Here is a 65,618-nt window from a genome sequence, read left to right as displayed (position 1 = left end):
ATGTATTGAGTGGTGACTCTGCCACTCTGTCGCATCCCTTATCCCCAGTTCTTATTGCACATCCGAGGAAAGAGAGGCTCAGAGAAGCTCTCAGGGCCACACAACCGTGAGCAGCAATGCCAGGATTCAGAGCAAGCTGCTTCTGGCTCCAATTCCCACATATCCTTCACCAGGTAGGCTATTTCTAGAGAACTGAGCAACTGCAGAACTCCCAAGGCCCGACATGGCTGCAGAGTATAATCTCAAAGGGAAAGTAACAACCCTTTAAGAAGGGGCTATCTCAGGCCAGGTGTGGTGGCTCACGCCTGTAATCCCAGCACTTTGGGAGGCTGAGGTGGGGGGATCGCCTGAGGTCAGGAGTTTGAGACCAGCCTGGCCAACATGGTGAAACCCCATCTCTATTGAAAATACAAAAATAAGCCAGGTGTGGTGGTACGCACCTGTAATGCCATCTATTCAGGAGGCTGAGGCAGGAGAATCACTTGAACGTGGGAGGTGGAGGTTGCAGTGAGCTGAGACCAACCATACCATTGCATTCTAGCCTGGGCGACAAGAGCAAAATTCTGTCCCCACTCAAAAAAAAGGGGGGGCTGTCTCCACAGGTGGTATGATGACACGAATGAGGAAGACCAGAGTGAGGCTGGCATCAGGCTGTCCTCTGGCTGGCATGTACATGGTACCCACTTTGGGTGTCGTTAGTGCATGTGAGCCACCAGGGTGTATGTCTCAACTGCTGAAATCTTGTTCTCTTCACAGCCTGTGCATCCAGGAGACCTTTGTGCCAGCAACACCCTTGAAGTTACTGGCCTGCCTGGCAGCAGCAGCTGGAAGTCCAGGGTCATCACTTTACATGTTTGTTTATTTTCTGACTTTGCCCACCATCCAAGAGTGTAGGACATCAGATTCAGGCAGAGCTGGACTCAAACCCTGGCACCACCTCTTATTAGCTGTGCAATCCTGAGCAAGTTACTTAGCCTCTCTGGATCTTAGTTTCCTCATATGTGGAATGAGGATAATCATTGTAGCCCTGGCCTCATACTGTAATAGTAAGAGGAGTTAATACTTGTAAAGTAGGCCAGGCACGGTGGCTCATGCCTGTATCCTAGCACTTTGGGAGGCCGAGGCAGGTGGATCACCTGATCACCTGAGGTTGGGAGTTCGAGACCAGCCTGACCAACATGGAGAAAGCCCGTCTCTACCAAAACTACAAAATTAGTCAGGTATGGTGACGCATGCCTGTAATTCCAGCTACTCAGGAGGCTGAGGAAGGAGAATCACTTGAAGGAGGCGGAGGTTGTGGCAAGCCGAGATTGTGACATTGCACTCCAGCCTGGGCAACAAGAGTGAAACTCTGCCTCAAAAAAAAAAAAAAAAAATACTTGTAAACAACCGTGTCAGGGGCACAGAGTTGAACACCTGTGCAGGCTGCCTCACTTCACTTAGCAGAAGGGTCCATGAATATAAGACAATTGATTGAATTAGGTATTAAAAAATTTTCAGGCTGGGCAGGGTGGCTCATGCCTATAATCTCAACACTTTGGGAGGCGAAGGGGGGTGGATCACTTGAACTCAAGAGTTTGAGATCAACCTGACCAACAGGGTGAAACCTCGACTCTACTAAAAATACAAAAATCAGCCAGGTATGGTGGTAGCCACTTGTAATCCCAGCTACTCGGGAGGCTGAGGCACAAGAATCGCTTGAATGCAAAGGCAGAGGTTACAATAAGCCAAGATCTTGCCAGTGTACTCCAGCCTGGATAACAGTGAGGCTGTCTCAAAAATAAATAAGGAAATAATTGTTCAGTAGAATCCTATGTAGTTTTTGTTTTCTTTTTAAGAGGGTGGGGAGAGGCAGAGGCAAGTGGAATTGGAGCTAGGACCTAAAGTTGGCTCCTTTTGTAGCTTGGCTTCTGGGTAAGGTTGATGTCTGAGTGTAGGGCCCCAGGGATCCAAGACAGAAGAAAAATCAATGTTCCCACTCCCACCTTGCCCTCAACCCTGGAAGCAGGTGATCAGAGGCAGCAACCAGAACTAGTTCCCACCCAGAACTAGTACACAGGAATCCTACACTGAAATAAGCCCATTGTCTTTACACTAGGGTTGATTCTCCTTACACCTTGTGCACCTTCCCAGGAGCTATGGTTTAAATGTTCCTGCCGAAACTCATGTTGAAATTTAACTGTCAATGTAATGGTATTAACGATGAGACCTTTAAGAGGAGACTACCACTGCCATCTCAGGAGTGTATTAGTTATCTTGGGAATGGGCTTCAGAAAAAAGGACAAGTTCAGCCCGCCTTTGATCTCTCTGTCTAGTGTGCTCACTCTGCCTTCCACCTTCTGCCATGGGATGACCCTCACCAGATGCTGGTGCCATGTTTTTCGACTTGCCAGCTTCCAGAACTGTGAGAAATAAATTTCTTTCTTTCTTTTTTTTTAATATATACCTACCCAGTCTGTAGTATTCTGCTAACAGCAGAAAACAGCCTAAGACATCAGATGAGGCCCAGAACTCTCATGCTGCCTTTGACATCACCTCCTGATTCCCTCCTGACTGGGTTAGTATGATGTCAAATTAATTGCAATGGTGGGTACTTACTATTTTGCATTTAATTTTCATTACAACATATCCCACAGGATTCCAGGGACCTGGATGGTCTATATTCTTGGCAGTTCTCAGGAGCTACAGGACTCTTATTTCTTGTTAACTTTTTCTTTTGCTTGATCCTCTTGGGCACATGGATCTTCCTAAAGTTTTGATTCTGTAATTACGGCTACCATAAAAAACTGTACAATTTTGGAAAATGTTTTTGCCTAGTCATTCATTTTCTAGTTTATTTGTTGTGCTCCTGTAGTGGGAAATTAGAGATTTGGAGAGACTGATGGGGTAGCAGGAGGATTTTATTTAACGTGATTACAGGCTTAGCAGAATTGCATATGTGTGTGTGTGTGTGTGTGTGTGTTTGTGTGTATGTGTATAAAATTGCACTTTAGGTTCTGGGGTACATGTTGAAAACATGCAGGATTTTTGCCTAGGTACACACACGGCATTGTGGTTTGCTGCCTCCATCCCTCCGTCACCTATATGTGTCATTTCTCCCCATGTTATCCCTCCCCAACCTCCCTACCCCCTGCTGTCCCTCCCGTATTCCCCCACCACAGACCCCAGTGTGTGATGCTCCCCTCCCTGTGTCCATGTATTCTCATTGTTCAACACTCACTTGTGAGTGAGAACATGTGGTGTTTGCTTTTCTGTTCTTGGGTCAGTTTGCTGAGAATGATGGTTTCCAGATTCATCCATGTCCCTACAAAAGGACATGAACTCACCGTTTTTTATGGCTACATAGTATTCCATGGTGTATATGTGCCACATTTTCCTTGTCCAGTCTATCATAGATGGGCATTTGGGTTGGTTCCAGGTTTTTGCTATCGTAAACAGTGCTGCAATGAACATAAGTGTGCATGTGTCTTTATAATAGAATGATTTATAATCCTTTGGATATATACCCAATAATGGGATTGCTGGGTCAAATGGAATTTCTATTTCTAAGTCCTTGAGGAATCACCACACTGTCTTCCACAATGGTTGAACTAATTTACACTCCCACCAACAGTGTAAAAGTGTTCCTATTTCTCCATATCCTCTCCAGCATCTTTGTCTCCAGATTTTTAAATGATCACCTTTCTAACTGGCATGAGATGGTATCTCAATGTGGTTTTGTTTTGCATTTCTCTAACAACCAGTGATGATGAGCATTTTTTCATATGTTTGTTAGCCTCATAAATATCTTCTTTTGAAAAGTGTCTGTTCATGTCCTTCACCCATTTTTGAATGGGTTTGTTTGTTTTTTTCTTGTAAATCTGTTTTAGTTCTTTGTAGATTCTGGATATTAGCCCTTTGTCAGATGGGTAGATTGCAAAATTTTTTTCCCATTCTGTTGGTTGCTGGTTCACTCTAATGATTGGTTCTTTTGCTGTGCAGAAGCTCTGGAGTTTAATTAGATCCCATTTGTCTATTTTGGCTTTTGTTGCCAATGGTTTTGGTGTTTTAGTCATGAAGTCCTTGCCTATGCCTATGTCCTGAATGGTTTTGCCTAGGTTTTCTTCTAGGGTTTTTATGGTGTTAGGCCTTATGTTTAAGTCTTTAATCTATCTGGAGTTAATTTTAGTGTAAGGTGTCAGGAAGGGGTCCAGTTTCTGCTTTCTGCACATGGCTAGCCAGTTTTCCCAACACCGTTGATTAAACAGGGAATCCTTTCCCCATTGCTTTTGTCAGGTTTGTCAAAGATCAGATGGTTGTAGATGTGTGGCATTGCCTCCGAGGCCTCTGTTCTGTTCCATCGGTCTATATCTCTGTTTTGGTACCAGTACCATGCTGTTTTGATTACTGTAGCCTTGTGGTATAGTTTGAAGTCAGGTAGCATGATGCCTCCAGGTTTGTTCTTTTTGCTTGGAATTGTCTTGGCTATGCAGGCTCTCTTTTGGTTCCATATGAAGTTTAAAATGTTTTTTTCCAGTTCTGCGAAGAGGGTCATAGGTAGCTTGATGGTGATAGTGTTGAATCTATAAATTACTTTGGGCAGTACTGCCATTTTCACAATATTGATTCTTCCTAACCATGAGCATGGAATGTTTCTCCATCTGTTTGTGTCCTCTCTTATTTCCTTGAGCAGTGGCTTGTAGTTCTCCTTGAAGAGGTCCTTTACCTCCTTTGTCAGTTGTATTCCTAGATATTTTATTCTCTTTGTAGTAATTGTGAATGGCAGTTCATTCTTGATTTGGCTCTCGTTAAGTCTGTTATTGGTGTATAGGGATGCCTGTGATTTCTGCACCTTGATTTTGTATCCTGAGACTTTGCTGAAGCTGCTTGTCAGTTTCAGGAGATTTTGGACTGAGACAATGGGGTCTTCTAAATATACAATAATGTCGTCTGCAAATAGAGACAATTTGACTTCCTCCTTTCCTAATTGAATAACCTTTATTTCTTTTTCTTGCCTGATTGCTCTGGCTAGAACTTCCAGCTCTATATTGAATAGGAGTGGTAAGAGGGGGCACCCTTGTCTAGTGCCAGGTTTCAAAGGGAATGCTTTCAGTTTTTGCCCATTCAGTATGATATTTGCTGTGGGTTTGTCATAAATAGCTTTTATTATTTTGAGATATGTTCAGTCAATACCTACTTTATTGAGAGCTTTTAGCATAAAGAGCTGTTGAATTTTGTTCAAGGCCTTCTCTGCATCTATCGAGATAATCACGTGGTTTTTGCCTCTGGTTCTGTTTATGTGGTGAATTACGTTTATAGACTTGTGTATGTTGAACCAGCCTTGCATCCCTGGGATGAAGTCTACTTGATCATGATGGATAAGCTTTTTGATGTGCTGTTGCAATTGGTTTGTCAGTATTTTATTGAAGATTTTTGCATCTATGTTCATCGTGGATATTGGCCTGAAATTTTCTTTTTTTGTTGAGTCTCTGCCAGGTTTTGGTATCAGGATGATATTGGTGTCATAAAATGATTTGGGAAGGATTCCCTCTTTGGGTTGTTTGGAATAGTTTCAGGAGTGGGACCAGCTCCTCTTTGTATGTCTGGTAGAATTCAGCTGTGAACCCATCTGGACCTGGGATTTTTTTGGTTGGTAGGCTATTAATTGCTGCCTCAATTCAGCCCTTGTTATTGGTCTATTCAGGGTTTCAACTTCTTCCTGGTTTAGGCTTGGGAGGGTGCAAGTGTCCAGGAATTTATCCATTTCTTCCAGGTTTACTGGTTTATGTGCATAGAGTTGTTTGTAGGAATCTCTGATGGTAGTTTGTACTTCTGTGGAATTGGTGGCGATATCTCCTTTATCATTTTTTTTTTTTTTGCATCTATTTGATTCCTCTCTCTTTTTTTATTAATCTGGCTAGTGGTCTATTTTGTTGATATTTTCAAAAAACCAGCTCCTAGAATTATTAATTTTTTTGAAGGGTTTTTTTGTGTCTCTATCTCCTTCAGTTCTGCTCTTAGTTATTTCTCGTCTTCTGCTACCTTTTGAGTTTTTTTGGTCTTGCTCCTCTAGCTCTTTCAATTTTGATGAGAGGGTGTCGATTTTAGATCTTTCCTTGCTTCTCTTGTGGGCATTTATTGTTAAAAATTTTCCTCTAGACACTCCTTTAAATGTGTCCCAGAGATTCTGGTATGTTGTGTCTTCATTCTCGTTGGTTTCAAAGAACATCTTTATTTCTGCCTTCATTTCATTGTTTATCCAGTCAACATTCAAGAGCCAGTTGTTCAGTTTCCATGAAGTTGTGAGGTTCTGAGTTAGTTTCTTAATCCTGAGTTCTAATTTGATTGTACTGTGTTTTGAGAGACTGTTTGTTACGATTTCCATTCTTTTGCATTTGCTGAGGAGTGATTTACTTCCAATTATGTGGTGATTTTTAGAGTAGGTGTGATGTGATGCTGAGAAGAATGTATATTCTGTGGATTTGGGGTGGAGAGTTCTGTAAATGTCTATTAGGTTTGCTTGGTCCAGGTCTGAGTTCAAGTCCTGGATATGCTTGTTAATTTTCTGTCTCATTGATCTAATATTGACAGTGGAGTGTTAAAGTCTCCCACTATTATTGTGTGGGAGTCTAAGTCTCTTTGTAGGTTGTTAAGAACTTGCTTTATGTACCTGGGTGCTCCTGTATTGGGTGCGTATATATTTAGGATCGTTAGCTCTTCTTGTTGCATTGATCCTTTTACCATTATGCAGTGCCCTTGTCTCTTTTGATCTTTGTTGGTTTAAAGTCTATTTTATCAGAGACTAGGATTGCAACTCCTGTTTATTTATTATTTTTTTTTTTTGCTCTCCATTTGCTTGGTAAATATTCCTCTGTCCCTTTATTTTGAGCCTATGTATGTCCTTGCCTGTGAGATGGGTTTCCTGGATACAGCACACTGATGGTTTTTGACTGTTCATTCAATTTGCCAGACTGTGTCTTTTGATTGGGGCATTTAGCCCATTTACATTTAAGGTTACCGTTGTTATGTGTGAATTTGATCCTGCCATTTTGATGCTAGCTGGTTGTTTTGCCCATCAGTTGACGTAGTTTCTTCATTGTGTCAATGATTTTTACCATTTGGTACGTTTTTGGAGTGGCTGGTACTTGTTGTTTCTTTCTACGTTTAGTGCTTCTCTCAGGAGCTCTTGTAAGGCAGGCCTGGTTGTGACAAAATCTCTCAGCAATTGCTTGTTCATAAAGGATTTTCTCTTTCACTTATGAAGCTTACTTTGGCTGGATATGAAATTCTAGGTTGAAAGTTCTTTTCTTGGCTGGGCGCGGTGGCTCAAGCCTGTAATCCCAGCACTTTGGGAGGCCGAGGCGGGTGGATCACGAGGTCAAGAGATCAAGACCATCCTGATCAACATGGTGAAACCCCGTCTCTACTAAAAATACAAAACATTAGCTGGGCATGGTGGCGCATGCCTGTAATCCCAGCTACTCAGGAGGCTGAGGCAGGAGAATTGCCTGAACCCAGGAGGCGGAGGTTGCGGTGAGCCGAGATCGCGCCATTGCACCCAAGCCTGGGTAACGAGGTCGAACCTCCGTCCAAAAAAAAAAAAAAAAAAAAAGAAAGTTCTTTTCTTTAAGGATGTTAAATATCGGCCCCCACTCTCTTCTGGCTTTTAGGGTTTCTGCCAAGAGATCCACTGTAAGTCTGATGGGCTACCCTTTGTAGGTAACCCAACCTTTCTCTCTGGCTGCCTGTAGCATTTTTTTTCCTTCATTTCAACCGTGGTGAATCTGATGATTATGTGCCTTGGGGTTGCTCTTCTTGAGGAATATCTTTGTCATGTTCTCTGTATTTCCTGGACTTGAATATTGGCCTGCCTTGCAAGGTTGGGGAAGTTCTTCTGGATGATATCCTGAAGAGTGTTTTCCAGCTTGGCTTCATTCTCTCCATCATATTCAGGTACACCTATCAAAAGTAGATTAGGTCTTTTCACATAATCCCATATTTCTTGGACACTTTGTTCATTTCTTTTCACTCTTTTTTCTCTAATCTTGCCTTCTCATTTTATTTCATTGAGTTGATCTTCAATCTCTGATATCTTTCTTCTGCTTGGTTGATTTGGCTGTTGAAACTTGTGTACGCTTCGCAAAGTTCTCGTGCTGTGTTTTTCAGCTCCATTAAGTCACTTATATTCTTCTCTAAGCTGTTTATTCTCGTTAGCATTTCATCAAACCTTTTTTCAAGGTTCTTAGTTTCTTTGCATTGGGTTAGCACATGTTCTTTTAGCTCAGAGAAGTTTGTTATTGCCCACCTTGTGAAGCCTGTTTCTTCAATTTGCCAGACTCATTCTCAATCCAGCTTTGTTCCTTTGCTGGTGATGAGTTGTGATCCCTTGAAGGAGGAGAGGCATTCTGATTTTGGGTGTTTTCATCCTTTTTGCACTGGTTTCTTCCCAACTTTGTAGATTTATCTATCTGTGGTCTTTGTAGCTGGTGACTTTCAGATGGGGTCTCTGAGTGGATGCCCTTTTTGTTGATGATGAAGTTACTTCTTTCTTTTAGTTTTCCTTCTAACAGTCAGGGCCCTCTGCTGTAGGACTGCTGAGGTCCACTCTGGACCCTGCTTGCCTGGGGATCACCTGCAGTAGCCACAGAACAGTAAGGTTTGCTGCCAGTTTCTTCTTCTTCATCTTCGTCCCAGGATACCCACCAGATATCAGCCTGAGCTCTCCTTTATTAGGTGACTCTTTGGATATACGGGGTTCAGGGAGATGCTTCAGGAGACAGTCTCTTCCTTGTAGGAGTTCAAGTGCTGAGCTGTGAGCTCCATTGCTCTGTTCAGAGCTGCTGGGCAGGTACGTTGCTGCAGCAGAACTCATAACCTCGTTTTTTCCCAGGTGTTCTGGGAAGGTGGGGCTTTATTTAATTCCGGATGTGCTGCTGCCTTTTTTCAGAGCTGCCTTGCCCAGCAAGGAGGTAGCCTAGTCAGAGGCGTTGCTGAGCTGCCGTGGGCTCTGCCCAGCTGCTGTGTGAACTTCCTTGTGGTTTTGTTCATACAGGTATAGTTATGGCAATGGCGGTCTGCCTCAGTAATGGTGGACTGCCTCTGTAATGGCGGACTGCCTCGGTAATGGCAGACGAACTTCTCCCAACAGAGCTGGACTGTCCCGGGTCCAGCTGCACTTGCTGCGAAACTTTCGATCCAGAGCGTTTGATTGCTGTTCTTCGTGGGGGTGGGACTCACCGAGCCCAGATCACCTGGCTCCCTGTTTTAATCCCCTTTTTTTCAGTAGAATGAGCAGCTCTGTCTCCCAGGAGTTCCAGGTGCCAGTTGAAACAGCTGCCCAGATTTCTGTGAGTTTTTGTGCGGAAACCTGGTGGGCCAGCTGAAACAGCCCTGCTGGAAACTTGTGGTGCTTTTCAGCCTGGGACTCTCCTGGTCTGTGGGCAGTAATAACTCTTTTGGAAATATGGTGTTCACTCACCCTCTGCGTTGTTCTTGCTGGGAACTGCACTGCAGAGCTGTTCCTATTCGGCCATCTTGGATCTGTTCCCCCGGAATTGCTTTTTAATGGCATATGCAGAGGGTGGTGGCACCAAAGTCGGGGGCACTACCCCAGCCCAGAGCTAACCACTTTTTTTTGAGATGGAGTCGCTCTTGTTGTCTAGGCTGGAGTGCAGTGGCACGAACTCGGCTCACTGCAACCTCCACCTCCTGGGTTCAACTGATTCTCCTGCCTCAGCATCCCATGGCGGGAGTAGCTGGGATTACAGGTGTGCACCACCATGCCCAGCTAATTTTTGTATTTTAATTAAGACGGGGGTTTTGCCACGTTGGCCAGGCTGGTCTCGAACTCCTGACCTCAGGTGATCCGCCTACCTTGGCCTCCCAAAATGCTGGGATTACAGTTGTGAGCCACTGCACTTGGCCAAAGCTAACTGCTTTATAACTCTAAAGATTTATTGCCAGATTGCTCAGTAGCTTGACTCCTGAGGAAGATTTTAATTGAATCATTTCAGTGAGTATACTTTTCATTTCTAGATGTTGTTTTGTTCCTTTTCAAATACACCTTTTTTTCTTTACAATTTTCTATTCTTTTTACTAGTGCTTCCTGTTATCTTTGCCTTCATTTGAAACCTACTTTTTTTCTTTTTAATTTTCTTTGAGATGGTTCTAGTATCTCAAGTTCCTCCTGTTTTGCCTATTCTCTCTCTTGATGGCATGTTTCTTTGGGTAGCTCGTACATTTTTTATTGTGAGGATTCTTGTTTTCATCCTCTTGGAGTCTCTGTGAGCCCTGGGTTGTAGAAATACAGCTATTGTGCAGTTTTACATTTGCTTCTGCTTGGTACCCTAGGGGTCTAAGTGGTTTGGCTGATCTATCTTTCCTTTACTTTCCTTGCTTGGAGGAATTGTTGGATCATTTAGAAACACTTTACTGAGCATGTGCTATATGCATAGTCCTACATTTGGCTGTGGAAGATACAAAACAATGCAAGACAACACTAAGTTGCTGCCTCACGTGGAACCACAGTCTGAAAGCGCCAAATAAGTATAGGCCCAAAGTTAGGTGACCATGTAAGGCAGAGTAAAGGCACAACGATGAACAGCCAAGTTCAGAAGGAAAAACAGACAACTGGAGAAAAATAGGGACAAAAAGCCTAGAGAAGGAAAAGGTTCCTATGAGGAACTTTCAGAAGGAAGGTGTGAGTAAATCATCCTCCCCTACCCCCCACCCCAAACTAAAACCTCTGGCCTCTTCTGGGTAGTGTGGCACTAGGAACCTGACTTTGAGGTCCTTATTGAGAAAGCTAAATCAGAATCTAGGCAAAAGGAAGTCATTTAAGGTGCTCCCGAAGGATAGTGGGAGATTTGATGAGAGTTGTGTTTGACGGAGAAAAAACAGCAAGTTGAAAGGGCTAGGAGGCTTTGCAAATGATTTCACTAGGACAAGTCTGGGTTAGGGAGGCCAAGGTGAGGGCTTTGAACGAGGAAAGTGCATAGAGTGTTCGTTATCAGGAGTGGTAAGAGGGGAAGTAGCTTTTTAAGGGGTAGGGCAGGAAGGGATTCAGAAAAGACAGACTGGGAAACCGATACTAGTAGTAAAAGTGACCAGAAGGCAGGTGTCTGTTCACAGAAATTTCTCACAATGAACTGGCAACAGGGTAAGTACAGGCAAAGGGACCAGGTCTTCCACTGCTGTGTCCCTGCACACTCTAGGATTCATTCAAACAGAAACGTTTTTTGTGAACCACCCCGTCCCCCCGCCCCCAACTAGCGGGATTCTGTTGTAGGTGTTATTGCAGGTAGGGTACAAATAGGAGCAGAGCACTTGCTGTCCTATCTTCCTCGCAGGGTTCTTGTGAGGATTACACTTGAATCAACACCTGCAAAGCACTTTAAAAAGTGCCCGTCACATAATTCCTGCAATTTCAGGTCTAGTTGTGATTATTCACTTTTATTAACTAAAAATCAACTACAGGCACTTGTCAGTGCCTGCGAGTGCTCACACTGAAGGACTCACTAAAACCCTCAGGATCTAGTGAGGGAGACACTCAAATACTTTTGAGCAAAACAAATTTTACCACCACGGGCTCTAAGGAAGGCGTGCGAAGGCTCCGCAGCTGGGGAGGGTGCCCACAGTCGCTGAGGGGACATCTGGATTTGCTCCGGTGGGGACGGCATTCCTGGCAGAGGGGGTAGGAAAGGGGTCGGACAAAGAGGCTGGGACCGCAGAGGGGCTCGGGCTCGGGGCTCCGGGCTCGTCCCGCAGCGGGACGTTCAGCTTGCGCAAAGTTCCACGCAGGCCGCAGCGACTCGGATCTGGGCCGCAAAGGGGCGGGCCGAGAACCGCGGAGAAAACTCCCGAAGCCGGGGAGAGGGCTTGGAAGCGTCTCAGACCATATTGGGGACGTCTGGTAGCCAGAGGCGCCGAACCCCGCCCCCGCGCGCTCTGGGGCTCCCGGGGGAGCGCCTCGGCCTGCGGCAGCTGCCACAACTTCGGAGCCCGCGGCCCCGACCGCCCGTCACCATTGACCCCCGGCCGGCAACCCACAGTCCTGCCAGGCCCGCAAAAGTCCCGGGGACCACAGCCAGCACGTCTCACCAGCCCCGCCAAGCTCCCGACCTCCCCCTCTGTCTGGAGTGGTGCGACCCGGCCCCGCCCCCTGACGCTAGCGAGGGGCGTGGCTTCCATCATGTGACGGGGAGTGACCTAGCCGCCGGGCGCCATGGGGGCTTCGGACCCGGAAGTGGCGCCCTGGGCTCGCGGCGGTGCCGCGGGGATGGCGGGAGCTGGAGCTGGAGCCGGAGCTCGCGGCGGGGCGGCGGCGGGGGTCGAGGCCCGAGCTCGCGATCCACCGCCTGCGCACCGCGCACATCCGCGCCACCCTCGGCCTGCGGCTCAGCCCTCGGCTCGCAGGATGGACGGCGGATCCGGCGGCCTGGGGTCTGGGGACAACGCCCCGACCACTGAGGCTCTTTTCGTGGCACTGGGCGCGGGCGTGACGGCGCTCAGCCATCCGCTGCTCTACGTGAAGCTGCTCATCCAGGTGGGAGACCAGAGGCGCCGTAGGGAGATGGGAGGCCGATGTGAAGATGACAGGCCAGGATTTGGAGGATTGGGGCGGGGAGTCAATGGCGACAGATTTGGGGAGAGGGGCGGGGACGGCGGGTTGGGGGTCGAAGTGGGTGGGAGGGGAGGGAAGCCGTGAGGGAGTTGGGAACGCAGGGGTCACGGGTTTTAGGATGCAGAAAGGAGAGGAAGGGGTTAGAGCAACAGATTTGGGAGAGGGTGCAAGGAACACGCGAGTTGGGGTATGCCAAGGAGAGGGCGATGGGCTGGAAAGATGTATTTGGGAGATAAAGGAGTGGGGATGATGGACTTGAGATAGGGAAGGGAACGAATTTGGGGTGAGGGAAGAAGCAGAATTGGGGGAGGGGCGAGAAGTTTGGGTGAAGAGATAGGGAGGAAGGTTGGGGGCCCAGGCAAAGTGTTCACAGAGTGAGGAGCACATATTTGGGGCAGAGGGGAACGGGGGCTCTGCATTTAATAGAGACAGATTTAAAGCGTCTCGGGGTGGGGACAAAGTGGGTGCCAGGGCCAGAAATTTAGGAGGTAAAGAAGGACATCACACTGGGGGTGGGCAGAGGGGACGGAGGTCTTGGGTTTCATGGTGATTTAATTTGGTGGGAGAGTGGAAAGGCAAAGAATTTAACAGGGAATGCTATCAGTTTACCGGAGATGGGGGCTCTGGATTTGATGGCTACGACAGATTTGGTAGGAGGAGGGGACAGGGTGACGCGTATGGGGGGAGGGGAACAGATAGGGGCGGCATTGGGGGAGGGGAGTGGCAGCGATTTGTCTAGAGAGGGGAGCTAGGAAGAGGCTTTTAGGGGGAAGGAGATGACGCATTTGGAGGAGAAAATGGAAATCATAGTTGGGATCAGAGATAGGAATCACAGTGCTTGTATCTGGGCGGATGAGGAGAAGGGGCATGCGAGTATTGAAATTGGGCAGAAGGGACAGTGGAGACATAGGTGGCAGGATAGGTAAGGGCTTCCAGAAATTCAGATCGAGGTAAGGATGTCTCTGGAACGGAGGAATGCACAGGCACTTGGCAAATATGGTGGTGGCCGGCAATGCGGTACAGATGAAGTGCGCTGCTTGAGAGGAGGAGAGAGTGAGCTGGAATGAAGGGGGTATGGAGGTGTGAGAATTAGGTGGGTGTGGCTGGGATGGGTACAGTTTTGATGGGGGTCATTGGGCCAGAATTTTCCAGTTAAGAAGGATGGGGGGAGGAAGGTAAAAATGGAAGTGGAGACCCATCCAAGATTTGAGTTGAGGCAGGTGGGTGTCCGATTTTACCATCTTTATAATTGAACTGAGAGAATGCAAATTGGAATGAGAAGGCCTTGAGAATGAGAGTAATTGAAATCTGGGATCCGAGGAATGGTAATAGATTTGTGGGTGTGACCAGGAATAGGACAAAGAATGAGGAGATTCAGTCAGGGGCATCAAGGTGCCTGATTAGACCCTAATTGTGACAGATTTGAAAATTGCTGAGGGGCGAGGGTAGAGACCAAGACTGGCATTTGGTTATGATTTGGGAGTGAGGGCTGTCTTACTCACAGGGCTAATTAAGATTGTATTTACAGCAGTTGAACTGGTGGGACCTGAGAAGTGAGGGTTCTGGAAGCTGATGGAACGAGACTGAGTGAGGGCTAGGATTTTAGGGTGCAGGTGGGAGCGTCTGTGGAGTGAAGGATGCTGGAGCACAAGGGCTCAATGTGAAGGAAACGAAGAGGTACCTTCATCATTTGGACGATGGCTGATCTGGTTTGAAAGAACTTTGAAATAAGGGTGGTTGGGGAAGGGAATGGGGGAATGAAGGACACCAAAGCGTGAGAAGAACTAAATGGTGGGCAGGTAAGGATGGATGAACCCCTTTGAAGCCCCAGAGGTGCCTGTCTGATTTGAATCCAGCCACTGTTGAGTGTAACATATATTAGGGTAAGAACTTCAATGGGTGTTGCTTGGGAATCAGAGTAATATCTTGAAAAAAGCAGATGACTGGGAGTGGGGGTGGCAGGAGTGGAGCGACAGATTCGGGGTTGTCTAGATTGACTGCATAAGAATACAGGGCCTTAGATCAGGGAATGGGGGTGGCAGGCTTGGGAGTTGGAGATTTTGAGATGACAGACTGTCCCTGCTGGTATCTGACATAGGGCCACTGCATTTGCTGTAGTTAGGACTGGGTTAACAGATTCCAGGATGAAATTGGGTTTAGTGATTTGGGAACAAGTCATCAAAACTTGAAGGTGAGAGGAATGGGGATGAGATACAGCCAGTGTGCCTGTGATAACCCAATAGAAGTTAAGAAAATAGATTCAACAGATTTAGGAGCCACGGGGATATGAGAGAACCACACAGATTTAAGGGTGAAATTGGGATCAGTGGGACTCCCAAATTGTAGTGACTAAACTGGGTAAGGCCAGGAAGAGAGCAGTGGCGGTGACTTGGAGTGGAGGTATAAAGGAGTGCCACCTGTATTTAAGAGAACAAAGATCAAGACAAAACTTAGCTCAGAACCTTGGAGCTTTTAACCCAGAAGAGAAAGGTCTAGAAGGGAAGGACTTGCTGCCTGGGTCAGCTGACCCACCCCTTTCCTCCTTTGGCTTCACTGGATCAAAATGTTTTTCTTCTAAAGACAGTCCCCATCATGGAGATTTTCAGTTTACAATCATTAATTTGTTAGGCCTCTCAGAATCACATCCACAGGAGATGGCCTGAGCTTTCAAAAGCACTTGCTTGGTAAAGGCAAAAGGGGACAGGTAGTTGATCCCAAAAAGCGCTGGAAGCATACCTTATCCGGTTTCCGAGGTAGAGCTTTCTAAGCTGCCACCACCTCCCACAGCTGCAGGCCAAAACTACTTCTGCATCTCAGAGGAATCTCTCTGGTCTGTGGGACTGGCTGGTCTGCTTAGAGGGCACAGGGCTGGTATCCTGATCCCTGCCAAGGGAGGAAGGGGCCTTCTCACTCCCCACCTAGGTGCTGCTGTGATACCTTGTCCCCTGCCTGGCAGCAGTGGCTCTCACCCCTTGACAGAGACTTCCTGCTCCTCACGTGGATATGGATGGTCCTTCACCCACCTAAGAGTTTAATAAGTATTTCAGATATGCAAAGCATCTGTACAGCGAGAACTATCAAAGCCATACAGAAATGAGCAGGTCATTTTGTCACAGGGATGTCAGGTGATTGAGATGAGAACGCAGCAGAGGGTATATCTGAGGAACAGCTGGAATTTGAGGAAACAGTTTGCTAAGCCTGGGAATGGGAGGAATAGACATGGAGGTGTCTGCAGTAGATTTGTTAAGAAATTTGAGTTTGGGGTGCACTTTGGAATGGACGACTTAATGACTGATCTGTCTGAAGCTTGCGTATGATGTTTTCTTATTGCCACGTTTGGAATTGAGGTTGGAATGAAGTTTTTCAACTGGAGATGAGAATAATTGAGATTTATTCTGAGCTGGGAGTGGGGTTTGAAGGACATACAAATGGGGTTCTCTGCTGGGAATATCTGGGATTTGAATGTAACGATGTTGGGGTGTGGGTGTGACTTGGATTGTGGTTGGGGTAGTATCTGGGACCAGGCGTTTCTGTTCATTGGGAGATTACATGCTGCCGATGGTTAGAGACACTGATGAGCTTTCTGGCATGTTTTGATGGGGAAAACAGGAACAGGAACCACATTAGAATTTGTGGGAGAAGAGTTAGGCAAAGGGCACAGGAGACTGAGGAGAGGTGGTGAGGCTGAGTCACCAGTAGACTCTGATAGTCCCTTTGTCTTTGTTAACTCTAAAGGTGGGTCATGAGCCGATGCCCCCCACCCTTGGGACCAATGTGCTGGGGAGGAAGGTCCTCTACCTGCCGAGCTTCTTCACCTACGGTGAGTGGTGAGTGTGCCTCCCGAGCAGGAAAACCCAAGTCAACAGAAAAGAGGCCTCAAGTGGGGAGAAGCTACCATGCAGCATGGCACACGGAGTTGAGCTGGCACGGGGAGGGGATCTAAGCGTGGCCAGAGAGGGCATGGTGTCGAGGTGGGAGCAGGTGAACCACACAGTTTTGGTCCAGCTCTTCTGCCTGTAGCTGCCAGCTGCCAGACCAGACAGCAGGAGGGGACCGTCACGGGTGCCTGAGAGAGGGGCCAGTCCAGGACACCAATCCCTGTTATCTCTGCTGCCCTGAACAGGCGTGGGGGTGATTTCCTTTTGCCTTGTGAGCAGGCTGGCCCTGCTACTCCAGGAGGAGGCCTGTGGGGCCCCTCCCGAGTTCTTTTCTTTCATCCCACCTGGGTGTCTTGTTTCCCCTGCGTTCCGCAGGCAGCGTAGTGCTCACTCACTCTGATGTCTCCATCTGTTGGTTACAGAATGGTGTGCAGTGAATTGCAGCTTCACTTCTGTGGGCTGTGTGAGCTTGGGAGGGCCACTTACCTACTCTGGCCCAGCTGCACCCCTTGTCTGCAAAGTAAGGTCAGCTTCTTCTGCCCAGGCCTTCCTGTAAGCTCCCAAGAAGCTTCCTGTCAGTCACCAAGAAGCCCGCCTTGCTGCCTCTGTTGCCGGCCCACAGGTGCCAGCTGGCCAGGGCCTTCTCATGTTCACCCTCACTGTCCCTTTCCCGGTCCCCACCCTCGCCAGACGATCGTGATGAGGGCCTTCTTTAAATGTGCCTTTTCTCTCCGTGTTCACAGCCGGAGTTCCATTCCAGGCGAATCCTCTCGAGTTCCCTGCGCCTCTGCCTGTTTGGTTGTCTAGAATGTTCTCCAGAATCTTTCTTTCTGCTGAGTAACTCAGGGCTTGGCCTCTTGTGTTATCTTTTCCACTTCACATGCTGTTAGCAGAATTGGGGGTCATATTTCTCTTCCAGTTTGTCCCTGTGTTGTTGAGTGCAGAGTCTAGGGCCAGGCGGAATGTGCCATCTTGTGAGGAAATGTGTTTGTGTTGTTTTTTACTTAAAAATTGTGAGCGTAGTGGAGGGGGAATGACAGAGGTAGGAAGGCCCCTGACCACTGCGTAGTGAAGCGGCATACAGAGGTAAGGCAGCCGGGGCGGGGGGCTGCAGCCCTGCATGGGGCTTCCTCTGGATCTGGTTGCACGTGCTGTACTCTGAGAGGCAAGGTTAGAGCCCAGTCATCTCTATTCATGTGACACTGCCATTCCCAAAAGGACTTAGAGCGGAGGGAACTTGACCCCCACCTTACTGCCACTTGTGAGGAAGAGCAGAGTTCTGATGCGTGCCCCAGCCTTGTTTATATAAATGGAGCTTCAGTCTAGGTGTGAGCAGATGTTCATTGGGCATCCAGACACCAGACCTGCTCTGGAGTCAGGGAGGGGCCGCCATCTGGATCTCTGGTACAGTGTGGACAGCGTCTGCTCCTCTACATGTCTTGGCTGAAAGTATCGCAGCTGTCGTGACATTCTCTGGTGGAGAAGAAGGAACTTCCCAGAGGGATTCCGGAACTGCGGAAAGACGGGAATGAGGGAGGCCCTGGCCAGCCCGAGGCCTTGGGCACAGAGGCCCTTGCAGGCATTTCAGCATCCTCCTCTCTCACTTCTTCCTCAGTCCTCTCAGAAATGGGGAGAAATGAAGGTCCTTATTCCTTTGTTTTCACTGGTGGGCGGATCCGATGGAAGAGGGTGGATGTTTTGCTCAGGATCACACACAGAGGTCCTGAGGCTCCCTCTCCTCACCAGGATCTCCTCACCCTCCCCCAAAGCAAGTTTTCCTTCTGCCTGTTCACTCTGAAGTAGGGCTCCTTGCCAAGTCACCCAGCATCCCCTTCCCTCCTCCTCCTCTCTTTCCAGCCCACCCCCATCTCAGGAAATCACATGAACAGGTAACAGGTGTTCTCAGCCTCGTGAAAAACCCATGCTAGCTGTGACGTTGAATTGCTGGGCTGGCAGACATCTGCGGAGGAGCAAAAGGCATATTTGCTTCTTCCTGCCTCTGTGCGGTGCCAGAGAGCTAAAATCATGGGTCTAAAAGGGAGAGCATGCTGTCTGAGCGAATGTCTGCTCACTTCCAGATGCACAGGTGTATAAAAATACCCACCCTTCCATTTAAAACATGTTCAAAATGTTGATAGAAAACAATGAAACGTCATGAAAGGTATCCTTAGAAAGATAGACCCTAATGAAGAAAACACTAACTCACACGGGTAGGGCCTGGCATCCCTCACATTTAAGTTTATTCTGTGGAATTGTTCATTGGTGCTTCTGTTTTAGTTACTTCTCTATCGACTTGTTTTTCCCTTGACTAATAAATGCCAAAGGTGCCAGGTGGTATCCTGGGTATAGCAGGTGGTATCCTGGGTATAGCAGGTGGTATCCTGCGTATAGCACAGTAGCAGGGTGGAGACTGTTTCCTGGGAGCCCTTCCTTTGCCTTTTTCCCTCCTTGAGGCTGCAAACTTCATCATTCCCTGTGGGTACTTTCTCTGTCTTTCCTGTTTTCTTTTCCTCAAGAAAAACTTAATTTTTAACAAACAGAATTGTTTTCTGTGTTGCAGCATTTGAGTTGCTGAGAAAACACAGCTGAGTTTATCAAGTAGAGTTTTTAAAGCAAAAAAAAAAAAAAGCAAGAAAAGGTATGAACCGATAGCAGTTACCTGAAGGACAAACTGAGCCTGGTCTGGGTGTGTGTGACCCAGGAGTGGGTGGCCCTGAACTGGGTGTGACTCCTCTACCGCCTCTGTTTTCTTACAGCCAAGTACATCGTGCAGGTGGATGGTAAGATAGGGCTGTTCCGAGGCCTGAGCCCCCGGCTGATGTCCAACGCCCTCTCCACCGTGACCCGGGGTAGCATGAAGAAGGTGAGCCGGCGCAAAGCCAGGAACAGTGGCCCAAGGTTTCCTCATGCTCCCAGCCACCCCTGCAGCAGCCAGTTACCCTGGTCCTGCCTCCTTCCCACACCACTGGGGGCTTCACTCCAGCCCCGTGGGAGAGCTCCCACGCCGTAGTTCTGCTTTCCCACAGCTGTGACACCAGATAGTAGCTTTCTTTGTCCCTGAGGCTCCAGACCTGGAGGTTGCCTGAGGCGGGCCCAGCCAGCAGACACTGCAGAGGAAATACTTGGAGCTGGTTCCTGCCGCCGAGTCCCTGAATTGTTCCCTGGAAGAGGCGTCGCTGAGCTTTCTTCTTGGCCCCTCTCTGTTTGTTTCAGGTTTTCCCTCCAGATGAGATCGAGCAGGTTTCCAACAAGGATGACATGAAGACTTCCCTGAAGAAAGTTGTGAAGGAGGTGGGTGTGAAGAGTCGGAGAGGGAGAGGCGCATGGAGGGGAGCCTGAAGGTTTCTCACCCCCAAGTTGGGCGGGTCATTGACGAGTCACTGAGCTGAGTTGTGTTCTCATGCATGCATGGGTGGGGTGGTGTGGGAAGGAGCCCTGGCCTGGATGCACGGGGAGCCCCAGAAAGCCTTCTCAGCCATTGTTGGGCCTAGCCTGGGACTGGGCAGCACTCCTGGGTGGGGAGCTGGCAAGTGGGCAACAGGTGGAGCCATCCTTGGCAGACTGACCCCATGTGCAGTCCATGGGACAGGTTTCCCCCTCGTAAGCACTTGTAGCTCCCCTCGAGGGCCAGTTCCAGAGACAGGCCGAGGGTGGCGAGTCTCCACCCCATGCTCTCTTCCAGACCTCCTATGAGATGATGATGCAGTGCGTGTCCCGCATGTTGGCCCACCCCCTGCATGGTAAGCTGCCCACCTTCCCATGAGACTATCTAAGCCGGGGTGGGGGCGTGGGGTGAGGGGTACCCCCTTGTGGACTGGAAATAGACAGTTGTAGACCAGTTGGGAAGTGGTAGTGGGGTGGGGGTATTCTACTGGAACCTACCCCATTGAGGAGAGGTTGGAACTCTTTCCAAAGAGAGGTGGAGCTCTTCCCAGGCAGAAGAAATGGGACCCTGCGGTCATGGCGTGTGCCAGGGAATCCCAGAGACCCTCTTCATCTCCTCTTCTCTCAATAGGCATGTTGTTCAGTGGCCACTCTGCACCCGGCACTGGTGGCTGGAGTGTCATGAGGTTTGGCCCACTATGTCACCTGTGTGTGTTTTCTTTTTCCTCAGTCATCTCAATGCGCTGCATGGTCCAGTTTGTGGGACGGGAGGCCAAGTACAGGTGGGTGACTCTTGGGACTGGCAGAGTGGCCCTGTTACCCTCTCAGAGTCTGCCGGGGCAGGCCGTGCCGGGGTTGGTTGCTGCACCTTTTCTGCCCTAGTCCCGTGTGAGCTCAGCCTGCTGCCTGGCTTCTGAGGAATGCAGCAGTGGCTTTCATAGTCTGTCCAGGGCCATTTTCTCTTCCCCATCTCTTATCAAGGGCAGCCCTAGATGAGCCTAGATGCCTTTGCAGAAGGGTGAGTGGGATTGCAGTCAGTTTGGATTAGGATTTCTGGCACCAGAGCTGATTCTGCCACTTAGGGCTGAGCTGAGGTCCCCTCCTGGACCCCCAAGGTAATGCTCTAATGATTTTTCCAGCTGGTAACTCTTTTTTTCCTCTATGAAGAAGCCACGTACCCCATGGGCTTGGGGCTTATCCCTTCAGTTGTATACCAGACCCTCACCTAGATCTGCACGCAGGCCTGGGCAGGTGCGAGGGCACATGTGTTGACACGAGGCATGTGGCAGAAGGACACACCTGGGCTGCTCTTTCTCTCTAAGACTCTCATTTCCTGGGATCACTGTTTTTGGCAGCTGTCCTGTGAGGCCACGACCCCAGGAAGCTCAGCTGGCATGATGTCTCACTGGGGTCATTAATGGGAAATCGGCCCATTCCCCTAGACTGAAGTATGAGGTTGGTAGTTGGGACCAGGAGGGTGTAATCTCGCTGTTGTGAGTGGTGGGGCTAGGCCTGGCCGGGTTGGGATGACCTGGGACCAGGGCTACCCAGGGCTTTGCCTTCCACTGGCTTCCTCTGTTAGGTTGTCCCTTCCCCCTGGGCTGTGCACAGCCTCCATTCAGGACAAGCCAGTTGATGTGTCCAGCCACAGGTCACCAAAGTTGTTATTGAGCTTCCTTGGCACTTCACACCTAAGACCCCACAGCCTGTCCTCTCATCCCTAACAGGTGCAGTGGCCAGGCGTGAGTCCCTGGCTCCCTGCTGGGGAGTGCCAGGTGTCTCCTAGGCTGGTTCCAGTGTCTCCTGCTGTAGGGCCCTGTATTCCTTCCCTGCCCTCTGGGAAAGTGATTCTCTCTGCTCATCACCCCCTCCTACTCTTACTGTCTTGGGCGGGCCTGCAGGCTCCTCTGCTGGAGGGTTGTTTAAGCAGAGATAAGTGTGAGGGCCAGGTAAGAGCGGCCTGCCACCTCTGCAGCAGTGGCCCATGTCGGGAGACGCATTCCTAAACTCCCGGCTCACAGAAAACGCAGTAGAGCACTGCTAGTGGGCTGCCCCCAGGGGAGGTGGGGCTTCCTCAGTCTCCGTGAACTGTGTCAACTCCTCCTCACCCTGAACAAGCACTCTCTGTGCCTTTCTCTCTGTGCCTTTCTACTTGGTTCCTCCTGGTAATAGTCCTCCCCATCCCCACCAGGACCGGCTGGATCTGAGCAGAGTTGGTAGGCTCAGCCCCACACCAAGGGCTGGGCTTCTGGTAGGTGGCTGCATGACCCGGTGTCTCTGTCTTGCCTTTTTCACAGTGGTGTGCTCAGCTCCATTGGGAAGATTTTCAAAGAGGAAGGGCTCCTGGGATTCTTTGTGTACGTGAGTTTATACACCCCATAACTGGCCATGGGCATGGCTCTACTAACAGGTGTGTCCTCAACCTCTCAGACCACAGCTACTGGCTGGGATGAACCACATAGCCCGGCCCTAGCCTGTGGGCTGCACCGGCTCTCTAGAGCTCCGTAGCGCGTCCAAGCTGCTTAGCCCTTTTCAGGCCGTGGCTCACGTAAAAGTGGAGATGCACTGACCAGCCCTGCTAGCCCTCCTCCTGCGGTGGGTGTGGGGCTGGTCTTCATGAGCTTGGTCACTGCATAGTCCTTGGCCCCACTGCTAAAACATGACTGAAAATCTTGATTGGACGGAGGGTGGAGCTCTGGAAGCTAACAGGCTGACTACAGCCAATGGATTCTGTTTGACATTGCTTTTCTGACAAATTAGTTGTTAACGTTAACATTTCAGATATTTTGCACAGAAGTCCACATTTCTGGCGTCTCTTGAAAAGTCAGAAAATCTTATCCTGCTGGGTGGTTCTTTCTGTAGAGCAGCCATCGGGTGGAGCCCAGGACCTGCTCCTTTGGCAGGGCACCTGGGACACCCTGCACTTCACTTCCAGCTTACTTCACCTCTAAGGAAAGCACATACTGAAAAGACTATGATCAGAAAGAATAAAGCACAGACAGAACCCAGAAGCCAGGCTTGATGAGTTGTTTTTTGATTTGCCTTTTTAAGGTCTAGGCAGTAATGTACATGGTGATAGGTACATGACAAATACTAGATACTAGGCTCCATATTATTAAAAAGAAGTCTTTTATATCATGGTTTTCCAGTTTGCCAGATGTTTTTAATTTATGGCCCCTCATTTAACCAAGAAATGACTGTTTGTAGGTGTGTCTGCATGTATGCGTATATAATACGTAAATATACGGTTCTCAGGAGGTGAATTTGCTCCTGAGGGAACACTGGCAGTGTCTGTAGACATCTTTTGTTTGTCACAACTGGCATCTAGTGGGTAGAGGCCAGAGATGCCACCAAACATCCTACGGTACACAGGACAGCCCCGCGACAAAGGCTTATTCATTCAGCCAGGCGTCATGGCCTGCATCTGTGATCCCACTTACTCAGGATTCGTGTCAGTGGTTTCTGCAGCTGTCAGGAGGCTGAGGCAGGGGATTAGTTGAGGCCAGGAGTTGAAGACCAGCCTGAGCAGCATAGTGAGACTTCTGTCTCTACAAAAATGTTTTAAAAAATTAGCTGGGTGTGGTAGCACGCACCTGTAGTCCTAGCTCCCCAGGAGGCTGAGGTGGGAGGATGGCTTGAGCCCAGGAGGGTGCAGTGAGTGATGATTGCACCCCAGCACTCCAGCCTGGGTGACAGACTGACACCCTGTCTCTTGGGGGAAGAAAAAAAAAATTCTTCAGCCCGAAATGTCAGTAGTGCCAAGGTTGCTCAACTCTGATTTATATTCATACACACACACATATGTACGTATAAGTATTTATGCACACATATATTTGCACATGTACCTGGTAACAAACCAACGTTTGTTACATGCCTGTCAGCATGGATGTCACTGCCTAGACCTTAAGGCAAATCAAAAATCAACTCAGCGTGGCTTCTGGGTTCTGTCTGTGCTTTATTCTTTCTGAACATAGTCTTTTCAGTATGCGCTCTCTTTATAGGTGAAGTAAGTTGGATGTGAGGTGACAAAGTGCAGAGCGTCTGGAGCCCTGGGAGACCCATGTACCCTGTCAAAGGAGTAGCCACTGGGCTCCGGCTGATGGCTGCCCTATAGAAACGGCCACCCATCTTAAAACACTGCACATCACCACCTCTGGCATTTCTCACACCATGTAGTTCTCTTCTGGTGTGTGAATGGGATTCCCACATAACAGATGCCTACTCTTTGGGTTCTTTTTCTCCATGTGATTTTGGGACAGGTGATACGCATACCTGTTACAGTGAATAGAAAGCACCAAAGGTTATATATCGCATGTAGTCAATCTGAGCACAGGCAGGGATGACAGGATTAGAAATTGCATTCACAGAGGTTCATTTTATTAATATTCCTCATAGATGTATTACATATATTCTTCTGAGTTTTTCAAATATTTTATAGTAAGATTTTTTATTTTAAATTCAAAAACCATAATTCTGCTTCTCCTCCCAGGAGACAGCCATCCGTCTCCTGGGGAATCCTCCCGGGCACTCCCCGTACCTAAACAAGCAAACACATTTAGAAACACAAGAGGCATGTGGGACCCACTGACCTCAAACTGGCCCTTTGACCTCAGCGCTGCATCTTGGGAACCTTCCTTAGCCGTTTGTGGAGTTGTTAATCCTATAAAGGCCATCATTTAAAAAGTTAGCCCTCCTTGTAAATGCTTACATATAATCTTTTTGATAGAATATTTTCAGTGTTGAAGAGAACAGATACATTGAGCAGTGTGTTTTCTGAGAGTTGGTTAGGTAAAGAGGCCAGGAGAAAATTATGACACGTAGGCACTCTTATTAACTGCATTTGAAAATTCCAGATTTGGCAGTATTCACATCTAAAACTGCTTGAGACCCTTAACTAATTTTTGGCATCCAGAGCAGCATATAACACCTCCCCATGGGAAAAGGAGCACTACCTTCCCAGTGTGCATAACTGCTGGCCCCTGCAGGCTTCTTTTCTGAGGCTATGCCATTGGATATGCTAAGATTTTGAGCCTGGAACATCCCTGCCTGTTTCCTGGGTGTGGAGCCCCCAGGAACTGTTCCTCTCCCTCTCCTGCTCATCTCTGCTTACCTTGTTTTTTAGTGGATTAATCCCTCACCTCCTGGGCGATGTGGTTTTCTTGTGGGGCTGTAACCTGCTGGCCCACTTCATCAATGCCTACCTGGTGGATGACAGCGTGAGTGACACCCCAGGGGGGCTGGGAAACGACCAGAATCCAGGTTCCCAGGTTGGTTGGAACAAGGACTTGTCCTTCTTTCCGTGTACTGCTGATGCCCAGGGTCTGGGGCAAACTCGAGGATTCTGGGATTCTGAGCATCAGGCCCGGAGGGTGAGAGAGGACCTCTCATTGCCCCTGGAGTCAGCTTTGTCTAAGGGGAGAATGGCCTGGAGAGGCAAGATTCCAGATTATTATCCAGACCTGGGAGGAATTAACGAAATGCTTATCCCTGGGAAGCCTTAAAAGCAGACCCCAGCTTATTATCTAAGGCTTCTCTGAGGCAGTGACCCAACTAGGGCTTAGGAAGCCAGGAGATAGACCAGCCAATAGTGATCACCCTTTGACCTTTGCGTCATGTCTTTTGCTTTTCAAAACCCTTTTGTGAACACTATGGCCTTTGATCTGACGGCGTCCTAGTTGTGAAGAGAACAGGGCAGGCATAATGTTCCGTTTACCAATACAGAAATTGAGACCCAGAGATCACAAATTCTGGAGAGACTCTGGGCTCTCAACAGTCACTCAGCTGGAACTAACAGGGCTGGAATTAGGTCCCTGGCCAGGCCAAGGGTAGGCTGTGTTCCTCTGAGTTTTTTCAGATCTGCTAGGAGGTATGCAGTCCAGGCTCACCCTCCTATTTTGTGAGCTGTGGTCTACACAGCCTAGTACACAGAGACCTCTCAGCCTGTCAGGTCAAGCATAGGAAGGTCTGGTCCATCTACACGGCACTTGTTGAAGAAGGCCGTCCAGGTGCCTGAGGGGTTGACCGGTTCTGCCTGAACCAAGATAAGAGGTAGGGAGCAGCAGTGGCTGGGGATTGTGGTATCCAGACATTCTCACAGTGGGTATTGCCACACCCAGGAGGCTAGGGGAGGGCCTGGGGACCTGTCTGCCAGAATCACTTGGGCGGGAAGTGGGTCATGTTCCGTGTGTGTGTGTCTGGCACATGTTGTTCTGTGTGGTGAGGAGTTCCCATCCCAGATGGGAGCCTCTGCTTGCAGGGAGACTGGTTACTTGACCTGGGCAGGTGAGTCTTAACTGGCCTTTCAATGTCAGCCAATTTAAAGTGGCTCCATAGAGACCCACCTCATCTGCAATCGCAGTGGCACATTCCTGCAGTTCTGCCCCTTTTCTGGGGCCTTGTGGGTGGATGAGCTGCTGCTGTCACATACAGAGCCAGGGTGTCAGGGGACAGGGATTACACAGCTCAGTGGTTCCTGGTCTAGGTGGGCAGCTGTCTGACCAGAGGCAGCTGTGCTTACGTTAGCAACAACAGCGGTCAACAGATTGTTGAAAGTGTTTTTTGAGTGCTTTTCTGTGTGCGGCTTAAAGGCCAAGATGAGGCCGCGGGGCTTGTCAAAGCCACTCAGGCAAACATCTGAGCAAATCTCTGCCAAGGCCCCAGGGCATCAGTCTGGTGGGATGGCCGCTCCACAAGAAGCTGAGGGTGAGGAGTCTCCTTTCCTCACTAGGAGCTGCTTGCTTCAGCAAAGCAGAATTTGAGGAGTTGGGGTCTGAAGTGGGAAAAGCTTGCTGAGGTGGAGGTGGCAGTAAGCCTGGAGTTGCCCTCGCCTCACCCCATGGGCCAGGATTCATCTCTGGGTGTCAGGGTGCATGTCTGTCTTAGCACCGTGTGCCAAGCCCTGGGTATTGATCAGGCAGGCCCAGGCTTAGCCCTGAGGCTCACAGTCCAGTGGGGTTGCACCGGTAGTGGCAGCGGATCCACTTACCTAGTCTCCTTCTCGGGACTCCCTTCAGTCCACTTACCCCGCTTCTGCCCCCGAGTCCGGACAGGAACGGTGGCGTGTGCGGCGTGCTTGTGAGGAGCTGAGCGCAGAGGGTGGGGTGAAGGCATGTGAGCTGCAGCCTGCGTCCTGAGGTGCCTGTGGCAAACTGCTCTTCCTTTCTGTCTCCTCAGTTCAGCCAGGCCCTGGCTATCCGGAGCTATACCAAGTTCGTGATGGGGGTAAGTCGAGCCAGCTGCCCTTCCTTCCCACTGCCTTGCAGACCCAAGTAGGGCCTAGGAAGCCAACCCTGGTAATGACTAGAGGCAGGTCTTGGTACAGGGTGTTAGCGTGGCATGTCCCTGCTTCCCGGGCCAGGATGGGCCACTGGCACTAAGGCCTCTCTGCGTTTCAGATCGCAGTGAGCATGCTGACCTACCCCTTCCTGCTAGTCGGCGACCTCATGGCTGTGAACAACTGCGGGTAGGTGTGCGCCCCCCTACTTGCCGCTTTACCAAGGCTGTGGGGAGGGGGGGACCTTCCAGCACTGCCCCTCCCACCTGTGTGTAGGCTCGGCCTGCCAGGCACCCTGGCTTCCGCTGGCACTTCCCAGCACCCTGTGGGATGAACTGTGGTGTCAGGGTGCGGACGGGTGGCAGCTTGAAGTCGTTCCTTCTCGAAGCACCTTCCCTGTGGTTGGCTGTTTTCCCACTGTTCTCTGCATCTACACTCTCCTTCCCGGGCAGGCTGCAGGCTGGGCTCCCACCTTACTCCCCGGTGTTCAAATCCTGGATTCACTGCTGGAAGTACCTGAGTGTGCAGGTGAGCAAGCACTGGATGGAGGAGGCCTTTCCTGTTCTTTGCCACATCCTTCAGCTGAAATGATTTTGTGGATGCTTCATGGCATGGAAAGATGTGGTTTCATGGAATCTAATGCTGTGAGGAGACACTTGGTATATATAAGGCATTTAAATTAAATTTGCATCTTACCTAATTTCAGAAAGGATTTGAGGTTAGCCAAGTGTGGATTTATTTTAAGATTATACATCAGATAAGACCTTTTCTTCTTTGAGTCTTCAAGACTCTTAGGGTAAGAATAAGGGAAATCTGGCCCAGGTCGCAGGTGGGAAAGCCCAGGAACTGCTTATCCGTCAAGTAACATGGGTGGAAAATTCGAGGTCTGTGACCAGTTCAGCTGAGTTCAACTGAGTCTGCATTGGAGACCGACTCCTCCCTCCTACAGGACATTCCTGGGCCCAGGAGAGCCTGTGGGTGGAGCTGGGCCACATGGGGACCTGGCAGCAGTACCAGCCTTGGGTTCTTATGTTCTGTGCTGAAGGTACCTCTCCCTGACTCTTGGGCCCAGCAGTCAGGGGTCCAGGCTCTGGCCAAGGGCAGAACCTTTCCTTTTCCTGGCCTTGGTTTGCCTCGCTGTGAAATGGGGCAATAGCCTGGAGGGAGCCGAGTGCTGACTGGCCTCAAGGCTGAGAAGAGGAAGATGGGAGGGAAGCAGGGAGGAGAGCCACAGTTCTTCCCAGTGACCCTGGTCAGTGTAAGTGTGTTGCATCCTCCCCATGGGCATTGAAAGAGACCAGTTGGGCTCTGAAGCAAGGGGGGCAATGAACCTCCTCTGTAGGGCTCTCCTACTGAGTAGCCCCAAAGACACCCCTGGGCAGGAAATGAGCCACTCCCTCCTGCTTCAGCACAGGTAGATTCTGCCCTCCAGGGATACAGGCCCAGGCCCTCCACCCCCGAGCCTGGGTCCTCGAGCTCCTGGACCCTTCTTTGCCTGACACTGGCCTTCCTCTAGGAGGGATGAGGAACCGTGGCCTCCCCACTCACCCTACTTTTCCTTCTGGTCCAGGGCCAGCTCTTCCGAGGCTCCAGCCTGCTTTTCCGCCGGGTGTCATCAGGATCATGCTTTGCCCTGGAGTAACCTGAATCATCTAAAAAACACGGTCTCAACCTGGCCACGGTGGGTGAGGCCTGACCATCTTAGGACACCTGCAAGACGACTCCAACCCAGCAACAACCAGATGTGCTCCAGCCCAGCCGGGCTTCAGTTTCCATATTTGCCATGTGTCTGTCCAGATGTGGGGTTGGGCGGGGGTGGGGCTGCACCCAGTGGATTGGGTCACCTGCCAGACCTGGGGAAGGTGGGGTGAGGTGGGGAGTTGGCAGACTCCCCATATCTCCCAGATTTGCTGAGTCTGTCTAATGCAGAGGGCCAGAGAATGGCTTGTGGGGGCCCAGGTTGGATGGGGAAAGGCTAATGGGGTCAGACCCCACCCCGTCTACCCCTCCAGTCAGCCCAGCGCCCATCCTGCAGCTCAGCTGGGAGCATCATTCTGCTGCTTTGTAAATAGGGCGGATCCCCTGGCACATGGCCACCATCATGTCTAGGCCTATGCTAGGACGCAAATGCCAGGCTCTGCCTGCGTTTTTCTCAACACTAATGATATGAGGGCAGCACCTGCCTCTGAATGGGAAATCATGTGACTACTCAGAATGTGTCCTCCTCATCCAATGCTCATCTGTTGAATGGTGATGCCTCGCGCGCAGGATCTGGTTACCTGTGCAGTTGTGAATACCCAGAGGTTGGGCAGATCAGTGTATCTAGTCCTTTCCAGTTTTAAAGTTCATAGTAAGATCTGACCCCATCTCCCACAAATAAATGTATTGGTGGTGATTTGGAGTTTTGTGGGGAGTCTCTTATTTTTGTAAGCTTAAAAATCTACCTGTAGAGTCTGAGTCCTTCCTATTGGTGGGAGAAGGGGCTGTAAAGAGGCGGGGCAGGGGGCTGCCATGTTGGAGATGTAGGTGCCAGAGCTTATAGCTCAGTCTCCGGGGAGACACTGGGTGATGAGGCTGGGGTGCCCGTTTCCACAGCAGCAACCAGTGCGCAGGTCTGTTGCCTGAGACGGGCCTTTTGGAAAGTGTTCCACGTACACCCCTGACTGTCACATGTTAGGATGACATATCTTCAAGTTTTACAGAGAGTCGCTTGGTGCGGTGGCCATAGTTAATGTCAGAACAGGCAGACCTCCCTTCCAATAAATGGTTTTTGCCCAGCACTGGGGTCTATAAGCAGACAAAGCTTACAAATGTTTTGAGGCCCAGCTGGGTTCCCCCAAGTGTTTGCCCTTGCTTGAGGTGACCTGGCTTATGAGAGTTGAGGTCTGGTGTCTTTGGTCATATTTCCCTCAGGGGCCGAGTCCCTGCCGCCAAAGGGAAGGCCCCTAGGCTGCTCATGCACAACTGGGTGTTTCCAGTAGCCTAGTAACAATGGACTCGGGCAGTTTCATGTCACAGGTTTCCCAGGAACGCAGAAGTGTGCCTGTGTGGGTGTTATGTAAATGTACACTGGTTGAGGCCACTAAGGTCTCCTAACTTTGTCACCCATATTAACTTTCCTAGGGAGACACCCCAGAGGGCTAGGGTAGTGGGAAGAGCACATGCTGGGGTGGGCAGGGCAGGCCTGTAGAGAAGGGGGCCTCGGGTTCCCAGGCCCTTCAGGGGGGAGTCTGCCCTGTGGCCTCTCTCCAGCCCGGTGTGTTTTCCCACAGCACTGACCATTGTTCTGGGGTATCTTTTCTTGCTGTTGCTCCACGCTCAGATCCTGTTTTTGCATAGATTAGTTCCTAAGTCTCCCCCACCCCGCCGAGACAGGGGCACGTGTATCTCTGGAGGCTGAGCTAAGCTGGACCTGAAGAGCTCCTCGCAGTTCAGAGGCTGCCTGGAGAACAGAGCAAGGCTTCGGTGGCCTTGCCTTTGCCCAGTCACCTCGGGGAGGGCTGCTGCTGTCCCCCAAGAATTGGGGGGTTTCAACTTCATTTCCCAAGCCATCTTCCACATCCAGAAATGGCATGAAAATCTCCTTTGGTACTGCATCCCAGTTATTGGTTGAGTAAAGCACAGGGTTTTAATCTAATAAAACAGGAAGTTTTGAGTTGTTCATTCAAATTCTTGTATTGGTGTGTGTGTGTGAAATGCTCTGTTTCCTGGACCCTTTGATCTCTGGGAGCTGAGACCCTGTCCATCTGCCCTCCTAGCATTTGACATGTTTCCTGCTGACTAGTCTTGGAAACTAGGATGCTGGGTCCTCATCTCAGAAAGGAGATTGGGTGGGATTGGGCAGGAGAGCTGAGCTGTCGGCAAAGGAGGGTGACAGGAGGAGTGTCCTGTAGAGAGCCGATCACCTCCCCTCCTGGGAAACCATCTGATGGGCAAAGCTGAAGGGGCCTCTGACAGGCTTTTGGGGACCTCCTTATATATTTTGGGTATATATATATTGGGTATTTACCCAAGATAATTGGAAACTTAGGTTCACATAAAAACTGGTACATGAATGTTTACGGTAGCATTATTCATAGTAGCTCAGGAGTGGAAACAGCCTGAATGTCCAATGACAAATAAAATGGAAATGTTCTATAGAATGTAACAAATATTCCATAGAATGGAATATTGGCAATAAAAATGAATGAAGTTCTGATTCGTGCTATGACACAGATGAACCTTGAAAATATGTTGGCCGAGGGCAGTGACTCACACCCATAATCTCAGTCCTTTGGGAGGATTGCTTGAAGCCAGGAGTTCAAGACCAGTCTGGGCAACATAGTGAGATCCTGTCTCTACAAAAAATGTAAAAAATTGGCTGGACATGGTGGCATGTACCTGTAGTCCCAGCTGCTCAGGAGGCTGAGGTGGGAGAATCGCTTGAGCCCAGGAGTTGGAGACTGCAATGAGCTGTAACCCTGGGTGTCAAAGCAAGACCCTGTCTAAAATTATATATATTTATATGCTAAGTGGAAGAAGCAGTCACAAAAGACCACAACATACATGTCAAAAATTTATGGGGGCTGTTAGAAGAGACAAATCCATGTAGATAGAAAATAGATTGGTGGTTGACTGAGGCTGGAGAGGTTGGAGGGAAATAGGGAGTGACTGGTAATGAGTATGGGGTTTCTTGTTGGGGTGAAAATGTTCTAAAATTGTGATGGTTACACAACCTTGTGAATATAGTAAAAATCATTGAGTTGCATACTTTAAATGGGTGAGTGTTATGTTATATCTGAAGAGAGCTAGAAAAAACACATATAAAGAAAGTAGGCCGGGCACAGTGGCACATGCCTATGAGCCTAGCACTTTGGGAGGCTGAGGCAGGTGGATCACCTGAGGTCAGGAGTTCAGCTATTGGCCAAACCCTGTCTCTACTAAAAATACAAAAAGTACTCGGGCGTGGTGACGGGGACCTACAATCCCAGCTTCTCGGGAGGCTGAGGCAGGACAATCGCTTGAACCCCAGGGGCGGAGTTTGCGGTGATCACACCAGTTCACTCCAGCCTGGGCAAAAGAATGAAACTTCATCTCAAAAAAAGAAAGTAAAAGAAGGACATGCCCTCCTTGGTTACAGGTCGGCTCCCAGCCCTGGCCTGACTTGGGTGGTGTCCTGTTTAACTGGGCACCCTCCAACATTGGCCTGGAGACTGTTGCTCTGCCCCTTCCGACCACCCAAGCCACCCTCAGTCACCCACCACTGCTACCCCAACATACATGTGCTTTTCTGGTCCCCAGCACCTCTGGACAGTCCTGCTGTGCTCCCCTGGGGAGGGTTTGGGACTCCAGGTCCCTTTCTTAGGACTATTCCAAGCACCTGGAGCTGGCAGAGCCTTGCCTGACATGCATTTCTGACCTTGGCCCCAGACAGGCCTGGGCAGCAGCGCTCCCATGAAGAGGCCGCGTGCCATGCTTTGATCCTGGGCTCCAAATCTGCCTAGGCCCGGCTGGTGACTCCTGAAGCTGGGAGAGGCAGCCCAGTGCCCTTGGCCTTCCTTTGTCTCTTCCCCTTCCTGCCGGCCACCTGTGATTAGGGGGAATGGAGAGTTATGGGAAGGAAGGAAGGGTGCATCCCAAAGAGGAGACACTAAATGGAGTGTTTTAGAGGAGGGGGATGTGAAAGAGAAGGAACAGCTGTCACAGGTTGGACAGGCTTTTATTGGGGAGTCAGGGGTTGCTTTCTTTCCCTTGTCCCTGCTTCCCTCCCCCGCAGAACCCCACTCCAGTGGGGCTTGTCCTTCATCTGCCACTTGCAATCCCCATCCCCAGCTGTGCAGGCACTCAGGGAAAGCATACTGTGTGGGCAGACAGCCCCAGGCCAGGCAGGCAGTGAGCTCCCCCAAATACTCCCACCCCCAGAACTCAGGTGGGAGGGGCAGGAGAGGTCTGGGCCTGGTGTGCAGTCATCAGGCAACCTGGAGCTTGCAGCCAGCCAGGCCTTGGGCCTCCAGGATGGTGTGATGAGGCATGTGCCCCGTAGCCTTTCCCTTCCAGAGGACCTTAACAAAGACGCATCTTGTTTAGGGGCTGAGGACAGGGTGGGGAAGATGACAGGAGGACAGCTGACCTCTTCACCCTAAGAAGGCAAGAGGCACTTCTGGGGAACAGTCCTGGACTCAGATGGTTCAAGGAAGAGGCCAGGGGACTGGGAGGGTCCCAGGAGTTCCTGGGAAGCCCGAGATCCTCTGTCTGGGAGAGAAAGCTGATGGCCACAGGACAACCTGAGAGTGGGCACATGTTAATACTGCCCAGAACAGTCTGCAGCTGGCTGAGGGATGGGCCTACCCAGAGCCGAGGCACTCCTGGAGCAGTGCCAGAGGCTGGCCCTGTAGACACCTCCCAGGAGGACAAGGGTGCTGGCCTGGAATCTGGCCAGAATTTGGGGTCAAGGGGGACTGCTGGGCCACAGAGCATGACCTGCCCAGGAAGCTGTGACCTCTCACTTGGAGAAAGATAATCCAGGTGGGCATGAGGCTAGGGCCCCCTGCACCAGGCCTTGCCTTTCAGTGGTATCCCCTTCAGAAGATTCCAGCCAACACCAGGGGAGGGAGAAGCAGTAGTCCCAGGAGAGGGCCCCACACATGACCAGGGCACGAGTTCAGCCCTGACACGATGCCAGGTTTGTCAGGGACCTCTGCACCTGAGGGAAGAGAGAGGCTTTGCCTCAGCCTAGAGATGGCTGTGCCTGACATTCCGCCCACGCCACCATGCAAGTTGGGGGCGGGCAGCAGCCAGGGAGGAAGCTCCTACTTAGAGGGCGCATGCCCCACCATGCTCAAACCACCTAAGCTGGGGCAGGATGCTGACATTCCAGAGCCAGGGAGGAAGTAGGACATGCTACGGGCCTTACCTGGCAAGAATGACTGCAGGGCCAGGGTACGCCCACCCGTGGCATTAGTGGTGGCAGAGGTATTGGGGAAATTGGGCAGGGACTTGGAGGAGGTGTGCCCCATGTGGTCCAGTGTGGCCTGCAGCTCACCTGGCTTGTCCTGGGCTGGAAAAACTGAGGCCAAGACCTCACTGGAAGGAGGCAACTCAGCCTCAGTCTCACCTTCAGCCTCAGCCTCAGCCTCAGCCTCAGCCTCCTCCTGGGCATGGGGCACGAGCTCCCTTGTCCCTGTCAGGAACATCTTGGGGTCCAGAGAGTTCTCTGGGCTCTTGGAGGGCACTTTTGTTTTGTCTGTCACTTTGTCTGCTGATTTTGGGATAGGAACATGGGTCGATGTGGGGAAGGTAACTGGCACCTCATCCAAAGAGGGCAGGCTGTGAGCTGCCAAAATGGAAGGGACCTCAGTTGTTACAGGAGGTGGAGCCTCTGTTGCCATGGAGGGAGGGTCTTTCGTTGCTAAGGAAGTTGGGGCCTGGGTTTCCACAGCAGGCAGAGCCTTGGTTGCCAGGGAGCCCGAGATCTCTGTTACCAAGAAAGCCGGAATCCCCGTTGCTAGGGAAGAAGAAGTACCCATTTTCCTAGAGTCTGAGGCTTCAGTTGCCAGGGAGGATGGGGCCTCAGTTACCAGGGAAGGCAAATCCTGATCATCTTCCGGGCTTCCGATGGGTTCTGATAAGACAGACGAGAATTGGCATGAGTGCTGCATGCGGGACCCCACATCTCTCACCCCACCGCAACCCAAGTGAGGCGACCAAATGTCCTACCAGGACACAACACACACACACCTCTCCGGCGGATATGTCCCTTACTGAAAATAAACGTTACTTCTGGTGATTGACACAGTTGCTCCTCCATCCACCTCCTGGTCCAAGTCTCCCTGCACCCGCACGTGCCCTTTTTCAGGGGACTTCTCCAGCAGGATCCTGGCCCCTCACAGACCGCCCCCCCCCCCCCCTCCCCCCCCAGGCTGGCCCCGCCCGTTTGAAGCTCTCTGACCACGCCCACCGTCCTGGCCCCGCCCACGCCTCGAGACCCTAACGTGTGGCCACTCCCACCTCGCCCGGGCCCCCGGAAGCCTCCAGACTTTCTAACATCTTCCGTTTGAAGCGTTGGAATCCGGTCACTTGGAACGACAGGGCGCCGAAGTGGCTGCTCCGGGAGGGCTAAGGGAGCCGCCAGAGGCCCCTGGCGTTTGCATCCCGCCCGGCCCCTCACCTGCGCACTCACCGCTCAGTCCAGGGAGGCTCTTAGACCATCCAGTCTGCATCGCATCCCTTCCACACCCCCTGCCCCTGTCTATATCCACCCGTGGACTCACCACAGAGGGAGTTCTTGCAGCGGTAGCCAGAGGGACACTGGGAGCACGGAGTTCCCTCCTGGTAGGGCCGTTTCCCCTTCACGTTCCCCCTACAGGTCAGGAGGATGCTGCGGGGATGGGTCGATCCCCTCCCAACCCTCTCCCCAGCTCCTATGCACACACCTAGTCTGGAAGTGCCCTTGGGTCTCCTGACTGCCAGCCACTGACTTGCTGGGCGACCTTGGGCTCCTCGTGGCCCTTGGCCAATGAGAGCAGACGCCCATCGGAGCCTTCACAGCTCCTTGGACGTATAGCTCCAGACTGAACCCTCTCCTCCCGCTCCTTCAGGCTGTGGCCAACTCTGCCCTCCCCTTGGCTCTGCCCCTTCCTTCCCCGCTCTCCATCTCCAGGGCTCCCGCAGCACTCACGGGGGCTCATAGTTGCACACCAGTAATTGGATGTTAGTCTCCTCGACACCCTGGAGCTTCTCACAGAAGTGGGAACCGCAGCCGATCCTCTCTGTCTTGGCCCAAACCACCTGAAGGAGGGCAAACGTAGCAGTTCAGCCCCATGCGAGGTGGCATGGTGCCTTCCTGGCATCCCACTACATCTGCCTTATAGGGACGGGGAGAAGAGCCACCCTGTAGCCTGTGACATCCATGTCCCCAAGGCCATGAAGGTTCAGGACAAAACTCTGACCAAGGGGAGGGATAGGGGACTTTGTCCCTAACAGTCTACTCTCCTCTGCCAACCCCACACACCACCAGGCCTCTTTTCCACTCAAATCCTTCCCTCAGCTCCGGGGCTGTGATATACCCTCATGAATTTTTCCTGTGGGCTCTTCCTAGAAGCCCTTGCATTTTAAATGAAGGTTATGGCCAAAGGAAAGAATCTCAAATGGTAGAATTTTAGATCTCAGCAACAAGAAAAGTCCAAGGTGGGGAGGAGGGGGAGCCATTTTGTAAGTGGAACTTCCCCCAAATCACAGTTGAGCAGGACCTGTTCTGGCTGTTTCTCAGCGTGGGTGTCTTGGCTGCTAGAAGGACTTCTGTCTTTATCAAACAAAAAGCCCAACAACTTTTGTGTGCTGCCATAGGGTAAGACCAGCAGCCTTCCCTTGCTGGTTCTAGGCCCAATCTGCCCAGGAATCTCTGCTGAAATCAGGGAAAACTCTCCCGGTGCTGAACACCTTCTGGGCAGAAACGACCCCAGAGTGCATGCACCCTCAGCCCCAGAGAAAGCTAGGGTGGAGCTGGCCTGACTCACTCCCTGCCCTGACAACAATCCCTGCAGAAGCAAGTGTGTGGGTGTGGAGGAAGAGGGAGGGGTGGCAGAATCCAGAGGGAAAGGAGCAGGGAGAGTGCTGGGCCCTCACAACTTCCTGACCTGGGTGGGTGCTGCTGGGATCTCCTTCCTAAAGATGAAGACTAAAAATACCGTGAAAAAGAGGCACTGAGAAATGGAATTGGTGGATGTGGGTGGGAAGACGGTTGGTTTCTTTTAATTGTCATGTTATTGTTTGTATGACACATAATCACTGGGAGGAGAAAAAAGAATTCAGTAACACTAATGTTAATACACATACACACACAGACACACACACACAGACACACACACACACACACACACACACACACACATCTTATCTGCAAGCCCAAACTATCAAAATGCAGGGAGAACCCAGACAGGAAGCAAAGTGTGAAAGTGTGACCGGGAAGCAGGAAATTCTATCAGAAATCTCCAGAAGCCTTCATTCCGCCACAATTTGCTCTTCATTGTTATGCTTAATGGTTAAATGCAAAAGAAAAACTAAACAAAATTGTCTATTTTTGCTTGATTAGTCCCTGGCAGATGAGAAGCAGCAAATTAGACACCATGATAAATGACAAAAGAGCCATAGAGTGAAATTTAGGGACCATCTACTGCTGGGGTAAATAGCCCTGTACAGTCTGGGGAAAGGGGAGTAGGACTGCTTGGAGCCCGGTACAATATCGCCTAGGACAATAAGCACGATCCATGAAACTAGCTCTGTGACGCCTAACATGCCCCACTGCCCCCACCTCCCCCCCTTTTTTTTTTTTTTGAGACAGGGTCTCCCTCTGTCGCCCAGGCTGGAGTGCAGTGGCACGATCATGCCTCAACCTCCAGAGCTGAAGTGATCCTCCCACCTCAGCCTCCAGTGTAGCTGGCGCGAGCCATTGCACCCGGCTAGGTTTTTTGTAATTTTTGTAGGGACGGGGATCTCGCCGTGTTGCGCAGGTTGGTCTCCAACTCCCGACCTCATGCGATCCTCCCAGCTCAGCCTCCAAAATTGCTGGGATTACAAGCATGAGCTACTGCGCCTGGCCTGGCGGCCGAGGTTTTCAAAAGATTGTGGAGAAGCCGACTCCCTCAGAGGCCTAGACAGCGTATTAGTTGCAGTGAAAAGACAAGATTTGCAGTGTCTAAGGAGGTTGGAGTGAGGCCCGCCTCCTGCAGTGAGGACGCTCCGGAGCAGGGAAGGCAGAGGTGGCCCCACCCAGGGAGTACATGGCCCCACCCCACGCCGCGAGGCCCCGCCCCGCCCGCTGGGCCCTCACCTGCGTGTAGTGGCCGCACATCTGGCCTGGGCTGCAGGTGGCGGCGCTGAGGTTGTAGTGCTCGCGCTCGTGGTACCACTCCTCCATGGCCAGCGGCACGTCCATGCCCTCGTCGGTGATGGCGAACAGGTTCTCGCCGCGCCGCCCGCGCTCCTTGTTGTGTCCCCATACGCACTGCCGTGCGTAGGCCTTGGCGAAGGCGGCCAGCTCCTCGTCCCATCTCTGCAGGGCAGGCGGGAGAAGGGAGGTGAGGATGCCCACAGATGCCGTGGGGACCAAACAAAAGGTCGAGGGAGTCGTGGGGAAATCCTTCTGGCCCATCCTTAGCGAGGCGACTCTTGGGCATGGCCTGGAACAGGTCTCTGCTCGGAGTGGGCTTCTGTGGGGAGGTGGAGGATGCCACCCCAGGGGGCAGAGCTGGACCATTCACCAGCTGTGTGACTACAGGAACGGCCTAACCTTTCTGCACCCTCAGAGGCTGAGAAGAGTGGATGAGGTGGGGTTGGTGACAGTGTTATTATTAAAAGCCCCATGTGAAAAAGGTGGCCATCCCTGCCCCTGCCTACGTCCCAGGCCTCCTTGAACTTCTCTGAAGAGCACAGGTGAGATTGGTGTTGAGGGGCTGGGTTGTTTATTCAGCCCATTTCCCTCCCCCTCAACCATGAACCTGACTTGAGGGCTGGCACCCTCCTCTCCCTCTAAGCCCCCACTCTCCCCTTGGGACAGCCCAGCCCCCATGTCTTTTCCTCTGCAGGCTCCCTCCCCAGTGCTATTCCTAATTGCTCCCAACCCTTGTCAACAGCAACCCCCTTTCTCCAAGAAAATAAGTGTCTCTATGTGATACTGAATGTCACAAGCCTGTCACCAAGGGGCCTATTTTCAGAGCCTTGGTAACCCACTCTCAGACCCCAGTGGCAGTGTTCTCCAGTGGGGACCTCAAGTGAGATGGTGGGAGAGGGCATTTTAGGTTTGGGGCCTTTGAAATTGTGTCCCTGGCTAGAAGAACAGACCGAGTGTGGGTGGGAAGAGGGATTAACAAGGCATCCAACCCAAAGGACTGAGGAGGGAAGCCTGGATCCCATTAAATGCTGTCCTTGGCTTCTCCTGGAAATCCATGGCCTGGCCGCTGCTCTTGCTCCACCCTCTGGGGTTCCAGCCAGTTGTGGGAGCCAGACATCCCATAAAGTGCCAAGAGCTTGGGTGACCCTGAGGGGAGGTGGCTGTGTGGCCACACCCACTCTGCACCCACTTAAGGCTTTCAAGAGCCGCTACCTGGTGTGGGGATGGGTGCATCCGGCTGAGATAGCTCCACAGCTGTGACCTTGGGTGAGTCTCTTTCCCTCTCTGGACACTTTTGTTCCGAATCACTGGTCCCTGAAATTCTCTCAACTCTAGCAACAGTGGGAGATTGGGAGTGGGAAAGGGGCAGGGCGCTGGGGACCAGAGTCACAGTGTCTGAGATGACCTTCGAGGCGCCAGCCTGGACTGTAAGTGCCATCAGGATAGGGCGGTGATGGATCCCCAGTGTCTGGCGCAGTGCTGGCACATGGTAGGTACTCAACAGATACTTGTCAACTTGATGACTGAGACAAGGCCCTGCTTAAAGCAGTCTCCCCATACAGAGCGTGGCTGTCATCCCCATTCTGACTGGACACCTGGAGCCCCACCATTAGCATCATTGCTTTGGTCTTAAGGATTCTCAGTCAGTCATCCAGAGCCCCCTGTGGAGTTATAAGACTCTCAGCACCCACCCACACTGGCCACATGGTCACCATCCACAAGCAAGCCCATCCATTCATTCATTCATTCAACAGTCCTAGGCACTGTGTCAGCACTGGGACAACAGCAGGAACCAAGAAGCCCAAGTTTCCACTGACATAAAAGTCAACTAGGGCCAGGCACAGTGGCTCACGCCCAGAATCCCTGGGAGGCCAAGGCAGGTGAATCACCTGACATCAGTAGTTCGAGACCAGCCTGGCTAACATCGTGAAACCCTGTCTCTACTAAAAATATAACAATTAGCTGGGCATGGTGGCGGGCGCCTGTAATCCCAGCCATTTGGGAGGCTGAAGCAGGAGAATTACTTGAACCTGGGCGGCAGAGGTTGCAGTGAGCCAAGATCACTTCCATTGCACTCCAGCCTCGCCGATAAGAGCAAAACTCCATCTCAAAAAAAAAAAAAAAAAAAAAAAAACAGTCAATAAGGCCACCACATGGTAAATGACAGACGTGCAACAAGTACTCCAGGGGCACCAAAGAGGGCCATCTAGCCCAGCCAAGGGTGGAGAGGGAGACACTAAGCTAAGTGTTAAAACATGAGGCATTAGCCAACTGGAAGGGAGAGGCGCCCTAATCAGAAGGTACACATCAGCAAAAGCATGAAGCTGGGAAACACTTTGGCTGGGAAAAGGCAAGCTGTTCAGGTTACAGAAGAATAAAGGGAGAGTAGGAATGGAGGATGGAGAGGTAGGCAGCGGCCAGAACACACAGTCTTCTCAGTTAGGAGCTGGAGCTTTATCCTGAGGCAGTAGGGAGCCACGGGAGCCACTGAAGAATTTTGAGCAGTGTCAGGCCCACGTGTTGGATTATTCATTCTGACAGCAGAAGGCCAGAGACTGGGGAACAGGTAGGGGCTATCCTAGGAGTCCTTGGGTGCAGAATGAAAGAACCCTGAACCAGAGTTGTACCAAAGAGAGAAGGGGCTAGAGGGAAGGGTTAGATTTCAAGGAAAATTGAGCCTTCAGGGGGGCAAAACTGGTGCTGATTAGATCTGGAGGCTAAGAGAGAGAAGAGTTCATGATAACCCTCACCTGCCTCACCCTGGATCTATTCCCTCTTTAGTATTAATCAGATACCTATTGAGCACTTACTGTGTGCCAGGCATTCTTCTGAGTGCTTTACACATATTCACTCATTTGACCCTACAACCACCAGAGCTACAAGGGAATTATTCCACCGTTATCATCTCCGTTTTACAGATGAGGAGAGTGAGGCAGAGTTTACCTTGGCCAAGGTCACAAAGCTAATGAGTAACAAAGCTAAGATTTGAACCCAGGCCATTTGGCTCCAGAGTCCCTGCATTCACCGCTACTGAGGCTGAATCTGAGTCTTGTCCTGAGTATTTCCTGGCATCCCAGCCCCAGCCTCATCTCCTCATATCACTCCCCATTAGGCAGCAGCATATCCCCTCAATATCCCAGCTGCCTCCCAGAATGCTGCCCCACTCCAAGGTGCACCTCTGTCTGAGAAGCAGCTCCCAGCCTGTGTGGCCCCCAGTCTCAGCCACCAAGAACTATAGGGCCTCAGGGATCTACAGGTGGGGAAACTGAGGCCCAATGATGTGTCACAGGCCTCAATCAGGGAGCTGCTGGCAGAGCCGCAGCCCCAACTTCTGGTTTGTTGTTCACCTTTCCTTGATGCCCAGGCTGGCACAGCTGTGAGCAGCAGTGCTGGGTGTGTGTGCAGAGCTCTTCCTAGATCTTTCTCACAGGTCATCCTGTGATGCTCGGGGCAGGGATCGCCAGCCCCATGTTTCCATCTGGAAACAGGCCTTTGAAGGGAAGGGGTCCACCCAGAGTTACTTCAGCCAGATCACATGGAGCTGAGGTTAGAACTTAGGTTTGGGGCCCCAGGCTCACTGATGTGTTCCCCAAGGTGCATCTCTGCTCTCAGGCACCAGCTCTGGGGGGCCCTGAACACTGCTCAGCAACCTCCCCGGCCACCCGAAGGTGGCTAGAGGGGACAGGCTAGTTCAGCCCTCAGGGAGGGCAGGAGGCGGGTGAATTTCTCGCTTTATCTCCTCTAATCCTGCATGTAGACATCCCGCCTCCACCCTGCAATAAATAGCTCTTCCTGACAGAAGTAACCAGCCCTAGATCTAGCTTCTGTCTCCTGTGTGCGTGTACATGTATGTTTACTACATCTGCATGTTTCACCAGGACATAAATAGTATTTTTACATGTTTTCAAACTTCATGTAAAGAGACCCTTCCTCACCCATTCAATCTGTGAGATTCAGTCCATGCTGGTATATACGTAGCTCTCATTCCGACCTCTTTTTATAGGTGAGACACAGGATCGGCAAGGTCACAGGACTTGCCTCGAATCACAGGTCTTGTAGGTGACTGAGAATTTGAGCTGTGTGATCCAGAGCCCTCTTTGCTTGTGGATCCCACTGTCACCCACCTCCTTAGCACCCGCCTCCTACCACAGGTGCCCACACCCATCCTGCTGCCCTGCTTCCTCTTGTCCTCTCCTTGGCAGGCATGTGAAAGGCCATTTTCACAAAGGTGTTAAGAAGTTCCCGGGTTCCCCCACTGAGGTCACATGCATTTGAGGACGTGCTGGGGAAGGTCACTGGAATGGGAATCCAGGGCTTCGGGTCTGGTTCTACCAGCTGTGTGACCCCAACAAGTCCCTTTGAGCCTCACTTTCCTCATCCGTATTATGAGCCTGCTTATAGGGACTGCGAATTTTATTAAGTGGGTGCAAAAGTCATTGTGTTTTTTGCCATTAAAAGTCGTGTAATATAATGTCAGGGACTCGGAGACTCTGTCACTGACCAGAGGAAAGAGAGGAATTCTGGAATAGCTTCGGCATGAGGAGCAGGGTAAGAGGGCCTAGAGACAGACCCTGCCCAGCGCCCCTTCCATCCCAGCCGGCCAGGGCCTGGCCATGCTTACCATGTGCAGCATGTCCGATGCAGGCGGGGATGTCTGGGCCCGGTAGAGGTTGTGCAGCTCCACCATCAAATGCTTCTCCTCATCTGTGAGGCCTCCAGTGGGGCCCACGGTGGCCACCAGCAGTAGCAGCGGCGGCAGCAGAAGCATCAGGAAACTGCAAGAGCTGTGCATGGTGGCCAGCCGTCTCTCCTTCTCCCGTCCAGGGGTCTGGCAGCTGGATTTAAAGTCCTTCCCACTCAAGCACCACCCTGGCTGGGGTGGGGCAGTGGGGGCCGTGTCTGAGGCCCAGCCCGACTCACACAATGTCTCAGAGAGGGCTGGGTGCCTTGGGTCCCGACCAGCATCGAGTGCACTCCCCTTGGAGTCCTTGGCAAAAACCTCCCTTCTCTCGGTAACGGGGGCTCAGGCCAAAAGCTGTGTGAGTTCCTAAGTTGTGGACAGATGCTTCAGGAGACAAATCACAGTAATCTCTGCAGAGCTGTGACTGGTTGTCCCCAGGTCACACCCACTTGGTGTTGAGGACAGATAAGAGAAAGGAAACCACACAGACCCTACCCTTAGAGGTGTGGGCAAGATGAGGAAGCTATAGGCTTTTGAAAGGACAGAGGAAGACCAGATGTATTGATAAAAGGCTAAGCCAACCCAAATCAGAATCCTGGTTCTGCCCCTTGCTATCTGTGTTTTGGCAGCTCTCTCAGGTGAATCAGTGACAATAGTACCCACCTCAAAGGCCTGGACAGAAGATTAAATGACATATAATGTACATAAAGCACCTAGTATGGTATCTGGCACATAGTAGGCCCTCAGTAACAGTAGACAACCCACCTATGTGGCCTGGGCCTTGGCAGGCTACCAGCCCTATGGGGAGGCAAGACTCTTGCCTGGGGGAGGGGCCAAGGTCTTCCCCACTGTAACTGTATTTGGGAATAGGGCCTTTCACTATGGACAAAATTTTGGCTTCCATGTATCCTCTCTAATGCATGTGCTGGACATGCTCATTTGGAAGTGGGATGCTGGGCCCCCTGTGCTCTGAATATGTAGAAATATAATGTATCCGTTTCTTAAATCAGGACAGAGCAGAAAAGCAGAAGGTTGAACCAGGAGCTCTGAGGGGAGGGTATTGGAAAGGAAATAGGCTCAGCAGCCAGGTGCTGGCATTAGCCATGACCTAGGCCTTGGCCTTCGTGAAGCAGGAAGCTGGAAACTGTACTCTTTTTTTTTTTTTGAGACGGAGTTTCGCTCTTGTTACCCAGGCCGGAGTGCAATGGCACGATCTCGGCTCACCACAGCCTCCGCCTCCTGGGTTCAGGCAATTCTCCTGCCTCAGCCTCCTGAGTAGCTGGGATTACAGGCATGCGCCACCATGCCCAGCTAATTTTTTGTATTTTTAGTAGAGACGGGGTTTCACCATGTTGACCAGGATGGTCTTGATCTCTTGACCTCGTGATCCACCTGCCTCGGCCTCCCAAAGTGCTGGGATTACAGGCGTGAGCCACTGCGCCCGGCCCGAAACAGTACTCTTAAGGATAGCTGGGATCCTTGAAGCCTGCCTCCTCAATGACTAGGGACCTAGAAAAAACCTACCCACTGGCTTTGGAAGATGGCAAGAAACCCTGTCCCTGCCTGAGTCTCCAGGTAAAAATAAAAACAAAAACAAGATGGCTTTTACACACACACACACACACACACACACACACACACACACACACACGCTTACTAGAATTAATAAAGTCAGCAAAGTTGCAGGATACAAAATTAACACATAGAAGTTAGTTGTTTGTATACACTAATAATGAAAAATCCAAAAAGGAAATTAAGAAAACAATTGCATTTATAAAAGCATCAAAAAAGAATAAAATTCTTAGCAATAAACCTAACCAAGGAGGCAAAAGACTTGAACACTGACAATCACAAGGCCAGGCGCGGTGGCTCAAGCCTGTGATCCCAGCAGTATGGGAGACTAAGGCAGGCAGATCATGAGATCAGGAGTTTGATACCAGCCTGACCAACATGGTGAAACCCCATCTCTACTAAAAATACAAAAATTTAGCCAGGTGTGGTGGTGTGGGCCTGTAATCCCAGCTACTCAGGAGGCCGAGGCAAGAGAATTGCTTGAACCTGGGAGGCGGAGGTTGCAGTGAGCTGAGATGGCACCACTGCACTCCAGTCTGGGTGACAGAGTGAGACTCCATCTCAAAAGAAAAAAAAAAGAAAGAAAAAAAAAGAAACAAAAGAAAGAAAATTACAAAATATTGCCAAACTAAATGAAAGAATACACAAATAAATGGAAAGACATCCTATATTCATGGATTAGAAGACTTGAATATTGTTAAGATGTCAATATTTCCTGAAGCAATCTATAGATTCAATGCAATCCCTATTGAAATACAAATCATAGTATTTTTATAGAAACAGAAAAATCCATCCTAAAATTTATATGGAACCTCCAAGGACCCCAAATAGTCAAAACAATCTTGAAAAAGAACAAAATTGGAAGTCTTACAGTTTCTGATTTTAAAATGTAACCAAAAATCTGCAATAACTAAAATGGTGTGGTACTAGTATAAAGACAGGCATTTGGACTAATGGAATAGGATAGCCCAGAAATAAACTCTTTTTTTTTTTTTTTGAGACGGAGTCTCGCTCTTGTTACCCAGGCTGGAGTGCAATGGCGTGATCTCGGCTCACCGCAACCTCCGCCTCCTGGGTTCAGGCAATTCTCCTGCCTCAGCCTCCTGAGTAGCTGGGACTACAGGCACGCGCCACCATGCCCAGCTAATGTTTTGTAGTTTTAGTAGAGACGGGGTTTCACCATGTTGACCAGGATGGTCTCGATCTCTTGACCTCGTGATCCACCCGCCTCGGCCTCTCAAAGTGCTGGGATTACAGGCTTGAGCCACCGCGCCCGGCCAGAAATAAACTCTTACATATATGGTCAAATGATTTCAGACAAGGATACCAAGACCCTTCAGTGAGGGAAAAGGTAGTCTTTCCAAGAAGACTTAGGAAACTGGATGTCCACATGCGCAAGAATGAAGTTGAATCTTTAAGTATATTAAAAAATTAACTCCAAAATGGACTAAAGACCTAAACATAGAAGCTAAAACTACAAAACTCTTGGAAGAAAATAGAAGGAGGACTTCTTGGCATTGGATGTGACAAGGATTCTGGGATATGACACCAAAAGCATAGGCAACAAAACATAAAATAAATTGGACTTCATTAAAATCAAGAACTTTCAGGGGCTGGGTGCGATGGCTCATGCCTGTAATCCCAGCACTTCGAGAGGCCAAGGCGAGTGGATCACTTGAAGTCAAGAGTTTGAGACCATCCTAGCCAACATGGTGAAACCCTGTCTCTACTAAAAATACAAAAATTGGCCGGGCGTGACGGTGGGTGCCTGTAAGTCCAGCTATTCGGGAGGCTCAGGCAGGAGAATTGCTTGAACCTGGGAGGCGGAGGTTGCAGTGAGCCGAGATCATCTCACTGCACTCCAGCGTGGAGTGCAGCATTCCAGAGTCAAAAAAAAAAAGTACACAATTAACAGAGCGAAGAGGCAATCCATGAGATGTGAAAAAATATTTGCAAATCATATATCTAATAAGGGATTAATATCTAGGAGATTATATATATATATATATATCTTTGTTGTTGTTTTTGAAACAGGGTCTCACTCCGTCACCCAGGCTGGCCTGCAGTGGTGCAATCTTGGCTACTGCAACCTCCATCTCCCGGGTTCAAGTGGTTCTCCTACCTTAGCCTCTCCAGTAACTGGGACTGCAGACATGAGCCACCATGCCCTGCTAATTTTTGTATTTTTAGTAGAGACAGGGTTTCGCCATGTTGGCCAGGCTGGTCTCGAACTCCTGACCTCGAGTGATCTGCCTGCATCGGCCTCCCAAAGTGCTGGGATTACAGGCGTGAGCCACCATACCTGGCCAATATCTAGGATATGTTTTTCAAACTCCTACAACTCAACAACAACAATAAAAAAAAAAAAAATTTGAAGCCAATTCAGTGGCTCAGCTCTTTGTAATCCCAGCACTTTGGGAGGCTGAGGTGGACTGATTGCTTGAAGCCAGAAGTTCAAGATCAGCCTGGGCAACATGATGAAACCTCATCTCTACAAAAAATACAAAAATCAGCTGGGCATGGTGGCATGTACCTGCAGTCGCAGCTACTAGGGAAGCTGAGGTGGGAAAATTGCTTGGGCCCAGGAGGTTAAGGCTGCAGAGAGGCAAGATCGTACCACTGCACTCCAGCCTGGGCAACAGAGGGAAAGCCTGTCTCAAAAAAATTGATTAAATAGGTGAAAGACTTGAAAATTCATTGTTCATTTATTCAATTATTCATTGTCGAAAAGACATTTCTCCAAAGAAGATATGCAGGTCGCCAGTTAGCACATGGAAAGATGATAAACATCACTAACTATTAGGGAAATGCAAATCAAGCCACAATGAAATACCACTTCACACTCATTAGGATGGCTATTATGAAAAAACAAAACAGAAAACAGCAAGTGTTGACAAGGATATGGAGAAACTGAAACCCCTGTACATTGCTTCTGGGAATGCAAAATGGTGCAGCCGCTATGGAAGACAGTGTGACCGTGCCTCAAAAAATTGAACACAGAATTACCATACGATCCAGAAATTCCACTTCTGCGTATATACCCAAAAGAAATAAAAGCAGGACAGAAACAAACATATTTGTACACCAGTGTTGATAGCTGCTTTAGTCACAATAGCCAAAAGGCGGAAATAACCCAAATGTTCATCAATGAATGAATGGAGTAGTATATGCAAAATGTAGGATCACATATACAATGGACTATTATTTTGTCTTAAAAAGGAAGGAAATTCTGGGCTGGGCACAGTGGCTCACGCCTGTAATCCCAGCAGTTTGGGAAACTGAGGCAGGCGGATCACAGGGTCAAGAGATCAAGACCATCCTGGCCAACACGGAGAAACCCTGTCTCTACTAAAAATACAAAAATTAGCTGGGCCTGGTGGCACATGCCTGTAGTCCCAGCTACTCCAGGAGGCGGAGGTTGCAGTGAGCCGAGATCACGCCATTGCCCTCCAGCCTGGGTGACAGAATGAGACTCCATCTCAAAAAAAAAAAAAAAAGGAAGGAAATTCTGACACATACTACAACGTGGATGAGCCTTGAAGACATTAGGCTAAGTGAACTAAGCCAGACACCAAAGAACAAATCTTACACGATCCCACTTATATGCAGTACCTAGAGGAGGCAAATTTATAGAGACAGAAAATAGAATGGGGGTTGCCAGGGGCTGGAGGAAGGAGAGAATGGGGAGTTAGTGTTTAGAGGGTGTAGAGTTTTGGTTTGGGAAGAGGAACAAGTTCTGGAGATGGAAGGTGGTGACCACACTGTGAATGTTTGTGCTTAATGCTACTGAACTGGACACTTACAAATGATTAAGATGGTAAATTTTATGTTATATATTTTACCACAATAACAACAACCACCACAAAAACAGGAATTCTTAAATTGGCCAGGAGTACGGTGACAAAGGAAAAATCGTGTCTGGCGGGAGCCTTCATAATCCAGGCCACTTGAGCCACCGTGAGAAAAAAAAAATCCGACTTTAGCTCACAATCAGAAAGTATCATATACATAAGGAACTGAGTCACGGTGAGCAACAGACAGAGGACATACAACACAAACAGGAGAATTTCTGTCCCTGAAACTTGAGATGATAGAACAATCTGGAAAAGACTTGCAAATAACTGTATTTACAATGATTACGGAAATAAATGGGTAGCTGAAAAGGGGAGAAGAACGACTTGGGGGTAGAGGGGAACAGGATGTGAAGAGAATCAGAACTCAGGAAAATGGGTTAGTCTAGGGGGAAAGAATGCTATTTGAGAAAAATCAGAGTGGAGGAAAGAAGACTGATCAGATTAGACTATAGCCCAGACCCCTGGGCAGCTGTCCCAGGGCGTTCAGCTGGTGAAGCTGTGAGATGTATCTCTTTCTTCCATAGGTGGGAGAACTCAGCGTCTTCCTGACAACTTGGGCTTGAGACAGAAATAAGGGGATATAGTGGCCGGGTGCAGTGGCTCATGCCTGTAATCCCAGCACTTTGGGAGGCCAAGGTGAGCAGATCACCTGAGGTCAGGAGCTGGAGACCAGCCTGGCCAAACGTGACGAAACCCGGTCTTCACAAAAAAATACAATTAGCCGGGCGTGTGCCTGTAGTCCCAGTTACTTGGGAGGCTGAGGCAGGAGAATCACTTGAACACAGGAGGCAGTGGTTGCAGAGATCATACCACTGCACTCCAGCCGGGGACAACAGAGCAAGACTCTGTCTCAACAAGAAAGAAAGAGAGAGAGAAAGAGAGAGAACAAAAGAGAAAGAGAAATGGGGAGGGGAGGAGGGAAGGAGGGGAGGGGAGGGGATTTAAACACAGGGCTGGGTGTGGTGGCTCAGGCTTGTAATCCCAGCACTTTGGAAGGCGGATGTGGGCGATTGCTTGAGCCCAGAACTTGAAACCAGTCTGGGCAACAAAGTGAGACCACCCCCTTCTCTATTTCTAAAAACTCTTAAAAAATTAAAATTCAAAAAAAATTATTTTAAAAAAATAAAATAAAGAAACACAGACTTCCCAAGGAGTTCAAGTGCTGACCTGGCCTGGGAAGTGCTGGACTCAGGAGTGGAAGGACACAGTTCTCAGAGGCCCCGGGTGGAACCGGGCACTGGCACGACAGGTTGCCGTGGTAAGGTCACCTTGTGGCCTCTGTCTCCAGTCATGCCCCTTCAATAGCAGGGAAAAACAGCTTTGCAGGTGCAGGACAATGGGCAGCATTCATCCACTCAACAAAGGCTTACAGAGCTTCTCACTGTGCCAGGCCCTGAGCTGGGTGAACAAGAGCAGGAAGCCCACCAGCAACCACGGGCAGTTTGTGGATGAGAGTGTGGGGCTTCCCGGCTGGCTGGATGACCCGGGGCAGGCGATTTCTCTGCTCACTGGCCTGTTTCCACATCTGTACATTGGAGCTTAGAACAGAACCTACCTCCTAGCATGGTTGTGAGCTTTAAAAGAGTTAGTACATGGGTAGGGCCTGTGAGCGTGCGTGGAACCTAGTAAGTGCTCATTGAGTTAGCCAGTATTCACATACAGCAGGTCCTTGAATAACATCTTTTCATCATTACATCGGTAAGAGGAAAATTCGATTCCTGCAGGGACCACTCTGTCTGCCTGGTGTTTGCATTCTCCCTATGTCTGCACGGGCCTTCTCCCACATCCTAAAGCTGTGCATGCTCTGTTCACTGGTGAGTTTGCATGGTCCAGTGCGAGTGAGTGTGGGTATGTGAGCACCGTGACCTGTCCAGGGTAGGTTCCCACCTGGCGTCCTGAGCTGCCAGCATGGGCTCCAACCACCCACGACCCTGAACTGGAATAACTGAGTAAATAATTATCTTACTTGTTTTTCTTTTTCTTTCTGTTTTTGAGACAGCGTCTTGCCTTGTCACCCAGGCTGGAGTGCAGTGGCACGATCTCAGCTCACTGCAACCTCCACCTCCCAGGTTCAAGTGATTCCTGTGCCTGAGGCTCCTGAGTAGCTGGGATTACAGGTGCCCGCCACCACGCCCAGCTAACTTTTGTATTTTTAGTAGAAATGGGGTTTCACTAAGATGGCCAGGCCGGTCTCGAACTGCTGACCTCGGGTGATCCGACCACTTTGGCCTCCCAAAGTGCTGGGATTACAGGCGTGAGCCACTGCACCTGGCCTAATTATCTTACTTGTTTTTCTTAATTTTTCTCAAATGTGTGTATGGCTCACATTCATTTCAGTGTTTAATATTAGAAGTGTTTTGATGTTTAGAAGTTTGGTGATGTTTTTGTCACCAGAAATATATCACAGGGATTTTATTCATTTGTATCGATTAGCCTGTGGTAAAATTGGTTTTGTTTCCCTTAAAGTTGCAATTTCCAAGAATCTATCAGCAACTTAAGTGAGAACTTACTGCGTTCATATATCTTCCACCTATTATATATAACTATTATATATCTTTTTAAAAAAATTTTTTTAAATTGCATTTTAGGTTTTGGGTACATGTGAAGAACATGTAAGATTGTTGCATATGTACACACATGGCAGTATGGTTTGCTGTCTTCCTCCCCATCACCTATATCTGGCATTTCTCCCCATGTTATCCCTTCCCAACTCCAACTCCCCACCCCCCCGTCCCTCCCCTATTTCTCCCTCACAGACACCAGTGTCTGATGCTCCCCTCCCTGTGTCCATGTGTTCTCATTGTTCAACACCCGCCTATGAGTGAGAACATGCGGTGTCTGATTTTCTGTTCTTGTGTCAGTTTGCTGAGAATGATGGTTTCCAGTTTCATCCGTGTCCCTACAAAGGACATGAACTCATCGTTTTTTATGGCTGCATAGTACTCCATGATGTGCCACATTTTCCCTGTCCAGTCTATCATCGATGGGCATTTGGGTTGGTTCCAAGTCTCTGCTATTGTAAACAGTGCTGCAGTGAACATTCGTGTTATTTATAATAGAATGATTTATAATCCTTTCGCCATATACCCAGTAATGGGATTGCTGGGTCAAATGGAATTTCTATTTCTATGTCCTTGAGGAATCGCCACACTGTCTTCCACAATGGTTGAACTAATTTACACTCCCACCAACAGTGTAAAAGTGTTCCTATTTCACGACATCCTCTGCAGCATCTGTTGTCTCCAGATTTTTTAATGATCGCCATTCTAACTGGCATGAGATGGTATCTCAATGTAGTTTTGATTTGCATTTCTCTGATGACCAGTGATGATGAGCATTTTTTCATATGTTTGTTGGCCTCATAAATGTCTTCTTTTGAAAAGTATCTGTTCATGTCCTTTGCCCACTTTTGAATGGGCTTGTTTTTTTCTTGTAAATCTGTTTTAGTTCTTTGTAGATTCTGGAGGATTAGCCCCTTGTCAGATGGGTAGATTGCAAAATTTTTTCCCATTCTGTTGGTTGCTGATTCACTCTAATGATTGTTTCTTTTGCTGTGCAGAAGCTCTGGAGTTTGATTAGATCCCATTTGTCTATTTTGGCTTTTGTTGCCAATGGTTTTGGTGTTTTAGTCATGAAGTCCTTGCCTATGCCTATGTCCTGAATGGTTTTGCCTAGGTTTTCTTCTAGGGTTTTTACGGTGTTAGGTCTTATGTTTAAGTCTTTAATCCATCTGGAGTTAATTTTAGTGTAAGGTGTCAGGAAGGGGTCCAGTTTCTGCTTTCTGCACATGGCTAGCCAGTTTTCCCAACACCGTTGATTAAACAGGGAATCCTTTCCCCATTGTTTTTGTCAGGTTTGTCAAAGATCAGATGGTTGTGGATGTGTGGCGTTGCCTCTGAGGCCTCTGTGCTGTTCCACTGGTCTATATCTCTGTTTTGGTACCAGTACCATGCTGTTTTGATTACTGTAGCCTTGTAGTATAGTTTGAAGTCAGGTAGTGTGATGCCTCCAGCTTTGTTCTTTTTGCTTAGAATTGACTTGGCTATGTGGGATCTCTTTTGGTCCCATATGAAGTTTAAGGTGGTTTTTTCCAGTTCTGTGAAGAAGGTCATTGGTAGCATGATGGGGATAGCATAGAATCTGTAAATTACTTTGGGCAGTATGGTCATTTTCATGATATTGATTCTTCCTAATCATGAACATGGAATGTTTCTCCATCTGTTTGTGTTCTCTCTTATTTCGTTGAGCAGTGGTTTGTAGTTCTCCTTGAAGAGGTCCTTTACGTTCCTTGTTAGTTGTATTCCTAGGTATTTTATTCTTTTTGTAGCAATTGTGAATGGCAGTTCATTCTTGATTTGGCTCTCTTGAAGTCTGTTATTGGTGTATAGGAATGCTTGTGATTTTTGCACATTGATTTTTGTATCCTGAGACTGCTGAAGTTGCTCATCAGTTTCAGGAGATTTGGGGCTGAGAACTATTATATATCTTTCACCTGTTATATATAACAGGTGGAAAAGTTTGCATAGCCTGAGGCTATAGCAACGAAGAATACAGCAACTTGACTTGGCTTTTCCCCTGGGGAAGAGCTGCCTTGACCTTGGGGAGCTCGTAGTTAGAAAGGGAGGACACACCCCCCTCTGAGGGACAGGGGCACTGGTGTGAATGGTGCTAGGATGTGGGCGGGGGAGGCCTCCTGGGAGGGGCATTTGGTTGGAGGCAGAGACACCTGGCTTGCCTGAGAGGGGAGGGTTAGATGGGAATGAAGACTGGGAGGCCGACCAGAGCCAGCCAGCACATTTGGGGACCCAGGGCACGCAGCCAGAGTCCACTCTGCATGTGCACGTTTATACATGGCTCACAGAGCTTCTCCCACTTCAGTGACCTCACTCACTCCTCACGGGACAGCTCTCTGAGGTGGGGTCTCACTGTCACCCCACATAAGGAAACTGATGCTCAGAAAGGTAAAGCGATTTTTCCAGTGTAGGTCGGGGAGGGTCTGGAACAGTGACAAAGTGGTGGGACCAGAGCCAGGGACCTGCCACTAGGAAAAGAGGGAGGTTATGGCAAGCAGGTGGAGGAGAGGGAGGAATGGAGGAGGTGAAGTTAGGGGAGGGTGAGAGGGAGCAAGAGATGACACCATCAGGGCAGATGGTGTGTTTTATCCATAAACCCAGACTTGGGGAAATAGATTTTCTTCTGTATTATTATTTCTGTATATTTTAAGTCAAATTTTATTTTGAACAGCAGTATAACTTCATAACAAAAAAATAAGCTAAAGAGGAAAAAAAGAATTCCACCTCTGGCATTTGCTTCTAGCCTTTGAGCAGGTGGTCCACAGCCACTCAAAGTGTGGTCCGCGGCCCGGAGCTGGTCTGCCAGAGATTCGTCAGTGTTCTACAGCACAACAGGCCCAGAAAATGAGAGTGAATGTTTAGACACTCTTACAGCAACTGGACATGGTTGTTTTCCGTCTATGGAATCTATGATTTGAAAGTTGGGGCTTGTATTTCGTGTATCTGCTTTCCACTTCATTTTTGGTGGAGTGACCGTTCATGTATTCTACTTCTATTTGGATTTTTTTTTTCTGTTGAGTTTTGAGAGTTCTTATGTATTTTAGATACAAGTCCTGTGATGGATATGTGTTAAATCATTTATTTATTTATTTATTTAGTTAGTTATTTTTATTTTCAGATGGAGTCTCACTCTGTTGCCCAGGCTGGAGTGCAGTGGCACGATCTTGGCTCACTGCAACCTCTGCCTCCTGGGCTCAATCAATTCTCTTGCCTTAGCCTCCTGAGAACCAGGGTTACAGGTATATGCCATCATGCCCAGCTAATTTTTTGTATTTTCTGTAGAGACAGGGTTTCACTCTGTTAACCAGGATTATCTCTGGAGATCATGAGATCTCCTGACCTCAAGTGATCCGCCCACCTCGGCCGCCCAAAGTGCTGGGATTACAGGCGTGAGCCATTGCGCCCGGCCTAATCATTTATTTTATGATATTTTACAAAATTTTCCATTTGGGATGAACTGGAAATTGTACAAAATCAAACTGGCCAGTCACCACTGATAGTTTGAGAAGCAGTGTTAGCATCTTCTTACCTTAATGAAACAACCGCATCTGTACCACGTTGGGTCTTAATTTTTTTCCCAAATAATTTATTATAAATAATTTCTCCAACTTGTGCCATATCTTTATAACCACCACTCACAAGGTTTGCAAACCTTCCACAGAGCAGCTGTGCTGAGATTTACTCAGCCAGTTCCCAAGGTTAGACATGAGGTTATCACCCATTTCAGGGTCTTACAGAAACTCTGAGTCATTCACCTTTGGTCACAAGGCTTTTTCAAACATTTTGGATAGAATGTTCTTAGTTTCCATTCTCACCATTGTAGTTCAACTTGCTCTTTCATTAGAATTTAGGCATCAAGCTCAGACCAGACTGCTGGTTGGCCACATTCTGTGTTCTCATGGAAACAAAAGGTCACCGGCACTGAATCCAAACCACCTGAGCAACCCGGCTTTCCCAGTCCCCGATGCTTGATGGCACAGCAACAGTGGAGTCATTAAGAAATTTTACTTTAGCTCAGCCGGGCGCGGTGCCTCACGCCTGTAATCCCAGCACTTTGGGAGGCCGAGGCGGGCAGATCACGAAGTAAGGAGATTGAGACCATCCTGACCAACATGGTGAAATCCCGTCTCTACTAAAAATACAAAAAAATTAGCTGGGTGTGGTGGTGCATGCCTGTAGTCCCAGTTACTCAGGAGGCTGAGGCAGGAGAACTGCTTGAACCCAGGAGGTGGAGGTTGCAGTAAGCCAAGATCGCGCCACTGCACTATAGCCTGGGCGACAGTGCAAGACTCTCTCTCAAAAAAAAAAAAAAGAAATTTTACTTTAGTTCTATCCCAGCAAACTCCAAACCAGGGGTAGCAGCCATTGGAAAAATGCAGAGACTATTTCAAAGGACAGGTAAGTGCCTCAGATAGCATCAGAGAACATGCCGAAGGTGCATAAATGGAAGCCAGTCCACACAAAATGCTGAACATAGGTCGTTCTGAACGAGGGGGTTAGAAAGAGAAGAAAATGCCAGGCCTCCATTCCTCACACCCACGGGGCAGGTGCCTCTTCTCCTGCACCTGGGCTGACCCCTCACCTGGAAACTGCCCCCTCTCGGGTTTTCCCACCTGTCTTGTCTCTCAGACTCCTCCCCCCTCCCCCCCCCACTGCCCTCTCTCCCTCCTTCCCTCCTTCCCTCCCTTCCTTCCTTTCTCCCTTCCTTCCTTTCCCTCCCTCCCTCCTTCCTTTTTCTTTTTCTCTTTCCTTTCCTTCCTTCCTTCTCCCTTCCTCCCTTTCTCTTTCCTTCTTTTTCTCCTCTTTCTCTCTCTCACTCTCTTTTTCTATCCAGTCTCTCTTTTTCTCTTTCCCATTTTCTCTCTTTCTTGCTTTTGTCCTTTTGACAGGGTTTTCTCTGTCACCTGGGCTAGAGTGCTTTGGTGCAGTCTCAGCGCACTGCAGCCTTGTCCTCCCTGGTCCAAGCCATTCTCCTGCCTCAGCCTCCCAGATGGCTGGGACTACAGGCGCATGCCACACCCAACTAATTTTTGTATTTTTTGAAGAGACAGGGTTTTGCAGGCTGGTCTGGAACTCCTGGGCTCAAGTGATCCTCCCACCTCAGGCTCCCAAAGTGCTGGGATTACAGGCATGAGCCACCATGCCCGGCCTCATGCCTGCATATCTGAGACGGCTGCGCCCACCCCGCCTCCTTTCCTTTTCTCTCTCTCCTGAATCATGGTATTGCCCCTCCTCTGACTTCTCTGCTCCTGCTTCTCTGCCCTTCTCCTCAGCCCTCACTTTGCTTGAGGCAAGCCCTAGATGTGAGGTCTGCAGCTTGTCATGTACCAACCACCTGGGCAGGTTTGACCCTCTCCAAGACTCCTTCTGCCCAGTCTTATTGGGAATCACGAGGGGGACAATTTGGGAATGGCCCCACCTGAAGGCTAGTCTTTGCGGTCATTACAGCGCTTATGTCTGGGATCCTCAGAGAGCCTAGAAGCGTCTCCCATCCCCCCTGCAGTGCCTGGCACTTCCTGGATTGTGGAGCGACCCCCTGCCTCTGCCTTTCTGTATTCAGAGCTACATCCTTGCCTCCCCTGTTCCCATCACCCTGACCACCCCTCAACACCTCCTTCCTGTCAGCTCCACCGCCAACGGAGGCAACACCTGTTCATGGAAACCCTGTGAGCCTCTTCTGTATCCATACACAATATGTAATGTTGTTTTGCATGTTTCAAAACATCAGTGCTGTCCAACAGAACTCTCTGTGATGCTGGAAATGTCCTCTGTCTGTGCCGTCCAATACAGCAGCCACAGATGGCACCTGGCTTTTGAGCACTTGAAATGTAGGTAATGTGACTGAAGAACTGCATTTGAATTGTAGTTAAAGTTTAAATAGCCACATGTAGCTAGTGGCTACCACATGGAACAGCACAGCCTAGATCCTTCTAAACCTTGGTTTTCTCTTTCTTTGTTTTTGAGAGTTGTTGATGTCCAGGCATGCAGATGTACGCCACTCACTCTCCCCACTGTGCGGTCCATTGTATCAATATACAGCCACCTATGTATCCATTTTCCTACTGATGGACATAGGGGCTCTTCCTTTTCAGTTTTTTTTGCTGATATAAATGATGCTGTAGCAATCCTTTTGTATTTATCTCCACGTGCCTCTCCCAACATCTTCATTTCCCCCCATGGTGGACAGTCCCATGACCCCATGCCCAGGTAACTCAGTAGTCTCCTAGGTGCCTATGCTGCCACCCGCCCCCCCCCCCCAACTCCTCCTCTGGCACTCGTCAGCCCAGCCAGCTGGGCTGATGACTCTGGAACACCACTTTCATCCCGTGTCTTTCCAACTCAGAAACCCAGCATGGCTACCACTGCGCAGAGCATCGGACCTCAGCCCCTTGCTTGGCCTCGGGCCCCCATCATTGGGCCCTGCCTTATGATTCCCTATGTTTCCTAGCATCCCCCCTCAGCCTCCACTGAGCCAACCTCCTTCTGGTCCTCTGCATACATCCCACTCTTCCTGCCTCTGTGCCCTCATTTTTGACGGGAAGTCCCCATGCCCTCATTCTGGAATGTTTTCACTTCCTGCCCCTCCTCCACATACTTCAATATACACAGATACTTCAGAGCCCAGCTCAGGCCTGGCCCACTCTGGGGTAGATTTTCATTCTGCAACATTCATTCAGGAAGCGCTCATGAGGAGCCTACCAAGTGCTGGCCCTGGCCTGGAGCTGGGCCTAGAGCAGGGGAAGGATGGCCACAGCATCTGCTCCATGGAGCTCACAGCCCAGCCTTGGCTGGCAACTCCAGTCTGCCCGTTTCCAGCCCTCTGCATTCCCCCTGCAGCTCAATACGGACGAAGCTTTGGAATCCAGAGGAAGAATAGGATTGGGATTATGGCTGGGGCTCAACAGGAGTGAGGGGCTGGAGGTGGCTGGTTTCCAAAAGGCCTGAAAAAGGGGCCTGGAAGTGGGAAGCTCAACCCCAGTGCAGGACTGACCCTTGCATCACAGGATCACTGCTGAGAGCCTGGAGGTGTGTGATGCTGTCATCACCATGCAAGAGACTGACTCCATCCACAGGAATGCTGGGGTGCAGATTATACTTCTCTCCCAGAGGCACACTATGTGGGAAGCCAACTGCTCTAGTCTGAATGTTTATGTCCCTCCAGAATTCACATGTTGAAACCTCAGCTCCAAGGAGATGATATGAAGAGGAGGGGCCCCTGGGAGGTGATTAGGTCATGAGGGCAGAGCCCCCATAAATGGGATTTGTGACCTTATAAAAGAGACCCCAGAGAGCTGCCCCTCCCCTTCTGCCATGTGAGGACACAGTGAGGAGACTGCTATCTATGAACCAGAACATGGGTCCTCACCATCTACTGGTATTTGTGCCTGGATCTCTGGCCTCCAGAACTGTGAGAAATGAATTTCTGTTGTTTCTAAGCTACCCAGTTGATGGTACTTTGTTATAGCAGCTCAAACAGACAAGATACCAACTTCTTAGAAGGTTGCCTGGTGAGCGGGAAGGCAGAGGAAAGTTCGCTTGCTACAGAATCTGAGGCTTGTTGACTGCAGTCAGGCATCACCACCTGTGGCACCATCCATGCAACAAGAGTAGGCCTGGCCAGCTGGGTGCAGTGGCTCATGCCTATAATCCCCGCACTTTGGGAGGCCAAGGTGAGCAGATCACCTGAGGTTAGGAGTTTGAGACCAGCCTGACCAACACAGAGAAACCCCGTCTCTACCAAAAATACAAAATTAGCTGGGCATGGTGGCGCATGCCTATAATCACAGCTACTTGGGAGGCTGAGGCAGGAGAATTGCTTGAACCTGGGAGGCGGAGGTTGCAGTCAGCCGAGATCACACCACTGCACTCCAGCCTTGGCGACAGAGCAAAACTCTGTCTAAAAAAAAAAAAAAAAAAAAAAAAAAAAGAAGGCCTGGCCAGGGCCAGGACACTGTCTCCCAATCAGATGGTCACTGCCAGTCTCTGCCCATGAGGTTTCCCCTCTCTGGGCTTCCACTGGTGGCCACCATCCACCTCTTCTGATGGGCACCGTCTTTAACATCCTCTGTGCTGTAGCCCCATTCTGATGACTCGAATGTGGAAAGCATATCTTAAGGTGACTTTCTATATCGCTGTTCTGATTCATTTTGTATTGTTTTATGGTTTAATTCTTAGAGAGCATCTTACTTCCCGATGTATAGCTCTTACAATGGCACCTTACACTTGCCCCTGTGTCTGAACAAGATTATAAAAACATTTGGGGGCCAGAATCATCTTCCTTTCTGGCCAAAATTGGGCATCTGGACAAAAGCCCAACACATGCAGCCCATGATGCTTCGCCCTGCTCTGGACTTGGGACGCCTGGAGACTGGCAGGCGCAGAGGCGGGGTGGCTGGGAGCTGAGCGGTATCTTCTGGACAAGGACAGTTCTCTCCGAGGCCTCCTGAGCATGCAGTCAGGGCTGCACAGCCTCAGTTTTGTCCTCAGCCAGGAAGGGATCTGTGTTGATGAAGGGAGAATGGGGCTACCACCACTCCTGTGAGCTGCCTAAGGGAACCAGAGGGCAGAAGGGAAGCAGAGCAGCTCCAAAGAGCACCTCAGGCCCAGCCCCTAGAAGGAACTAGGCATGGATTAAACTGAACGAATGAGCTTTGTCCTCATCCCTCACGCCTAGGCCAGAGAGGTGAAGAAAAGCATTTAATGCTGGGAGTCGTCCACAAAGAGGATAAGGGTTAAGCTTGGGGCTGTGGGGAGACTGGATATCCTCTGGGTGATTTATACAGAGGGTTCATGATGGAATAGGGCAAGGAGAGAATTATGACAGGGGCAGGCAGCAGACACGGACGATGTTTCCACATACCAAAGAGAACTGAGTGAGTTCTACTTCTCATTGAGCTACCAGTTATGCGCCTCAGCTTCCTCCCTATTCATAAGGAAGGAGGGGGTGACCAAAGAATCTTCTGGGTCTAGTCTAACTCTGCCATTGGTGGCTTGGAGGAGGGCTGTCATCAGAGGAGGGGAGGCAGGCTGATGACAAGAGGGAAGTACCTGCTCTGTGCTGGGACACAGCTGGGCACTTCACACACACCGTCTCGGTATCTTTGTACTGACCCCTTGAAGATGGCATTTATTTGCTGCATTGGCTTAGGGATGAGGAAACCAAGGAGCAGAAGGACTGGCAGAAGCCTCCAAAGTCACTCTCCTGGTAAGCCAGAGCTGGGATTTGTACTGAGGCCTCTGGTCCCCAAGTTCCCAGCCCTCCACTTTGGTGGGTGGGCTCCTGATGGGCAAGTGGCCTTGTGTCTGGGTATGTGCCTGAGTGGCTGAAAAGGAAGGGGTTATTGAGCTGGTTTTTGGATTAGTGCTGTGTTTCTTACATTTGCTAGGATTTTGTTTATTTGTTTTTTCAGGTGGAGTTTTGCTCTTGTTGCCCAGGCTGGAGTGCAATGGTGCGATCTCAGCCTACTGCAACCTCTGCCTCCTGGGTTCAAGCAGTTCTCCTGCCTCACCCTCCCGAGTAGCTGGTATTACAGACCTGCACCACCATGCCAAGCTAATTTTGTATTTTTAGTAGAGATGGGGTTTCTCCATGTTGATCAGGGTGGTCTTGAACTCCTGACCTCAGGTGATCTGCCCGTCTCAGCCTCCCAAACTGTTGGGATTACAGGAGTGAGCCACTGCACCCAGCCTATTTGCTAGGTTTTTGCTAACTTGGTTTTCAGTAATTTCCTTAGTGGGGGTGAAAAATAAGGATTTTTTTTTTTTTAAAACAAATGAAGATAGAAAATGGTAGGCAGTTAAGAAAATCTTAGCTCCTGATTAGGACAGAGTGAAGAAGGGGAGAGTCAACTGGAGGTCAGGAAGATAAGTACAGGTATTGATCGACTTACGACCTATGCAACTTATGACCATTCGACTTTATGACCACAATCGCTAGCCACGACTGCTCCGCGTCTGGCAGCGCCAACGTTGCCCAGCTGGACATACGACAGTGCGGACCAGCTTCCAGCAGCACTACCATCTCCGCGTGCATATAGCCTACTCAACTTACGACCAAATTGTGTTACGACCGGCCTGTCCGAACCAATCGTGGTCGTAAGTCGAGCACTAGCTGTAGAGTTTCAGTTGTTTACCTGGTGAGGAGACACCTCAGTTACAAAAGAGTAAAGATGGGGGTGTTTCGTGGCAAGTACTAAATGGGTTGCATAAAGCAATACTTCGAAAATACAGTAAAGGGAATGTTAACATTTGTTAAATCTAAGCAGTGGATACAGACACTTTTGGAATTGAGAATGTACCCATATTTTACAGAAGCAAACACAATGTCTGGCCAGAGCTGCTGCATGAAGCACGAGACATGTAAGAAATTAACATGGCAGATACACAAACATATGAAAGGAAAACACTGAAAGGAACATGCACGTGATTGATGAGAGCCAAGTCCAGAAGAAAATGTAATCCAAGGAAACAGGAAAAAAATATTCCCAGTAGTAGTCTGAGCTACAGAAAAATGTAATAACAACATGAATTCAAGAAAGGAAGCACTCAAAGCTGAAACAGATGAAATAACAAGGAAGGAAACTAAGGGCACTTCTACAAAAGTCATACATGAGAAATAACATGAAAATGAACAGATATGGCTAAGAATCAAACTGATATCGAGGAAAGGCCTCAGATAACCATGGTGAATGAAAAGAAAAAAGACATGTATTAAAAAGAGAGATAGTTATGAAGGTATAAAAGATCAAGACAATGAAACAAAAGAACAGAAATATAATTTAAAACAGAAAACCTAACACGCGGAAAAGAAAAAGCATTCATAAAGAAATTACAACACATCTTCCCTAGAATGAAGAATAGAATTGCAACTCTAGGCCAGGCGTGGTGGCTCACGCCTGTAATCCCAGCACTTTGGGAGGCTGAGGCGGGTGGATCACCTGAGGACAGAAGTTCCAGACCAGCCTGGCCAACATGGTAACCCCGTCTCTACCAAAAATACAAAATTAGCTGAGTATGGTGGCGCATGCCTATAAACTGAGCTACTCAGGAAGCTGACACAGGAGAATCACTTGAATCCAGGAGGCGGAGGTTGCAGAAGATGGCACCATTGTACTCCAGCCTGGGCAACAAGAGGGAAACATGGTCTCAAAAAAAAAAAGAACTGCAACTCTAAAAAGTACACTTTGTTCCAGAAAAACCAATAAAGAACAAGAAAGAATTATTCAGATGTATAGATTTAAAAAGAGAAAGAGAAAGGAAGAAAATAAAGAAAAAGGCAAGGGGATATCTGTTTAGAAGATATCCTCTTTAGAGGGGACTCTTCGGCTGGCCTCAGTGTTGTCCCTATGAACAGTCAGTGTCATATGACAATGGAGAAATGTATCCAAAAGAAAATGTGATGCAAGAATATTTTACTCAGCCAAGGTGTATGCAATAAGACCACAGAAACATTCCCAAATGCAGAAGATACAGAATTCATGGGCCATCCTTGAGTCATTCTTAATGATTCAATTCAGCCAATCAAGAGTTTATTTTTATTTATTTATTTATTTATTTATTTATTTATTTATTTATTGAGACAGAGTCTCGCTCTGTTGCCCAGGCTAGAGTGCAGTGGCGTGATCTCAGCTCTCTGCAACCTCTACCTCCTGGGTTTAAGTGATTCTCCTGCCTCAGCCTCCTGAGTAGCTGGGATTACAGGTGCCTGCCACCATGCCCAGTTTTGTATTTTTTGTAGAGACGGGGTTTCACCATGTTGGCCAGGTTGGTCTCAAACTCTTGAACTCAAATGATCTGCCCACCTAGGCCTCCCAAACTGCTGGGATTATAGGCATGAGCCACCATGGCTGGCCATCAATCAAGAGTTTAAAAATAACAACTCAGAAATGAAGAAGTCATGGCAAAAACACTGGTGGTGAGCCACAGAATCAGTTTAAATATAAAATGAAGGCCGGGCGTGGTAGCTCACGCCTGTAATCCCAGCACTTCGGGAGGCTGAGGCAGGCAGATCAGCTAAGCTCAGGGGTTCGAGACTAGCCTGGCCAACAGGGCAAAACCCCATCTCCACTAAAAAGACAAAAATTAGCCAAATGTGATGGTGTTTACCTGTGATCCCAACTACTCAGGAGACTGTGGCATGAGAATTGCTCGAACCTGGGAGGCAGAAGTTGCAGTGAGTTGAGATCGCACTACTGCACGCCAGCCTAGGCAACAAAGTGAGATTCTACCTCAAAAATAAATAAATAAAAATAAAATAAAATAAAGTCCCAGCTACTTGAGAAACTAAGACTGGAGGATTGCTTGAGGTGGCCTGAACAACACAGCAAGACCTTATTAAAAAAAAAAAAAAAAAAAAGACTAACTGTAGTGAGAATTAAGGTTTAAGAGCAGAAGGAAATGCATAGACTTTTAAAACAACATCAATATAGGAATAATACAAATTGAGGAGAAAGATTATGCTATTTCTTCATCTTCAGAGCCTTGAATTATGCCATCTAAGAAACCTTATTGGCCGGGCGCGGTGGCTCACGCCTGTAATCCCAGCACTTTGGGAGGCCGAGGCGGGTGATCACGAAGTCAAGAGATCAAGACCATCCTGGTCAACATGGTGAAACCCCGTCTCTACTAAAAATACAAAAAATTAGCTGGGCATGGTGGCGCGTGCCTGTAATCCCAGCTACTCAGGAGGCTGAGGCAGGAGAATTGCCTGAACCTAGGAGGCGGAGGTTGTGGTGAGGCGAGATCGCGCCATTGCACTCCAGCCTGGGTAACAAGAGTGACACCCTGTCTCAAAAAAAAAAAAAAAAAAAAGAAACCTTATTAAGAACAATTATAGTTTCTTAATGTTTCTCATAATATTAACTTCAGGGAGCTCTTTTTATTTTTTATAATTTAATGTTTACTGTGATTATGAAGATATATACTAATCTGAGTATAACTATGTTCCCTCCCTCCCTTTCTTTCTTTTACAAAAATCAGGACTTTGGAAAAGTTTCTTTCTTTTTTTTTTTTTCCAAAGATGTAGAGCAATAGGAATTCAATAGGGAGCTCTTTTAGAAACTATTAATTTTTGTGGGGAAGAAACACCTACTTCAGTTTCTTTTTCTCCTGTTAGATTCACATAAAATTAGATTCAGAACTTTTTAAAATAGCATTTTAATATAAGCATTTCTATTTAGCCTTCTACCTAGAAATATCTTAGAGACACGCCTAGAATACTGTTCACTTAATGTTAGTTATCTCTGTGTAGTTTTTATTTTGTTTTTGAGAGACAAGGTCTCGCTCTGTCGCCTGGGCTGGAGTGCAATGTTGCAATCATGGCTCACTGCAGTCTTGACCTCCTGGGTTCAAGTGATGTGGCTGAGGCTGGGACTGCAGGTGTGCACCACCACACCTGGCTAATTAATTTTTTTTTGTACAGACAGGGTCTTACTATGTTGCCCAGGTGGTTCTTGAACTCTTGGTCTCTCGCCTTGGCCTCCCAAAGCACTGGGATTATAGATGTAAGCCACTGCACCTGGCACTGAGTGGAGGTTTCCCTAAGAGCACCCAAACTGTCTTCAGTTCTTTATAAGAATGTATCATTTTTACAAAAATAATAGAGTCATTATTGTGAAAAAGTAAGATTGGTGAAATGTCTGTCTTCAGCATGGTGTCTAGAGGCTTGTCAGTTTGATTTAGTAAGAAAGCCTAAAGGACGTGTGTCATGTCACAGGAATGTGCAGTAATAAAATGGAATTCAAGTTAAGCAAAAAAAGACGTACTGAATTTCAAAAACATCATGGGCTAGGAATTATAACTTCTAATTAAAACAGCCTGGATGCAACTTGATCTATAGATTCAATGCAATCCCAGTCAAAATCAAACACAAGTTATTTTGTGGATATCAACAAACTACTTCTAAAGTTTAAATGAAGAAGCAAAAGACTCAGAATATCCAAGTCAATATTGAAGGAAAAGAACAAGGTAGAAGACTGACACTACTCTGACTTCAAGACTTACTATAAAGCTATAGTAATTGAAACAGCGTACTATTGGCAATAGACAAAGATATCAAAAGACGACAATAGAGAAAGAGCCTGGAAACAGATCCACATAAAGATATTGATTTTTGACAGAGGAGCAAAGGCAATATGATGGAGCAAAGATGGCCTTTTCAACAATGATGCTAAACAACTGGACATCAAACATGCAAAAAATCAGTCTAAACATAGACCTTATACCCTCCACAAAAATTAACTCAGAATGAATCTAAATATAAATATAAAATGTAAAACTATAAAACTCTTATAGTTAACACAGGAGAAAGCTCTAGATGACCTTGGTTATAGAGATGACCTTTTAGATACAACACCAAATACATCATCCATGAAGAAAGCAATGATAGGCTGGACTTGGTTGAAATTAAAAACTTCTGCTCTGCAAAAGGCAATGTCAAGAAGTGAGAAGACACGCCACAGAACTCTCAAAACTCAACAGTAAGAAAACAACCAACCAGATTATAATAAAAAACGAGTGAAAGATCTGGAATCCTCACCAAAAAAGATAGATGGTAAATAAGAAAACATGTTCCGCATCATATGTCATTAGGGAACTGCAAATTAAAGCAATAAGCTGTCATAAACCTATTAGAATGGCCAAAATCGAAAACACTGACAAATGCTGGTGAGGCTGTGGAGCGACAGGAACTCTCATTGCTGGTAGGATTGCAAAATGGTACAGTCATTTTGGAAGACAATCCAATGGTTTCATAAAAAACGAAACATAGCCGGGCGCGGTGGCTCAAGCCTGTAATCCCAGCACTTTGGGAGGCCGAGGCGGGTGGATCACGAGGTCAAGAGATCGAGACCATCCTGGTCAACATGGTGAAACCCCGTCTCTACTAAAAATACAAAAAATTAGCTGGGATTACAGGCACGCGCCACCATGCCCAGCT

General features: G+C 49.0%; 2 protein-coding genes and 2 long non-coding RNA genes across 7 annotated transcripts; 3 read left to right on the top strand and 1 right to left on the bottom strand.

The window, feature by feature from the left end:
• The first annotated feature begins 11,824 nt into the window (after positions 1–11,824).
• Positions 11,825–30,757, top strand: MTCH1 (mitochondrial carrier 1). 2 transcript variants are annotated; one of them, XM_032253596.1, is made up of 12 exons: positions 11,825–12,523; positions 16,337–16,421; positions 19,236–19,342; positions 19,693–19,770; positions 20,162–20,219; positions 20,594–20,645; positions 22,161–22,220; positions 24,986–25,079; positions 27,037–27,084; positions 27,258–27,325; positions 27,589–27,664; positions 28,707–30,757. In XM_032253596.1, the coding sequence occupies exons 1-12, from the start codon at positions 12,203–12,205 to the stop codon at positions 28,776–28,778; spliced, it is 1,119 nt and encodes a 372-aa protein (XP_032109487.1). In that variant the 5' UTR covers positions 11,825–12,202; the 3' UTR covers positions 28,779–30,757. The 2 variants fall into 2 exon arrangements, with proteins under 2 accessions (XP_032109487.1, XP_032109485.1); XM_032253594.1 differs by having other exon boundaries at positions 12,179–12,523; positions 24,986–25,130.
• Positions 16,434–19,107, top strand: LOC116533705. Its single transcript, XR_004261407.1, has 2 exons — positions 16,434–18,810; positions 18,853–19,107. It is a non-coding gene; the product is annotated as an uncharacterized LOC116533705 (long non-coding RNA).
• Positions 30,758–32,815: 2,058 nt separating the features above from the next.
• On the bottom strand, positions 32,816–43,121 carry PI16 (peptidase inhibitor 16). 3 transcript variants are annotated; one of them, XM_032253593.1, is made up of 7 exons: positions 42,625–43,121; positions 37,944–38,165; positions 35,793–35,902; positions 35,386–35,474; positions 34,638–34,736; positions 33,679–33,812; positions 32,816–33,254 (listed from the first exon to the last, which is right to left on the bottom strand). In XM_032253593.1, the coding sequence occupies exons 1-6, from the start codon at positions 42,793–42,795 to the stop codon at positions 33,697–33,699; spliced, it is 807 nt and encodes a 268-aa protein (XP_032109484.1). In that variant the 5' UTR covers positions 42,796–43,121; the 3' UTR covers positions 32,816–33,254; positions 33,679–33,696. The 3 variants fall into 3 exon arrangements, with proteins under 3 accessions (XP_032109484.1, XP_032109482.1, XP_032109483.1); XM_032253591.1 differs by having other exon boundaries at positions 33,679–33,818; positions 34,029–34,736; positions 42,625–43,118; XM_032253592.1 differs by having other exon boundaries at positions 34,029–34,736; positions 42,625–43,118.
• A 17,188-nt stretch (positions 43,122–60,309) lies between these two features.
• On the top strand, positions 60,310–60,922 carry LOC116533569. Its single transcript, XR_004261352.1, has 2 exons — positions 60,310–60,557; positions 60,803–60,922. It is a non-coding gene; the product is annotated as an uncharacterized LOC116533569 (long non-coding RNA).
• The last annotated feature ends 4,696 nt before the right edge of the window (positions 60,923–65,618 follow it).

Source organism: Sapajus apella, unplaced genomic scaffold, assembly GCF_009761245.1.
Source record: "Sapajus apella isolate SASKATOON/1434 unplaced genomic scaffold, GSC_monkey_1.0 scaffold83, whole genome shotgun sequence".
NCBI lineage: Eukaryota > Metazoa > Chordata > Mammalia > Primates > Cebidae > Sapajus > Sapajus apella.
This window is presented reverse-complemented; position numbering and strand designations above follow the sequence as displayed.

What these genes read in the sequence shown, in the direction of transcription:
- PI16 (XM_032253591.1), bottom strand. Translation starts at nt 42,795, where the DNA reads ATGCACAGCTCTTGCAGTTTCCTGATGCTTCTGCTGCCGCCGCTGCTA. An exon ending in CATCGGACATGCTGCACATG is followed by an intron (nt 38,166 to 42,624) that starts GTAAGCATGGCC and finishes CCTGCCCTGCAG; the next exon opens with AGATGGGACGAGGAGCTGGC. An exon ending in CCTGCAGTCATTCTTGCCAG is followed by an intron (nt 33,819 to 34,028) that starts GTAAGGCCCGTA and finishes CTCTTCCCTCAG; the next exon opens with GTGCAGAGGTCCCTGACAAA.
- MTCH1 (XM_032253594.1), top strand. Translation starts at nt 12,203, where the DNA reads ATGGGGGCTTCGGACCCGGAAGTGGCGCCCTGGGCTCGCGGCGGTGCC. An exon ending in GGACGGGAGGCCAAGTACAG is followed by an intron (nt 20,646 to 22,160) that starts GTGGGTGACTCT and finishes CCTTTTTCACAG; the next exon opens with TGGTGTGCTCAGCTCCATTG. An exon ending in ATACCAAGTTCGTGATGGGG is followed by an intron (nt 27,085 to 27,257) that starts GTAAGTCGAGCC and finishes TCTGCGTTTCAG; the next exon opens with ATCGCAGTGAGCATGCTGAC.